At 39.4% G+C, this 72,089-nt stretch overlaps 1 protein-coding gene across 1 annotated transcript; it reads right to left on the bottom strand.

Annotated features, from left to right (window-relative positions):
* Window positions 1-28,229: 28,229 nt before the first annotated feature.
* On the bottom strand, window positions 28,230-69,433 carry CEP120 (centrosomal protein 120). Its single transcript, XM_063129483.1, has 20 exons — window positions 69,265-69,433; window positions 64,949-65,105; window positions 63,868-63,982; window positions 61,411-61,552; window positions 59,405-59,553; window positions 58,635-58,832; window positions 55,814-56,041; window positions 55,424-55,628; window positions 54,573-54,741; window positions 54,183-54,332; window positions 51,401-51,583; window positions 49,199-49,295; window positions 48,968-49,120; window positions 46,975-47,064; window positions 45,889-45,981; window positions 45,119-45,280; window positions 42,386-42,508; window positions 39,569-39,667; window positions 29,515-29,660; window positions 28,230-28,897 (listed from the first exon to the last, which is right to left on the bottom strand). The coding sequence occupies exons 1-20, from the start codon at window positions 69,386-69,388 to the stop codon at window positions 28,660-28,662; spliced, it is 3,021 nt and encodes a 1,006-aa protein (XP_062985553.1). The 5' UTR covers window positions 69,389-69,433; the 3' UTR covers window positions 28,230-28,659.
* Window positions 69,434-72,089: the final 2,656 nt, after the last annotated feature.

The following is a 72,089-nucleotide window of genomic DNA, read 5'->3' as shown; positions in this document are numbered from 1 at the left end:
TTTGATTCCATATCTTGGCTAGACTTTGGATGCTCTTGCAACCATTCAGGAATATGAAGTAAGTCTTATTGCACTTGGGGCTGAACTATGTATTGGACAGCAATATACCACAAAGTATATGAGTGGAATTTGTCGGGGGAAAGGGTGGGCTTAATCCTTTCCTGGCATAGCATTTCCCCCACACAACTGGCCAGCTGTTTCTGCCCACTTCAGTCAGCAAATACACATCTGGGAACAAAACATCCAAGGATGAGGCTTGAGATAGGAAAGGGTTAGATGCAGGAATGATGAAGTCCTTCCATCACATCTCTCTCACAAAATACCCCTGGCACTACTTGCCACAGGGGGAAAAAAAGACTTCCCAGAACAGTTGGTTCATTCTCAGATACTTAAGAACCACTAAAGACTGACATGCTCCTATACACAGGGTCTAAAATTCAAAATTCCTGCTGCTGTCTCCTACATCACTCCACTGCTATACTTTTAGCATAGTCCCATTTTTTGGCCTGTAGACTACACTGACCTGGTTCGCATGACATGACCATCATGCATAAGCAGGAGAGAGCAGGTATATTGCCTGCAGCATGCCCACCACTTCCACTTTTCCTTGGCAACCTGCAATCAGTTCCATCATAGATTGCTTAGCTTGTCATCTGAATCCAGATTGCTGAGTTGTGTAGCGGCTAAACAACCTAGTGCTTAAACCATGACCTGAAGTTTGATGAACTGCTAGGTAGTTTAGCTTCTTTACAACCAGCACTCTGGGTTCGGACGAACATTCTCGGCAACCTATGACAGAGCCAAGCATGGATTGCTAAGGTAAAGCAGAAAGCAGTGGACACACTACAAGCAGCATATCCTCTCTCTGCTGCTTCTGCACATCAGTCCATGGGGTTTTTTTTAACCCATTGTCTGCAATGTCATGTGATCTGGCCCCAGTGTGTAGTGGTTAAATGTACCAGCTGTTAATATCCTGTTCAAATTACATCTCTTCCATTAACTCACTTCATGCTCTCCCAAGAAAGCTACTGTCTTTTGGCTCAAATTACAACACTTCAGTGACGGGGCATATTTGCTTCAATCCTCAGCTGCTCCCAGTAGGGTTGGGAAATACCTCTGTCAGAAATCCCGGGGAACCATTGCCGGTCAGCATAAGCAATACTGAGCTAAATGAACCAGGGGGTCCTCAGTATAAGTGAGCTTCCTATGTTCTAATGTATATGAAGAGCTTTAAGCAATTAGAGAATCATGCTATATAAAGATCAATTCAGTTCACTACACACGCCTTTAGGCATGCAACTTTTTGAGAAGGTGTCACTGGGAGGAAACTCTCACAGGTGCAGCTGCACATGAGGGAGCTGAATGGGGAGGCTGTGGATTGTGATTGAACTTTCCCTCTATATGAGATTTCCAGGGTCCACTTTTCTTCCACTGCTTGACATTCATAAGGCACTTGACAGGTATCTTGTGGCTGCCATATTGAACCCAATGTTTACAGTTGTGGTGGATGAAAATGATGGGCAGAACTGGCTCCACCTTTGAGGGGCCAAGCCCCGAATCCTAAATTAATCCAGGAGGGCTCTGCAGGCCACATGGGCAACGTCTATGAGCTGGATTAGGTTTATGGCTGGAAGTTGCCCTATCCTAGTCTAACCATTTTTATTTCCCACTTTGGGCCATTGTGGGAAAATTTCAATGGTGACAAGACCAGTTGCCAGCTCTGCTTGAAGCAGCAAGCAAGGGGGAAAATCTTTTGAAAGAGGGACTGAAAGCAAGCATCAGTGGTGGGCCTTGCTGAAGTTTTGGGATCCTGGCAGTTGCCCAAGGATGCCAGAAGTTTGTGCTAATCCTGATTACAGGCCCCAGTGAATTCAGCAAGTACATGAAGAAGGTATTTTATTTCAGTGGACTAATAGCCAATTAAAACATTTGGCAAAAGAACTCCGCCTGGCCCCACAGCCTAACTCACTAGCTTTGCATGTGCAAAAAGACTTTTCACATGAAAGCACGGTCAAATATGCACCCTTTCTAAGGTAGTCAGGACTGTGCCATATACCTTTGCTAAAATTTGGTTTGGCTCTGAATTAGGGTTCTCCAGGGATTAGATCAGAGTGGAATGGCTGAGAAGGTTCTTGCTTTCATAACAATTCATGGTAACACTAGAACTCCATTGCTACAGACAATGTGGGGTGCAATTAAGATAAGATTAAATTAGAAAAGGGACTTGCATAGAAGTTGCACTGAAAGAATTAAATTAGGGTTAATGTTCCACTCAATAGCCAGGATTAATTTTAAGCAAAACACTTGCAGATGGCTTTCAAACGCTAGTGAGCTTACCTATGCTTCGCAAGGGTTGCCTCTCTTCTCTGTGTACACTTGACAAGTAAATTGTAAGATTTAAGTCTATAAAGGCAATTAGCAATCAGCTGATGTGTCATATTTATACCTGGCCCTCATTTAGGGGTTAAGTTGTTTTAAATGTTAAGGGAGTCACTGACACTCCCTCCCTCTCAATGTTCAGCTGTAAAAGGGCCCCAAAGCAGCATATTAATCTAATTTATTTTAGATGTTGCTCCCCTTTCTGGCATTGCATATTATGAATATATTAGTCTGATGTCATCTTGACTTCACTCGCATGAATTGCTAGCTGTCCCTTTAGACTTTCCTGAACGTGAACTACATAGTGTGAGGTCAGCAAATGGAAGGAAATCACAGGCAAATAGAACTTTATTTTGCAGATTATGCATCAATATCTCCAATATGTAGACTTATGAAGGCTCAGAGGAATGTAGATATATCGTAATGTGTGATTCTAGGAAGCTTTCCTTGAAGAAAGGGCACCTCACATACTTTGAGTGTATGGAAGTTGGCCCCAAAAAGAGGGCTCTCCAGTTAGTCAGACAACAAAATTAAAGACCAGAGCACTAGAATAGAACATACAAGTGTTATTTCTGTGTACTATTACTACCAGCCAAGTTTTGCTGAGTGCACTTAGTTTTCAAAAACAAACCTCTTCTTTTTTTAGCTTTCCACTTGATTTCCCCCCTCCTTTAATGTAATGTCTGAAAGAAAATTCAATCCTTGCTTGGGTTGTTCAGAAATGGTCTAAGAAGCTCAGTCAGGGGTGCAGAAGCTCAGGCCTGGGGGCTAGAACTTAGCAGAAAGTAAGCCCCAGTGAACACGATGGGATTTCCTTCTGAATAAGCAGGTATAGGCTTGTGTTGTAGACAGCTGTCATGAGCATTTTCTAAAGCTTGGTCTTCTTAACTGGGCAGGTGATAAGATCACATTTAAGTGCCACTTCTTTCTGAGCAAGGCCTGTGCTGCTCCTTGGTATGCACCTCAACTGAGGGGAATGAAGTAAACCGGGAGATGACTATTACTTAGGTGGGCGAATATCCATGACGAATCTGATCAAACACAAGTCTTAGCTCATTATTGAGTCTACTCTGTGGGTTTGTGATAGCAAAGGAGGATTTCTTTTCCATCACCATTGCTTCCTCACAGTTTAGTCCAACAGAGCTGTTCCAAGTAGTTTATGATCTCTTGTAATCTGGCCCAGGGAGAGATAAAATATAACTCTTGATAGCATACTGTGACATGATTGCAAGCCATTTTGGGGATAAAGTTGCACACAGTTGCCAAGATCTGGATCTTACAATTAAAACAGTTCAATCAATGGTAGGGTGACCATACGGAAAGGAGGACTGGGCTCTTGCAGCTTTAACTGTTGTGATGGAGAGAATTTCACCAGCTGCTGCATGCATACAAATAATGCCTGCTGAAATACCCTTTTCTATGCAAATGTTAAAGATACAAGAACCCTGTCCTCCTTTCCATATGATCACCCTAATCAACAGAGCTATTTAGAGCACTATCTGGTCTAGTTTTAATGGGTGATTTTTCAGCTGTTGATGCTCCAAAACATGGATGAGGTGCTTGGCCAAGACCAGACAACCACTACTATGCTTGCCCATTGCCCATCATGACTTATTACAGCTGATAAAGAGGGAATTTTTGTCCAGGTCCAGGAGGTTGACAAGGCTTCCTTGACATCAGGGGGTGGTACCAGCCTCTTTAAAGGAGACAGTGATTTGACCATTCTTGAAAAGAAACCTAACCTGGGCCCAGAAGTGTAAATAACTATAGAACAGTTGCTCACCTTTCTTTCATGGAGAAGATGTTTGAGCAGGTGGTTGCCAGCCAACTCTAGACATTCCTGGATGAAATTGATTTTCTAGACCTTGGTTTGGGAACTGAAAATGCCTTGGTTGCCTTCTTGGATGATCTCTGTCAAGAAAAAGACTGGAGCATGCGACCCTGTTGATTCACTTGGATCTCAGTGGCTTTTGGTAACATTGATCATGGAATACTTCTGCATATGTTGTCTGAGCTGGGTGTTGGAGGTACTGCTTTGCAGTGATCCTGCGTCTATCGTGGTGGCTGATTCCAGAAGGTGGTGGTGAGTTATTTCTATTCAGCCTGTTGGCAATAGCACTTTGTCGTCCTTCAAAGTTCCATCTTACTCTCCACGCTGCTTAACATCTATATGAAATGCTGTCTGAGGCCATCCAGAGATTTGACTGAGATGTCATGAATATGTAGATGACACCCAGCTCTCTCTTTTTCATCAAAGCCAGAAGAGGCAGTAGCCCTATACAGACATTCTGCTTGTGTGTATAATTGACATGTGAGAGGGGATGGAGGTTCTAGTCCTGCCCTCTCCACATTGCAGTGCTTGTTGCATTCCATGAATTGAGGCAAATGTTTGCAATGGGGAGTGTTCTCTAGCACACTCTTCCTCCATCCCTGCCCCCGGGTGTTGTATGTTGATTCTACCTAAATAGAAGATTTGAATAGGGCTAGAGGTTATCCCAAATCAGTGACTGAATGCAATATTGCAGTGGCTGAGGACCAATAAACTGAGATTCATTCCAGACAAGCCAGACAGTTGAGTGGTATTCAACCTCTTTTGGAAGGAGTTTCATCTCTCTAAAGAATCAGGCTGCTGTTTGGAGGTTCTCATTGATCCAACATTGTGATTAGAAGCACATGTAGCCATTGTGGTTCAGAACGCCTTTTATCAGCTTAGGCTGATAAACCAATTGCAGCACTATCTGGAGAAAGAGAGGGGGGATAGAGAGAGAGGTTGGAGTTATCAATGCTCTGGTTAAACCCCATTTAGATTACTGTAACATGTTGTACGTGGTGCTGCCTATGAAAACAGACTAGAAATTCCAGTTAGTCCAAACGAGGTCCTCAAAACTTGGGGCTGGGCATTTTGATCACATTTTGCAATTTACATGGCTTTCCAGTCCATTTCCAGGCACAATACAAAGTGTAACATGTAAAACCCCAAATGACTTGGGGAAAGTTTATCTCAAGGTTTACTTCCTCCCACATATACATTTGCACAACTTCTGGTTATAATCAGGCGGCCTTCTCAAATTGCCTCCTCCCAGTTAGATTCAGAGGCTAGCTACTAGAGAGAGGGCCTTCTCAACGGTAGCATGCAGTTGTGGAATGCCTTCCCCAGAGAGGCTCATCTGATGCCTACTCTGACCTCTTTCTGGTGCCAAGTGAATATTCTTCCAGGCTTTTTATGAGCTTTTAAGTGGCTCTTAAAGATTTTGAATGGCTTTTAAAGGTTGGAAGGTTTTGGAACTTTGAAAATTTTAAGATTTGCTTGTGCTGTGGAATTTTATTGTATTGATACATATTTTTATGTTACTTCTGCTGCTGTTTGTTTTTATGCTACATTTGTACTTCTATTGTTTTTGGATTGTATTTTTCATATAAACCACACCCAAAGAAGTCTGGTTATGGGGCTATATAGAAATGCCATGAATAAAAATAGATTATTTATTTATTTATCTATGGATACTTATCAGTCAGCTATATGACAAAAAGGTCCTCTCAAGGTATCTTACAAGATAATAAATCAATATACACAATTTAAATACAATTAATAAAGTAATAACTAATAAAAGTCAAACAATTGGTCTAAAACTAGCCAAATATAAGCATTAAAACCAGTCACTCACTAAAACAATTTCCATGAAGCAGCCCCATAAAGCCCTTAGGAGAGAGCAATTGAGAGAGAGAAAATGCATCTTTAGAACATGAGGTAGAATATTCAACAACATTCATTTGAATATTCAGTATGAACTACAAGCTATAAACCTGCTTTCCCCCAATGACAACCCTGTTCAAGCAAAGAGTGGCTGCACCAGAGTAATTGAAGAATGAGACTGCTGCAAGATTTTGCCAGTGGAACAGGGAGGCAAGCAAAGTTAGAACTCAACATGCCATGTTGTTGTCCCATTTGCTGTATACTTTTTGGTCTACCCTGCTGAATAAAGTCTCACTCAACCCTAAAACAAAACCTCTGAAATTCTGAAAGGCAATAAAAGATCTGCAAATAGAAGTGTAGCAGAGGGTGGGTGTAATGCATGCAGGAAGGAAGCAGCCTGAAGAAAAGGAAATGGTCCAGGCTCATATAAGGTAGACACACTAATGCTTTTATGGAGAGAAAATGAGATTTCCAGAGCTCATCTGATGTCCAGGCTAAGAGCCCATGAGGGTCTTTGACACCATTTTGATAACATTACAAACATTCATGGAGATTTAGAGGGGATACTGTAATCCATTAGGAATAAAAGTGAAGATGCTGGTTGTTAAGACATTAGAAAGATGATAGAGATGTATGTCTTAAATTACTAGGACATAGGAAGTCTATGTCTGACTGTTTATCTAGTTCAGCATGGCCTACTCTAGGTGGTACAGGCTCTCCAGCAAAAGTAATTTCCATCACTTACAATTTGATCATCGTAACTGGAGATGCCAGGGATGGAAGCTGGGGCCTTCTCCAAGTAAAGCCTGTGGTCCAGAAAAGCAAAATCTGAAAGGTACAGTTTCTCTTTCACTTCTGGCAGTAGTTCCATGAAGATGTGTACTGGTGACCACAGAACTACACAGCAGGAAGGAACTATCCAAGGACCACCAAAGATGAAATATGGGTAGCATCCAAACATGGATGTGTATCAAGACCAGTGCCCTGCAAGCTTAGGAGGCTGATAGCAGGACAGACTCTACCATGAAGCAAAGTGAAGCCGCTACCTCAGGCAGCTGATGCTGGGGGCTGGACAGCCAAATGTTGGAGGGTTTAGGTGTGCATACCTTGTGGCCTTTTCCATACCTCTAAGTAAGCCTGCTGCCCAAAGGTGTGGTAGAATTCAACCGCCTTCCTGGTCAGTTTCTCTAGATGGAGGGGGCAAAATTTTGTCCTTTGCCTCAGGTAGCAAATGTCTTGGGATATCCCTGGCTGATAGAACTCTGATATAAACTCAACCATGCTCAAATAAGAATATTTCCCTGATCCAGAGGCAGGGGGTGGAGGCAGTGGTTTTTATAGGATCACAGAGATGAAAAGGCCCATTACACTATCACAAACTCACATGCTCTGCAGCAAAAGCAACCAGCCAGGGATAGTGCAATAGATCTAATGCTACATGTCTGCTTCATTTTATCCACAAAGCCAATCAGCTGTCCTCTACTCAGGAAATTCAGTATATTTACCTGTATCCTCCAGTTTTTAATTGATTTTTTCCCCTTAAAGGTATTTTTCATCCCCTCGCTTTTTCTTTCACTCTGATTAACAATCATAGCATGATCTCATCAGGCTTAGACAGGTATTGATGGGCCACAGTATCATGAGGCTAATAAAGAGTGTTATCCAGTATTTCCAAGTGACACATAAAAACTCCCTTATGAAAGATACAGGAGACGGAGTATAATATAAATGCCATTCGAGGAAATCTGGCATTACTGAATACACATAGCCAAACATCAGTGCACTCATTAATACGTCTAAAAGGGGCTAAAAGTTTTGGGTGGGTCCAGAGGGTGTGGAAAGGAGGAAAAGTAGCTGATGCTTGGCAGAATCTTTAATTCAGCCATTTTTGCCAAATAAGTTGCTATTGGAGTTCCTGATGAATTTAACAAGAAAATAAATCAAAAGCTAATGAACTTCTTGTTCACACTTGTAAAGCTTATTTTTCTTTCTTAATGTGCATTTCAGCAACTGTGAACGTAGCAAGCATCTGAGGGGGATCTCCACAATAACATGCGGATACTTAAGTCATATAAATCTATGTTGTTGTTTATTCGTTCAATCGTTTCCGACTCTTCGTGACTTCATGGACCAGCCCACGCCAGAGCTTTCTGTCGGCTGTTGCCACCCCTAGCTCCCCCAAGGTCAAGTCTGTCACCTCCAGAATATCATCCATCCATCTTGCCCTTGGTCGGCCCCTCTTCCTTTTGCCTTCCACTTTCCCTAGCATCAGCCTCTTCTCCAGGGTATCCTGTCTTCTCATTATGTGGCCAAAGTACTTCAGTTTTGCCTTTAATACCATTCCCTCAAGTGAGCAGTCTGGCTTTATTTCCTGGAGTATGGACTGGTTTGATCTTCTTGCAGTCCAAGGCACTCTCAGAATTTTCCTCCAACACCAAAGTTCATAAATCTATAGGTTACTGAAAGAATGATGTTCAAGCTAAAATGTGGATATGCACACATTAACATAATCGGCCTTGATAAAACTGGATAATAGTTTTCTCTTTCACTGAAAAGTAAAAAAGCAATATGTAGAACCATCGCTAACGAACCTGAGTTTAGCAGGATAAATTCCTCTTAAATGAATCCATGATTTGCTTCTCAATGGAGCCAACAGTTATTGTGGTGGGGAAACTGTGGCCCTCCAGATGTTCTTGGACTTCAAATCCCATCAGCCCCAGCCAGCATAGCCAGTGGTCAAGACTGATGGAAGTTAGAGCCCACAAACATCTAGAGCTTTCCTAAGGGCGCTTTAAATGAACAATTAGTTGGTTGTTCAACGTGTCTAGACTTTGGAATACTCTAGAATCTTAGCTCACTAAGGCTCCCTGGCGAACTGCAGGCAGATTTCAATCTTTCAGCTACTTCGTTGTTTTACATCAGTTGTTGTACCAACTATACCTGTTCCCGGATAGTGACAGCCTAGCCAGGTGATCCATACACTGGTAACGTCATGATAAGACTACTGTAATGCACTCTTTGTGTAGCTGCCCTTGTTACTGGTTTGGAAGCTGCAGCTAGTGCAGAATGCAGCAACTAGGGTGCTCCAATGGGCCACCCAGCTAGATCCACATAAAACCTGTGTTAAAAGAACTGTTCTGGCTGCCAATTAGCTAGCAAACTATCTTCAAGGTTATGTTATTGACATACAGAACTCTAAACAACTTGGGACCAGGATACCTAGAAGATTGCCTTCCCCTATATATACCCAGCCGACCTTTAAGATCTTCAAGAGGAGGCCTTGCTGGTCATTCGGCAACCAAGAGAATGTCACTATGTAATAGCTTGAAGGTGGGACCTCTTGGTGCCAGTGCCCACCCTCTGGAAAACCCTCCATTGTGCAATTTGGGAAGCAGAAAATGTGTTATGTTTGAAACGCTTCTTGATACAATGCCCTTGTTCACTCAGACCCTCTCTGGCTTGTAAACAATTGCAATTAATTTTATGTGTAAGAATCTTACAATTCTTTGTATTATTTTGCATTGTTATTATAGTTCAAAATGGTTTTCAATAGTGTATTCTAACTGAATTTATTTTTTATTGTTATTGAAATTGCTTCAATTGTGTTTTTAATAGTGTATTTAATGTGATTTTTAATATTTAGATGTGAACTGCTTGGATTTTTTTATATTGTGGCATATAAATATAATAAATGAATGAATGAATGAATAAATACCCCAAATCCACCCACCAGAGCCAGGTGCAAAAGACAGATACTTAGAACAAAAGGACAGGGTTCGGGTTAGCACATTCCAAATCTATGCCTAAGAATTTGCTTTCGGTATTGAACTGAGCTCACAGTCCTTTCACTCCTGGTTATTCCAAAGTCCACTCCTGGTTATTCCAAACTTTTGTTTGCTATTGTTAAAATATCAGGAGTTAGAAACACTTGCTGATTTACTGCAAATTACCCAGTGGAATCCAGACTGTCTTCTTCCCACTTGGCAGTCATAGTTCAAGACAGAAAGTGACCAACTTGGGAAGAATTCACAAGCCAGGGTTATGAAGATGATAAAGATTCCAGAAGACACATAATATGAAAATGTTCTGAAGGAACTGGGCATATTTAGCCTAGAACAGAGCAGAACAGTGATGAAGTCAGATGTGTTGAGTTTTTTAAAATATTGAAAATCATGGAGAGGGGCAATTGTTTGCTCTCTCTAACTGAGGATAGGACAAGAAGCAACAATTTTGAAATATAGAGATATTTATTCAGAATAAAATGTTGAGAAAAAATTCCGAACTAAGAACAGTTCCTCAGGGCAAACACTGTCTGAAGTTGTGGAATCTCCTTTCATGGATATATTCAATAAACAATTGGGCATCTATCTAGGAGGCCTGATTCAGGGGGCAGGGGTGGAGTGGATGACACAGTGGTTCTCTTCAGTTTGTTTCTGGTTACATATTGCATTAGTGTACAATGCAGGTACAATATTGAACTATTATCAGAGACAATACATAGTAAGGACACTTTTTCTTGACCCGCTCTAGAGACCCAATTCACTCAAGTAGGAACACACTGCTTGAGTGAACATATACTTTGTAACTGTGTGGATGCTGTACACAGTGGATAATTGTTTGTGTAAAATGGCTTCCTGGTGCAATTTAGTAAATTAAAAAGACATATTCTACATTCCCTGACCCACCTTCCCTATAGGTTGTGAGAGAATGCATATCTCAAACTTGCTCAACAGAATGGGAAGTCAGCTCACACAGGCAACAGCAGTACAAATGCAGTTGCCAGAGTAATGGCCACTCATTTGTCATTGCTTGTAGGAATTGGGACCTCCTCAATTTATCAAAGGCAATGTGTTGCTTCAGCCACTTATGGTACAATCCTATATATATCTACTCAGAAGCAAGTCCCATTGAGTTGAGTGGGATTTCTTCACAGATAAGTGGATATAGGATTTCAGTTTTAGTGAACTTATAGGTGTGTGAACTCCAGAACTTGCCTGTCCACACATTGTGAGATTCCTTGCCCTGATTTCTAGTAATTGCAGACATTCACTGACAAGAAAGATGGGGAAAGTTGAGGTGGAATTAATAAGACCCAGGATGGTCTCTTAATATAAAGTCTGTGAAACCTCTCAGCTACAGAAAACAAAACTTCATGTGACCTGGGACATTGCTTTCACCTAATCTGGAATAACTCCACTCCTGGGTACCCTTAGAGTATGAACCTTGCTACATAAACACACACACATCTTTTCAGATTGTAAAACTTAAAATCTTCTTAGAGTGCTTTTCTGAGGGGAACCAAGGTCTGATGAATTTATCCAAACCCTGGGGCAAACAATAAATTCATTTTAGATCCAATCAATTTGTGAATGTGAATGCGCATGTGGGGAAGAAACCGAAAACATTCCAGCACTTGTATATATTAGAAACCAAGCTGTCTGTGATGAGCTGTCCTCTTTATAACTAAACATTTCAATGCCTATCACAAAGAACTTCTTAAGTGATTAACATGAGTTGGTGTTATGCTGTTTGTCATTCGAACTGTATTTGATACAATGTGGGAAGCCTCACCAGGATCTAATTGGTAACCTTGGTCACCTATAAAGGAAACAATAAAAGTCCAAGAGGGAATAAACGGATTAGTCACCAGTCATTTTTTGACTTGTTGACTCTGCATATTTATGCTCCCTTGTAATAACTGTATGTACAGTACCTATTCTTCCCACTTCCCAATGTCTTTCGACATTGAGTTAAGCTAATTCATGTACTTACAGCAATGAGCACTGTTTCTTTAAGATGATAAGAAAGGCCCCAGAGTTGACTGAAATTATTTCTCATTCAGCTATATCATTGCAAGCATGTTTTCAAGTACAACCACTTTGAAGATAGCATTTATTGATGCCAACAAAAGAAAATCTATCCTTAATGAAAACGGTTGGTTATACTCATGATACCATTTGTAGAAGCATACTGTAATTTAACACAAGCTTCTTAAACAGAAGGAGTGAGTGAAGGAATGGAGAAGCACCAGCCTATTACTACTACTACTACTCAGCTTGGGACCACAATACCTGACAGAACACCTCTCCCGACATGAACCTACCTGTACACTATGCTCAACATCTCAGGTCCTCCTCCAGGTGCCTACCCCAAGGGAAGCTCGGAGGATGGCACAACAGAGAGAACCTTCTCAGTGGTGCCCCCCCAAATATGGAATGATCGGCACGATGAGGTCCACCTGGCACCAACATTGTTATCTTTTCGGCTCCCAGGCATTTAGCAGCATATGCTGAGTTTTTAATTGATCCGAGATCTATCTTTAGGTTTGGCTGAGAACTCAAAGTTGTTTTTAAATGTATGTTGTTTTTGTATGTTGCTGTTTTACATTTTTGTGGTTTTAAATTTTGTATATTGATTTTTAATGTTTTAATCTTTTGTAAACCGCCCTGGGGAGCTTCGGCTATGGGGCGGTATAGAAATGTAATAAAATAAATAAAAATAAAAATGTTAATTCGGAGCTTGAATCCCTTGGGCCCTTTACATGGCACACACTGCTGCCTGGCAAGTACCATTGTTTGTTCACAGTGGAGAAAACAAAGCTTTCAGTTCTTAAGTTAATTGCATTAAAAACCTTTCCCAGGAAATCGTGCAAATTTTATAGTCCTTTAAGCAATCCAGGGCAGGATCAACACTACTGCTTTAAAATGGTTTATAACGTTATTGACAACTGCTGGGACCCATGGCACTCTCCATAGACCATTTTCAAAAAGTTTTCAAAGTCTTATATCCTGCTTGGTGTATATCTGGCCAGGACTGCCTTCACCCAAATGAACATTTCTGAGCTATAATTGGAAACACGGGCCCTTCTGAATGGCTCATTATTAGCTGATTGGTGGTACCAGGGGCAGGGCATTTTGGTGGGGCCATCACAGCAGTGGTCCGTCACGCTGCCTCTCTTCCCATTTTTAGATAGGCTCTGCTTTCTCCAGAAGCGCCTTTGAAAATCATTTTGTAAAGCAGGCCATAAATAGATTGAACAAATAATTTCAGTCAGACTACTTGTGGTCATAGGGTTTTCCTCTGCAAATTTTGTAACACTGCTTCGCTCAGATTTGTGGGGTGTGCGTTTATGTGAGCTAAATGAAAGACAGGGCTTTCCTGGGCTTAGAAGAAAACAAAAAAACAGACTAGCCTCAACAGTATCATACAGTACAACTAAAACCTCTTAAATCTCTGACTAGTCTAGACCCTGAATTCTTTGTAAGTGTAATAGAAATTGTTCTTCATCTGACCAAACAGACACCTTGCTCCGAATGTAATGCTTCCCTTCCCCCATGAGTGTTACATAGCTGGGCGTTGAAATAGAAGGACCATTAGTTTGTGTTGTACGCAAACTAGATCAAAATAGTTCTCGTATCTCTGCAACCTCCTTAAATGTTGTTCCTTAGAAGAAAAACCTGAACAGTAATGAGATTAGCATTCTCTGAAGCTTGCCAGACGCTATTGTTAAGTCCACTGATAGCAGTGTGTCTGCTATCCCTGTCTCCTGCAGCACATGCCACACCACCGATACGCTGTTATTTCCCATTCCTTGTTGAAAATGTGATTCTTGGATCCACTCCGAACCAGGATGCGTTCAAAGTTAGGGCTAAAACAAAGCGGAGATCAGGAACTAAACACTTCCAAGTGAGACTAAATGAGAGGCCAGGTCCTCAAATTTGAAATGGGGGAGGGAGGGAGAATGGATTTCCATGTCAAAATATGAATACAGATTCGCAGAGGGGGAGTTGCATTCCAGGTTCAGGCTTGCATTTGATGTTATCTGAACATATTCAAATTGTAACTTAAAAGCCATTAGCAGAAAGGCAAATGCTATGTACACAAACCATGCAAAACAAGCACTGGATATCTGACTTTCAGCCACAATTTTAAGATTAGCATATCTTTCATTGTACAGTTCATTCAAATTTATGAAGTAAAGGAAGTTAGGATCTATGGGACTAAAAGCAAGCAATACGAGGTTGGTGTTTTTCCTTGACTGTACCAGATTGTCTCACTTGCAGTACTACAAAATTGCTGCCTCTTGAAAAGCAAATTGCAGGATGGAAATGCATAATAACTCTTATCTAAAAAACCATCCAGTCATGATCTATTGCATTTATTTTATTGATGTAAAAAAATAAAATAACCTAAGAAGGGCCCACAATCAAAACAGTTCAACAAAAACCAGAGACCTAAAGGTGAAGTTAAAAGCTTCAGTTAAAAACTATTTTAAAAAAAAAAATTAAGAGAATTTTTTTCACTGCCTGCCTAGAAGTCATATTTTGGGGAGTAAATGCCAAATCTGAGGTGCTTCCTCACAGAAGGCCCTGTCTTTGTTCTCACAAACCAATTTTCTTTTTTTGGTGGGATGTACAATAAATAGGACCCCTAAAGATGATTTCAACCTACAGGAAAGTTCATATAGGACTATTTCCTGATCCAAGGCCATGTAAGACTTTAAAGGTAACAAACAATACCTTGAATTGTGCCCAGAAACAAAATGTAAGCCAGTTCAGTTGACTTAAGGCTGATATAATGTGGTCTGAAGGACAGAGCTTGCCCCATCATTAGGCAGAGTGAAGAAGCCCCTTCAGGAGGCAGATGCTGGGATACAGGAAGCAGAGTTTGTTGTTAGAGGACAGCATGGTGCCTGCTTGGCACCCCCTGAGCCAGCTGCCCTCAGGTGTGTTGTCCCTTGCCGGTGCTGAAATAAGATCTAACTGCTGTTCCTATCAGTTTATGTAGTGACAGGAATAGCAGGCTTCAGGGCTTTCTCTCTGGTGGCACCCAGGTTGTGGAATAGTCTCCACTTGGAAGCCTGACTGGTGCCAATGCTGGCTTCATTTTGCGTGAAGTTAACATTTTTTATTATTATTAAAGCCTTTGAAGGCTAAAATTCTCCAAGGTTCCGCAGTTTTACTTGTTTTAATTGTTCTTATTGCTTTTAAACTTTTCTATTGGTTTTAGTTTGTTAATGATTTAATACATTTCTAGCTCTGTATATTTATTGTTTCACATTTTTCTGATTTTAATTGTACGCTGCCCTGAGATCCCAGTGATATAGGGTGGGATGCAAATGTTTAAATCAATCAATGAATACATGGAATGAGAGGGACACCATCTTGTCCTTTGCCCCAGGCAGCAATATGTATTTTGCATGAGTTGTAGTTTCCAAACACTTTTCAAGAGCACCTTGCACTTATCTAATCAGAAGGTGATTAAAGCATGTGTCACTGTGGCCAGAGCTGCCTTTTCCAGGAAAGGGTGCTGCTGGTGCACCAGCTGAAGGTGGGCAAAAGCACTCCTGACCAGAGCAGCCACCACATCTAGCTGCAATGCATATTAATAGAATATTAATACTTGTATTAATATTCTTATGGACCACCAACAGTTGAGATGAAAAGTAAGTAGCTGTGTAGAAAGTTGAACTTGGGCATGAAAAGGAGGTTCAAATTCCACCCCTGCCTTGAATTCCTTATATGTCATTGGGCACGCCCATCTTCCTGTCTCAGGAATGCTACTGACCTACTTCATGGGATTTTCTGAGACCAAGGTGGTAGACCAGTCTTCTCCCAACCTAGTACCTTCCAGATGTGTCAGACTGCAACTTCTGCTTGGGATTGACGGAAGCTGCAATCCAGCACATCTGGAGGGCACCAGGTTGAGGAAAGCTGCTGTAAATTGGGCAACTTTCAAATTAAAAATACTATAGGAATGAGAAGCACTATGGTGACCTGGTTACAATGTTGGATTAGGGCCAGGGAGAGAGAAGTTCAAGTCCCCACTCAGTCATGAAACTTACTAGGTGACTTTGGGCCAATCACAATCTCTCTGCCAAACTAACTTCAGAGGATTGTTGTGAAGATAAATTGGAGGTGGGGAATACTATGTATACCACCATGAGCTTCTAGAAGGAGGAGTATAAACCTAATACATACATGTATAGGCATAAGAAATAGTAGTAGTAACATCAATTTCTTTCTTTCCCCCCCCCCCCAAATACAGTCAGGATTCTCATTAAAGATTTCTCTTTTAAATATATCAAAAATTTCAATTTTGGAAAGCAACATCTCATTCTCCAGGATTATGTGACATATAATAGTGTCCATATTACAAGAAATTGTGATATATTGAAAAGAAGCAGCAAGACAATTCAACGTGATTTGTTTTAGTTTGTTATTTTCCCAATGCTGGATCCACGGTTACAGCTATGTTGGACCTGCCCAGGCTTTTTTCACTTTCTCCGTAAGCAAGTTTCACAGCAAGACAATATATCTTGCTTGTGTCTCAATTACTGCTTGCCCCATTGCCACATCATAGCAGAGTATTTTTTGAAACTGAGCAATAGCCCAGATAAATGATTGTATAAAGTTTTAAATAAACATACATTTATGTTATGTTGTTTCGTCAGAATGATTTATAGTCATTTTCTTCTTCCAGTTCTGAGCTCTGGACATAAAAGACATACGACTCTCTGCTGTTTATCTAAGCTAAATCCTCTGTTTGTTCTGCATAAGCGTTTTTGATTCTATAATATATTGCAGGCTTTAGTTTCAGGTTTATTCCCTCTGGGAATGGTGGAATTAGATACATTAACTGACAAAGATAAGGTACAAACGCTGAAGTTTAATAGCCATTACAATAGTATGATAACAAAAACGAAACAAGAGGGGAAAAAAGCAGTTTAGACCAGGTTGGGTTTTTTTGGAAATATATTTATGAGGATGAATGAATAAATATGGAATATGACATCCTTCCCGCGCACCCCCTCACTCAAATCCTCTAAAAATGTTTTAAAAGGTGAAGAGGGGAATTAGTTCATAAATGCTTCAGATGTTTTCCAATGGCCTGTCTATACGCGGGGAAAGCTGCGCAGTGGCTGCGGATTTGTGCTGTGTCAGTTATACGACGCAGGCGCAGCTACGCAGCCCCGTGGGGCTTTCCCGTGAAGCTGCAGATTGAAGTCAGGATAGGTACTCAACTTTTTCAGTCGAAGCGACATCAGTACAGCTCTTCTGCTGTCTGACATCGCTCTGGGGGTGGTCCAGCAATTGGTCACCTTCTACCAGAAAGTGGGTGGGGGCAGTACCCAGATGATCACCAGAAACCCCGCACTCCCTCGTCAGTGTCAGGATTATCCGATGCCACCCCAGGAGATGGAAACCACAGGGTTTCAGAGGGAGGCAGCGCCAACCCAGTGCTGTGAAGAGAGCCGTGAGGAAATATGTAAGTGAGGCAGCCTCTTTTATTGCAAAGCCAATCAAACTGTTCTATAGTGAAACATCTTTCCCACTTGCCCAAAGACTGGCATCACAGTTTCGTTGTTGTTGTTGTTGTCTTTTTGGTTTTTGTCATTTGTGGTTTGAAATTGTGTTATATTATTGAAGTTGTGATTTTATGGTTCACATTTATTGTAAGTCTTAGGGCTCTCTCATGAAAAGCAGCTTAAAAATATTTTGAATAAATACATTATGATTTAGGGTGAAGGTGGGAAAATTGTGGCCCTCCAACAACATCCCCAACCTGCATGGGCCATTGGCCAAGGATGCTGGGAGTTGCTAGCATGGTTTATTAGTTTCTTACGGGACACTCTATTTTATCCCCCATTGTTGTTTTTATGTTCTTGATGGTTTTAAATTTTGTATACTTGTTTTTAATGTTCACTGTTTTCACTTCTGTAAATCACCCAGAGAGCTTTGGCTCTGGGGCGGTATATAAATGTAAATGTAAATAAAAGTAATAATAATAATAGTCTGATTTTGAATCAAACTATGTGTGGCATGGGAATTATGATTAGAAAGCATAAACCCCTTTTCTTTTTATAAAATGCAGCTTCAGGCCCTCCCAATTTGGGTGGGGACCATAGTACAGAAGGCATGATGTTTAACGCTTTCCCCTCTATTTTATACGTTCCTGTTGAAAACCATTCTTTAAAGCTATTTGCCTCAATTGGGAAAAAAGGGAACAAGCACAACTTACTCCATCACTATAATTTGACTGTTATACCTTTCCACACAGTGGGTATGTTCCACACTTAATCACGGAATGGATCCATTAAAAGTACTGGGACAGGTTAGCCATGACTAATTTCAGCCCCATTGATTTCAGTGGGTCTACTTTTAATTATGACTAAGTCAGGATCTGACTCATTCTACTTTTCACATGGAGAAAACTCCTCTCTTCTCTCAGTGCTTTATTAGTTAGCTACATGGCATGACATCCCCATTCCCACATAATGTGAGGAAGTGGTACTAAACCTGCTCGCATAAGTAGCGCACCATGAGTAGTGGAGGAAGATGGTGATTAGCTTGCATGTTTTATTTGACAACTCTGCTTCTCACAAACATGGTGAGGAATTTTCACTCAACTCAGAAGTTAATAGGAGGAAAAACACATTTATTTTGGGTTAAATGCAGTAGTTCATAACATGGAAACAGTAATGGTGTCAATCCTATTTTTAGACCTGATTTTCAAAACTAGAAAAAATTGACATCCTCCACAATAAATAATTCTTTGTAACACACATTATCAAGGCAAAAAGCTAAACAGATATACATGGATGTATTTATGACTCTCTCATGCAGAATTCTCTCATTCTGCAGTATACAGATATCTTACTCCTTGTTTTTCAGACTAGCAGTAACAAAAAGTGGCTGTTACTACTTTATTTATTTAATTCATTTTATTCACAATATTTATATACCGCTCCATATCTAAAATAGATTCCAGAGGAATCTAGGAATAAAACAGTAAAAAGGATTAAAGCAGCAAATTAAAATTGTTCTATTTAAAACAAAGTACCAATAAATACAGTGGCTCGTCAGTTGAGAAAGACTTCTTGGAAAAGACTTGCTTTCAGGAGGTGCTGGAAGCAGCCTTGTGTTGGTGCCTGCCTGAGCTCCAAGGAGCAGGGAGTTCCAAAGAGAAGGGGCTACCACTAAAGACTCTTGCCCTGGTGGGATCCAATAGGGCCAAAGGTCCATGTGGAACCGCCAGGAGAATGCCCTCCCATGACTTCAGTGGTAAGGGAGAAGGCGCTCTCTCAGGAATCCTGGTTCCATCTTAGTAACAAAGTAAGATACAAGCAAAATATTAAATATATTTTATCTATTTTCCTGATCACAGACTTTAACAGTATGCAATCTTTTCAGTGTGTGTGTGTGTGTGTGTGTGTGTGTGAGTGTGTGTGAGAGAGAGTGATTCTATTGCACACCGTTATAAGATTTAAACTTTTACATATTTAAAATATGTGTTGTCTTAATAGGAAGATGCTGTTCAGAAAAAAGAAAATAAGTCACCAGCTAAAGTGTAATTTGCTGGCTATAGAAATAGCCAATTCATATAGTAAGAGGTAGACAGTTTGCATATTGATTCATCTAAACATTCAGTCCTCTGAATATTTTTGGATGCCCCCTTCTCAGGATATTCAGAAACATGTAATCTGATTTTTAGCTTAAAGATGACAGCTTTATAGTGTCCTCCGATATTAATCCTGTTTAGAAAAAGAACAGCTGCACCAAGTTTAGATGTTAAAAGCAACAACTTCATGAAAAAATGTCTTTCGGGGTGCAAAAGTCTGTACCCTTTTCCTTTGCCAGTTTCCCACATTATACAATCCAAAAGTTAAAATATGCCCATTGGTGTTCACCATGAATCATCAAGCCTATGCGGCAGGGCCTTGCTATTTACTGTTTTACTCTGTACAGCACCATGTACATTGATGGTGCTATATAAATAAATAATAATAATAATTTATCACACTGGATCGGTTTATGACACTGTGCTATTGAATACTGCTGGAGAAACAAGTAGGGTCTTCAGCCAAAATGACCAACATTGCTTCACAAGCAGCAGCCATTTTTCACTGAGACCTAAAACAAAAAATAAGGTTGCACAGTACTTATTTTTTTCTCCTCCCTGCCACCCGCAATTAAAAATAAATAAGTCACCATTTGGTTCTCCTCAGAAGGCAAAAGCAAATATCTTTTATCTCACAAAAATGCCAGGAATTAGTTGATGTATGGATGGGGTGTGGAAGAGAAGCTTAAGTTTTTGTGATCGGAACAGGACACTGATTAACATTCCTTGTAACACAACTGTAGAGGATTCCCTTCTCTGTCATGCTTATTTTCTCCATGGCCCAGCAGATCTTTGGAGTGTTTATGTTAACTTCCAGGCACATCTAGTTAATTTATGGCCTTACAATCGGAATTAGACTTGTTAAATATCTTTGGTGGGGGAAGAAGAGGGCAAGGGGCACAATGCAGAAAGAGCTTCTCTGCACAAGTTATGCTAAAAATGAATGCCGCTTGCAAAAAAAAAGAAACGGGAAAGAAAGAAAAAGGTGCTGGTGAAAATGGGGCACACACCCAAAGAAGAAAGGAAAAAGAACACAGGGACAAAAATCAAAGAGAGAACTCCCTCTATTATGTGATTCATGTGAACTGATGAGCATTGTATTCAATTCTTCCATCTTTTCAGTATACATTGCAAATACTGTTGATATTTAGGGGGTTAAAGAGACTTGTGAAACTTTATAAGGAGGTTCGCCTGGCACCTACACTACATTCTTTTAGATGCCAGGTGAAGACTTTTTTTTTTATTTTCCCAGTATTTTAACAGCCTATAAACTAATTTTAACTTTGCTGTTTTAAATTTGTATTTTAAATTTGTATTTCTGCACTGCTGCTGATTTTATTCTGGTTGTGCTTTTATATTGTATTTTATATTATGGTTTTATATTGTTGTTTTATACTTTGTATAGTCTTAATTTTTGTGAACCGCCCAGAGAGCTTTGGCTATTGGGCGGGATAGAAATGCAATAAATAATAATATTGTAAGTAAAAAAATACACTCGTGTTTCTCCTAGTTGTTAGTTTAATAATCAAGGAAGATACATACACTTCAGCACACTACCATATGCCAAATGCACCCAAAACAAATTTGGGAAGAAGTATAGTCCTGTGCTACTAACAGTGCCTTCTAACAACGGTGTGGTATAATTTTGATCCTTTGTACTCCACAAAGCAACATACAAACCTCAGAATGACTAGAGACAATTTATATTGACTGGTCCACAGCAAGACTGGCAACCAAGCCATTCCCAGATTGGCCATTCATAGAAAGAACTCATCAAGATGTGGTGACACAGTATGTGCCACAATGATACATTAATGGTTTATTTTTGATACCACCACATGTCAAACTGTTTGACAAGAGGGCCAAAGCTTTCGTACCTTCTCACAGAAGCATTGAAATGAGAACACAAATTTTCCATTAGGAAACAAAACATTGGATATTAATAAGTCTAGAGTAGCACTGAATTTCATGAAAATGTTACCAGGCAAATGGCAAAAGTAGTCATGAATATCATACTGCTTTGGGTACCTCAACCTCGACCCCCCTCAATACCAAGGATAACACATAAAACCACTAGCTAAAGCAGCAATATTAAAAACAGCTTTATTATTTTATCAATATTGACAATCTTTTGCACTGTCCAGTAGGAGTTGCTCCACTTCTCTGGGGTAGAAAAGACTACTCAACTGACCATCACTATCTCATGGTCTTCTATCAAACCCAGAGAGTTTTTCTCGCTTGGCTCTAGTTGAAGGTAACACCTCCATTTTATGGAAGCCAATGGTACAAACCTATACAAATCTACTAAGAAAGCCCCATTGATTTCAATGGGGCTTACTCCCAGGGATAGGGATTGCAGCCCAAATTACACCCCTACTCAAAAGTACAAACTGAAGAGAGAAAACAAAATTCTACTCGGTGGTGCCTTTCAAAGATGCCTACTTATTGTTGCTGTTCTATATTTTTCTTTTCTGGGTGCAGCAACACACATTAGTCTGGAATGACAACATTGTTTTAATAAACTTGAAATAAAAACATGTTTGAGAGATTTTCTGCATTTTGATTATGAAATATCAGTGGAAATCCACCACAGTGAAGGTCCTTTCTATAAAAGAAACGTTGCCCTGGGCTCAAACGCTTGACACACATCTATATTATCTACCTCACCACATTGGTGAGACATGGGTCAAAACACTGCATACCATGAGAAATATGGCTAAATTAATATAGGTATTTCAAGTGAAAAAGAAAATATTTATATATAAATTAGTGGGCACAACTTTTCCAAAAGTGTTATTTATGGGTGCTTTTTTAGTACTTTATCATGATGAATGACAGATTTCCTTTTAAAAGACTAATAGCAAACATTTCTATATTAGTTGGAATTCAATTACTCTATCTTAAACCTCTGTAGAGTTCCTATACATTTATACATCATAAAGACAGTAAATTATTTTTCTATAAATTAGGCTTTCAGAGCTGATTTCTTTTTTTCTTTTTTGTTCTGGATGCCAAACTTCTGACCACCTCTCCACTATAGAGATTTCATATCTGGAGAGCCAACATCTGTAAAAACATTTCTAATGAAAACACTAATACTACCCTCCAGAGAAGTAAATGAAATGAGATCTAAGTATATGGCTGCCGTCATTCTTTAGTTTTCTTTCTTTAACAATACCAGGATTGGGACTTCCCATTCAAGACCAGAGACAGGTCGTGATCATTTAGGAGCAGCAGTAGCAAAATATATCAAAGTATTACTATAGTCTACATAAATAGACCATAGTAATACTTACCTCATTAAAGCAAAGACTTACTGTACATCCATGTTCATCATATAATAACTCTGAATTTTTGGGTCAGCCAAATAGTAACGTTGAAATGGGCATTCTAAAAATAGCACACCTAAGAAGAATGCCAAACTGGCTTAGAAGGTTGCTATAGATGATACTCTTTCGCCTTCAGCTGGCTTTCCTTAAACATTTTAGTTTCAACCTTACCAAGTTTCAGTACAACTAGTATCAATATTTTTTTGGGGGGGGGGGTGTGCCATGCCTGCCTCGATAGGTAAGGAAAATATTACAAACAAATAACTGGTATGGAAAGAGAGAGTAGTATCCAATGTTAGTCCTACATAGAGTAAACCCATTGAAATGAATGAGACTTTACAACTAATTGAATTCTCATTTGTTTCAATGGGTCTACTCGAAGTAGGATTAACATTGGATACTATCCAAACCTTACAGTCACTAACTTGTAGATATGAAAACTATTGAAGTAGTGTTAGAACTCTCAAACACTCATTTTTGGTGCCAACACTAATAGCATGTAGAATATACCTCCAACTTTATTCAAACAGACTTCCACTCATGCAACAAACATTCCCATCATCCCCCTGCGTGCCTCTGCAAATCTGGAGGGTTCCCCAATCTTCCTGCAGCGGGAAGGGGAATTCTGTTTTACCAGCAGTGTTTATTGCGCTGGTGGACAGACACCATTGGATACAACCCATATCACTGAAGTGTTTTAAAATGTCTATGAAGTCTTTCAAATTTGTAATCATTCCTAAGTGCAAAGAATATGTAAAAACAGAGTGACTTCAGTTTTGTCTAAAATGTAAGGCATAACTGAAGTCATTCTGCTTTGTGGTGTTTTTTTTTTTTAACATATTCTATGCACTTAGGAATGATTTCAAATTAATTTACAAATTGATAATTACAAATAGAACTGCATTTACATATGTTGTGCACTAAGGAATGATTACAAATAGTACTTAATTGTGCACCTATGTCCCATTTACTTGAATGGGGCCATATCTATCTGGATGATGTTTCTTCTCGCCCCTGAATTATCCTAGCTGGGGAGAGATCATGAGCTAACCTTGTGCTCATGTGCTCCTTACAATCTTTCCTTTTCTTTCCTCACCATAGGGAGAAGTGAATGCCTAAGCTGGGTTTCAGCCATTAAGAGCAACCATAGAATCTCTTGCATTGGCCATTCACCTCTGTCCTGTGACGAGGTCAGCAGAAAAGGGCAGAAGAAAAATGGAAGAGGGACAGCATGAGTCAGAATGAAACCACCGTCTGACCGCAATCTCTCCCTAAGTAGAATCTCAGGGTGAGGAAGGGGAGCAAGATACAAATAGAAACTGTCCTGAAGGCTCACAATCTAAACAAGGCAAATTGAGAAAAACAAAAATATATAGGAGCATTAAAACTACTAAAACACCAGCTTGCCTGCCTCTTCCTAGCAGATTCCACAAATTGCACACACTTCAAAATGATCCTTCCAGATTTTCACAACACAGTTCCCTTGCTTACCATTCCTAACCCATATTTGTTTTCCCTCCTTTTCAAACAAAACAGTAAAAAATAAACCCTAGGATGACGGTAGAAATTGTTTTAGGGGGGAAATGGGGGAGGGACATTATTAAAACAATAATTAAACTTAAGGCAGAATAACGTTCCAATCCACCTGCATCTTTCCCCAAAGCCACCATAAATACACAAGAAAGAAGATAACCCTAGGTACCTCAACAATTTATTGTACGTAACCATTTGCAATTCAAGTATCTTGGCATGCCCCCCTCTCTAGATATACACCCAGTCGATAGCCATTTTTTTTTAGAATTTGCATTTCCCCCCTGTCTATTTCTCATCTTCATATTTGTATGAGCTATTAAGATAAAAAATAAGCATATATAGGACTAATGACTAAAATGTTTTTTTTTTCTTTTGATGCTGTTTTCTTGCCTAGGATTTATATTTTGCCAATACGGTATGTAAAAGTGATTTTATAGTGAAATATGTATTTTAAGATAATCTGTACATGAAGAAAGAAAATATTCATAATTATGGGTGCTAGAAGACACTACTGCTGCTTTAGGACTCCTGCTAAGGCACACCAGAATGTTCTACCATATGAACAGTAGCTTGCCAACAGTTGCAAAAGTCTTCATCCTGTACACATGGTTGTCCTTTCTGGAAAAGGCCTGTGCACAAACAGTAACAGTTGATCAATATGAATAATTTTGGCAGAATTCATCATTATTTTGGAAAGGAGACAACAGAGGCAGAGTGACCCCAGCCCACCTTCATTCTATAGAGTAATTGGCAATGCCAAAGTTGACTGTGCTGGCCCATGTAAAAGGAATCCACATTTGGAATTGCAATTGACAGCTGGGTGCCATATTTGTTTGGCAGATATGCTAATAGAGATATTCAGAATTAGCATCATGGACACAGCTAACCGCAATGACTTGTATTTCCGGAGTATTAGATTTTAACTTTAAAAGGGTGTGTGGTGTGTGAAGTTGTATATAATTTAAAAAACAAAACAAACAAAAAAGAATTCAAATCTTTAAATATCTTCTATATAATTAAAAGCATGTTCACCAAAGCCTAAAAAAATACGTTGGATTTTTGAAACTGACTTAATTTAATGTTAAGGCCCCCTCTAGTGTTTGAAACACAACTGCAAGCCTAATACATGATCAGGTATTTTGGCTCTGGAGAATTTAACTCACTTGGAAGATTAAAAAAAAGAACTTTCCAGATTTATAGAGCATTTCCTCTGATCACATATTAGTAAAACACTGAAGTTGCCATAATTCATATTTACAAATTGTTTGTTTAGTAAGTATTCATTATTTCCAACTTTAAGATGTCAAATTATTAATGCTACTTATAAAACAAATACAATACACATGTAGACAAACTGCTTCATGACACAACATTATTTGTGATGTAATTGATACAATACAAATTAACTACATAAGAAAAATAAATTCTCCCCTTTTTGCCCTTTGAAATAATGATATAAATGAACTCACATTTGGTTATTTACATTACACTTATTGAACGAGAAATACAAAACCTTTAAAACACTGTATTAGAGGCAGGGCCACAAATAGTACAAAATATATGGCCTCTGACCCAAAACTGAACGGTTGGTACTAGAATTTTTGCAAATAATAGCAACATTGCTGTAATTTTTAATTCAATTTTGTCTCATAGGAGACTTAGGAAAAATCACTTTATAAGACATACCTGGCTTCAACATTTTTCTGCAAGAATTTTCACACTTCCCACATCTGGATAGAACAAATGCAGGAATGAATATCGATAGTGAAGGCTTCAGATTTTCTTTCTGCCTATATTCAGGTTTAAGAGTTACTGAATTGGCTCACATTTTTGCATAATAGGAACAACTCCGCATGTTTCCAGACACCAGGAGGCAATAGAGAACAGATTTAATCAACAGTGGCTTGTCTAACTCATCCCTTTGTTGTCCTGTAGCTGCTTCTTTATCTTTTCTCCTTCTCCCTCTGGACTTTACAACAAGCACACAGTCCATGTCCATCTCTGATAACATGTCCATAAAGTTGATTATTTTTTTAGACTGGATCTATCTGGCATTCATTTCCTCAAATACTAAATGCTGTGTTAACACGTTTTCTCTATGTATAAAGTGGCTCTGTTGTAAGGCTTTCCAATAACTTTTGCCACCATCACTGACATAAAATAGCAGTATGGCCAATATGAGCAAGACTGCACTTTTGCTCTGCATTTTAATTATGGTCATTGCCATACAAGACATGTTGAGGAAGAAAAATTCTTATTAATCAACTGCTAGAACAAACAAATACTAGCCCAAATAGCCAAATAGCATGTATGTAGAAGCCCACTAATCAGATACAACAACAGAAGATATTGGAATCAAACACAGCCATAGCAGTCCCAATCCAGAAAGAGCCGTGTTCACACATAGGTAATATTCACAGTGGTTCCCATTAATGAATTGGGGCATGCATCCTCATCCACACTACAGAGAGCTATCACATGTGTTACATGCACATTTGTATCTAATCTATTTTAATCATGCAATGAGTACCACATCTATAGTGCTCAATGCAGTGTTAGGAACTAAGTGTAGATGTGGGTAATTCAGCCAGTGGAACCCTAAAGTCAGAAATAAAATCTAGGTTGCAGTCTCCCGCCATGATTACTTGCCACATACTGAATTGAGGCGATTATGTATCCTCAGTAGATAAACTGAGTTTAGCCAGATTTATTGTCATCACATAATTATTTTTAATAATTCAGAACCATATTACTACCATTTGATAATTACTCTGTTTCAATTTTATTACCTTTTGTTTTCTGAAAGCTTTATATTTCTTATCCGATAGGGGATTTCTTTCTCTACATAGAGCTGGTTTCGATGACGCGATAGCCCACCATGAGTTAATTAACCCTCGGAGCACCTTAGTGTGTGCCATCTGCCATTACAAGCCTCAATCAGAGGTTGCCATGACTTGTTGTGTAATCCAAACTTGGGCACCAGGGCTTATTTGAAGGTTAAACAACCCTCACATAACCAACTGTCTGCTTTTGGGTTATGTAAGGATTGTTCAACCCTCAAAATACCCCCCACTGTCTGGATTCAGACAACATGACAAGCCATGGCAATGCCTGGCTGGGGCTTGTATATTCATAATGGCAGCTGGCACACGCCACAGTTCCTTAAGGGTAAATTAACCCACGATTGGCTGTCTTGTCATGTGCACTGAATCGTAGGTAGAGTCTCCATATAAGAAGATATATGCATAATAGGCAAATCGCATTGTTTTTTCTTCAGACTGGGGATACATGGGTTGGATAGTAAATACATGTAGTAGCCTTCCAATCAATCAATCACACACAGAGTACATGTTTTCCTATAAGGAAGTAATGTTGGTGTATGGAAAACATTACATATCAATTGACTGCTATGGTTGATAAAAGTGTCTACTAACTGCCTTTACCGTAAATTTATAGTGCCTTGATAGATTAGAGGATTCTGTGCATGACTGTTCATGCTTTGGCATATTCTATCAAAAGTTCCTGTAGTGCTCTTCCAGCATTTACTTCAGAACAACACATGACCCATTAAAATGAACAGATGAGGCATGCACCGGATCTCATTCCCTTGGGTCGGATTGATTTCAATAGGTCTACTTCAAGCATGACTAGTCTGGATCCAACAACTCCTAATTAACAAGGACTATACATTTCAACAGAAAATATGTACTAAGAAAGAGCTTCATCATACAAAATATGGTTAAATATTTGGCCACTTGAATGGCAGTTATGCCATTCCATAATATAATGAACAATTCATAATATGATGAACATTTTCAGAGGTGACAAGGTGCAATGTATCTACCTGAAGGCTCAATCTTTTTTTAAAAAAAAATAGGTTAAGTTATTGCAAGTCCTTTTTCCTAGTGCAATTTTATTGAATTGTTTCTATATAAATCATTAAAAACACACACAAGTAGACAGGTAAATAGTTACAAAACAAGTTATTAAAAATACTGAACAGAAACATAGAACTGAAGTTTTAAAAGCTTCTATAAATAAAACAAGCTGAGGCAATGGGGAGGAGACGTAGAACACTCAATGACCTACCAAAATAAATATTTAAATATGTCCAGCCATTTTTAAATCGTGTAAAAAATCCAGTCAATGCTTCTTCTCTCCTAAGACCTCAATGGTAGAATAGGGCTATTTTTACACTGCAGTAAGTCTTGGGAGACAAAAGCAGAGCACGTGAGCAAGTCCTTCAGCATCCTATTCAATGAATCATTCACTAAAACCTGGGTCGTTTTGCTAAATATTAAAAAATCCGTTCTGCAAGTTTTGCTACTTGCATCTGCTCCTTTTGGCAAGCACGTCGCTGATTTGACGATCAAGCTCACTGACAATGTGGTCTTCGTGATTATATACACCTGTTCGCAACAAGGTATCCCTCTCTTCTATGAGACGTGCAAGATAGTCGTCTAAACTCTCATCCACTTGTCGAGTGTGAGAGTTTTGCAGCTGCACCCCCAAAACATCCTGGGAATCTTGTGACTGCTTTTTGTCTTCATCTTGTTTTAATCTAAGAAGAAGAAACAACACATTCAGCTCATGCACTCTACGTCCGGCTAATTAGTTTTTGATTGCAAATTTGCCTACTGAAATTAATAGATCTGAAAAGCAGATCTGAAAAGAAACAGACACAATTATCCAATGTTAAGAGCCTTAGTGCTTACTTTATTGCATAAGCTGGAAGACAAGAATGCTTTTGATCAAGTGTCTATGGACTTGAGTGATTTTAAACAAGAATTAAACTGTATGAAAACACATAGAAGACATAAGGTCAAAATGTACTGGAAGTACTGAGCCATTTAAAATATAAAGTGTTGTGCTCACCAGAGATGTGAGAACAGGCACTATTAATGTGTCTTTTTATGCAGCAAACAGGTTTGCTTAGAACAAGAGATAAAAAAAAGTCTTGCTGCAATATAGCTACAGTCAAGATAAAAAACTGGGTCTGGTGGCCTTTGGCAAAGATTTCCTATAATACAAGATTGTTACATTTTATAAATGGGCAAATATTACCTAGGGGACAAAAAGCTGTGTTCCTTTACTGGACTGACAGCCAATTAAATCTGACTTAGCTGAACCTTCACCTATTCAGCAGCAGAAGTAAAAATCCAACAAATGGTACAATACCTGTTCAGTTCATTTCTGATATCCTCTAGCTCCTGCCGTTGTGCCTTCCCCAATTCTTTCTCTTCTGCTGCCAAGTACCGAAGTCGCATGTGCTCAAGCTCCTGTTGCTGCTTTTTAAGGCGGGCCATGGCACTCTCTTGCTCACGCTAAGGAAAAAGCAAGTCATTACATTTAATCTCAAAGAAAGGCACGCAAGGTTTACTTCACAGCTTACCCAGTGATTCAGATATTTCTCTCTCTCTCTCTCCCTCTCCAATAATGTTTATTTGTTGTTTCAACCGTCATGGTCATATCAACTTTACAAATGTATAGGTACTCTGTGTGTGCATGTGTATGTGTATGTATGTATAAGAGAGATCCCTCATTATATATGCAATGGATAAATACCATAGTGGGGTAACATTTCTGTGAATTAGGTAGAATTAAATAAATAGACTGCAACTAGATCTATGACATTTCCAATTTTGGAACAGCATAGACATTTTTTTTTGCAGTAAGCAAGTCTGGGAGTGTCTTGTTCTACATGTAAGGAATGCAGCACATTATGACTGATTAAAGCACCAAAGTATTTCATTGAAGTGCCAACAAAGTTTTAGAGACTAAAATTGACTATAGGGAAAAATAGGATTTAAACTTTGGTTGTGCACAATGCAGATCTCTTGGTAGGCTTACAAATATACTGAAACTTTAAAAAAATGATTGAAGTAATGTGAAACATCTGATATGCTTATGATAATGTCAAGTTTTTAAAAACAAATTGGCCAGAAAATACTGAAAGCAGGCTGCATCACCATGACAATGCACAAAAGGTTTGTGTAACATTTTTAAATTGTCTCTTTGGTATTGAAACTGGAGAATGATTTCTAGGCACCTTCAAACCTCCTAGGAATTAAGGTGGAGGCAGCCCATTTCAATAACTGCAAAATCAAAAGGCAGGCACAACCCTGCATTTAGTCAGTACTCCGTACCCTTTTTTTATTTAGTATACTACACTGTACTTCTATGTTCCCAGTAACTGCCACTCCACACTTAAGGACCATGTCTACTGCAATTGAACTTGTGGTGAAGAGCTGTGTGTAAACCCCAAAAATTATAAGTGGCATTTATTTCATAGCTTGCCCATCCCAGCATCTTGATTAATTACAAAAACCCTATAATTAAATTTCTGAATTGAATAAAACACGGTTCATAACACTTCAGGAAGATGACCGGACTTTGGTGAGTCTCAAGAAAAAGGAAACTCCACCGTTGAAGAGCCCTATGCTCAATAAAACTTACTTCTAAGTAGACTTGCATAAGATTGCACTGTTAATTGTAATTGAATCCATTATAGAACATGTGTCTTTGAGTTGAAAAACATACAACACTGTTCTTCAGCTTCCATGTTTTAAAAAATCCAAATAAAATGCTACTTCTCCACATTTAAGGAAACTAGAAACTTGTTTTCTGTATTTGAGATTCTGTGCCTGTTTCAAATACCTATGAGGAAAATACATAGTATTGCTTATACCTGTAGATCTTTATAAGGCCTAAAATAATGTTCATAGAAGCCCCATGAAAGATGTCCAAGCCATCTAGTGGTACATGACATGATGCACATGTAACATTCTTGTTAGAATACCACAAGCAATTAGCCAATTTTTAATTTTAGTTAAACAAGCTCACTTATATGTTTGATAGGACTGTAGAATGAGAACCATTCTAAACCTCCCAGACTATGTCTGCTGCACAAGATTTATGATGATTAGCTCAGAGGTTTATAAAAGAATGAACTGTTGTAAATCAGATTTTTGGTCGAAAATATTCTTTCTGCGTGTTTGATGCCAAAATGGGGATCATTTCATTAGAGCTTCTTTCAGATACTATAGAATGGTTACATAACATTACTGAAAACCATACATCCAAGGTCAAGCCTTGAAAATTACTCCTGTCTGCTTCATACAAGTTGTATACTGCTCACCTCCAAATAACTTGGATCTTTCCAGCCAGGAGGATTCATTCATGGTCAGCAAGTGTGGGGCAGCAATACTTTTAGGATGCCAGTGAAGCAGTAAGTCATTAAAAGGGACACCCCAGCATTCTCTTCAACTTTTAATATTCTTGAATTGTACTTCAGATTACACAAGCGTTTTGATCTGCTTAGGTTGCATAAGACTCTAGCCAATTTCAGTAACTATAACGTAATCCTTCGACAATCTCATCTTGGGGGCTGTTTTAGTTACAGCAGCACAAACAATGTTTTGTGATAGATTATTTCTACACACACACACACGTGACCAATGACCCATTGAGAGCAATTCTAATGATCCCATTAGTATGCAGTCATCATCTTCTTGGCCCGCCGCTCTGACCATGTCACTCCACTTCTGAAATTTATTTATTTATTTATTTATTTATTACATTTTTATACATTTTATACCAATGAAATCTCTTCATTGGCTTCCAATTCACTCCAGAATCCAATATAAACTTCTCCTGCTGACCTTCAAAGCTCTTCACGGTCTAGCTCCTGCCTATCTCTCCTCTCTCATCTCACACTATCGCCCCGCTCGTGATCTCCGCTCCTCTGATGCCATGCTTCTCGCCTGCCCAAGGACCTCCACTTCCCTTACTCGGCTTCGTCCTTTTTCTTCTGCTGCCCCTTACGCCTGGAACGCTCTTCCAGAACACTTGAGAACTACAAACTCAATCACTGCTTTTAAAACTCAGCTAAAAACTTTTCTTTTCCCTATAGCCTTCAAATATTGAGTTTGTTCTGACTCTATACTGTTAGCTTCACCCTACCCAGTGCCTGTTTACACTTCCCTGTGCCTGTTTGCATTCTCCTTCCCTCTTTATTGTTTACTACAACTTATTAGATTGTAAGCCTATGCGGCAGGGTCTTGCTATTTACTGTGTTATCTGTACAGCACCAAGCACATTGATGGTGCTATATAAATAAATAAATAAATAAATAAATAATAATAATAGTAATAACAACAACAACAACATATATTGCTAGGAAACGTTTACCTACTGTTCTAGCTTTCTAAAGCCTGTTATATCTGAATACCATTTCAAGGGTTCAGTGCTGTTCATAAAACTATCAAACTGAAAAAGTCAAGGCTATCTAATCCAAACAACATGCTTATCTAGCTTCTTTAGACATTTAAGGAATCATAGAATAGTAGAGTTGGAAGGGGCCTACAAGGCCATCGAGTCCACTCCCCTGCTCAATGTAAGAATCCACCTTAAATCATACTTGATAGATGGCTGTCAAGCTGCATCTTGAATACCTCTAGTGTGGGACAGCCCACAACCTTCCTAGGTAATTGTTTCCATTGTTGTATTGCTCTAACAGTCAGGAAGTTTTTCCTGATGTCCAGCTGGAATCTGGTTTCCTGTAACTAGAGCCGATTATTCCACGTCCTGCACTCTGGGATGAACGCAAAAAGATCCTGGCCTTCCTCTGTGTGACAATCTTTCATGTACTTGAAGAGTGCTATCATGTGTCTCCCTCAGTCTTCTCTCCTCAAGGCTAAACATGAGTAGTTCTTTCAGTCTCTCCTCATAGGACGTTTCCAGACCCTTATTGCCCTCCTCTGAATCCCCAACTTGTGCATCCTTCTTGAAGTGTGGTGCCCAGAACTGAACACAATACTCAAGATGAGGCCTAACCAGTGCTGAATAGAGGGAAACAGTACCTCACGTATTAATGCTTCTATTAATGCATCCCAAAATAGCATTTGCTTTTTTTTTGCAGCAACATCACACTATTGGCTCATATTCAGCTTGTGATCTACAACAACTCCAAGATCCTTCTCACTTGTTGTGTTACTGAGCCAAGTATCCCCCATCTTGTAACTGTGCATTTGGTTTCTTTGTCCTAGGTGTAGAACTTGACATTTATCCCTATTACATTTCATCCTCTTGTTTTCAGCCCAGTGCTCCAGCCTATCAAGATCACTTTGAACTTCCAGGGAATAAGCTATCCTACCCACTTTTGTGTCATCTGCAAATCTGATAAGCATTCCCTGCACCTCCTCATTAATAAAAATGTTGAGAAGTACTGGGCCCAGGACTGTGGATCCACCTAATAGTTGTTTCATCTAGCCTACTTTCAGCTAGTTTGCTAATCAGAATGTCATGGGGCACTTCGTCAAAAGCTTTGCTGAAGTCAGGATATATCATGTCTACAACATTCTCACACACAGTCCACAGGGAAGGTTACCCAATCAAAAAATGAGATCAGTTTAGTCTGGCAGAATTTCTTCTTGACAAATCCATGCTGGCTTCTAGTAATCACTGCATTGTTTTCAAGGTGCTTAGAGTGACTTCTTTATAAACTGCTCCAAAATGATGTCAGACTAACTGATCTGTAGTTTCTCAGATCCTCCTTTTGTCCTTTTTGTAGATAGGGACAACATTAGCACTCATCTGGTCATCCAGCACTTCACCTGTCCTCCATGATTTTGTAACGATACTAGACAGTGTTCTGATAGTTCTTCTGCCAGCTCCTTTATTACTCTAGGATGCAGCTCATCAAGCCCTGGAAACTTGAACTCGTTCAAAGAAATTAGGTGTTCCTTGACCATCAGTCTCAACCTGCAATCCTACCTCTTCAGCTTGTACTTCACTTTTGCCAGGGTGTGGGTCATAGACCCTTTTTCTTTTCTTTTTTGGAGAAGACAGAGCCAAAATAGGAATTGATCATTTCGGCCTTTTCTTTGTCATGTTAGCATTTTGCCATCCTTATTGAGTAGATGAACCACCATTTCTTTCCTCTGTCTTTACTATGCATGTACCTTTCAGCATCCCTCTCTAATCTCAGCCATTCTCAGATTTAGCCTTCCTGATGCCATTCCTGCACTTCTGTGCTACCTGTCTGTACTCTTCTTTTGTAGCCTGGCCTTCCTTCCACTCCCTAGATGTCCACTGAGAATCTTATTCTTCTTATCAAACTGGTGCTCCACAAATATTTAACTCATGCAGAGCTGAAATCTTATTTCTCCTATACTCAGATGCATGAAAGAGAAACAGCTCTCGTTTTCATAACAGTCTTGGAGAGAACTTCAATTGTTGAATTGTATGCTATCATTTTTCTGGAAGAAGATGCAAGAGAGATACTTTGGATGTGGAAGTACAGTAAAAGATGCTGCTGACCAGAGCCCTCTCATTCCAGCCACATGGATCACAGCAGAAGGAGCAAGCAGACAGTAAGGAATTCTCTCCCAATAGCAACAACTGCTATCTTAACAGAGAATGAAAAGGGATTTTTAAAATCCCCAATGTGAAGGTATTGGACAATTGGACACCTTCATTTTCTTTTTCCTTATGTATTCTGCCTTATATCTATTAAACTGAAATGTGCCCATTTCTGTGCGCTCTACCGACATGGTACACTAACTAGACAAGATAGAACTTCAGTTATGCAGCATAAAACAGCATAATAGAATATCTGTGGTTTAGATCTTCCTTGTCTTTTTGTAATTCCACTACACAAAAATTATACTTTTCTAAAGAACTAGAGAAAGAGGTATTTTATGTTACAGTGAACCAACAGTGCTTCAGCTCTTATTTGGGCCTCCAAGTTGCAAGACAATAACAACAAAAATTAAACAAGTAATAAAACACTAATATTCTTTAAAAAATAAAAAATCAGTCCATAAAACCATCCATGCAAGCTGCCAGGTGCTAGGGCTAAGAGGCTCTTCAATCAAGTGAGAACGATCTTTATTTTGTCATAGCAGCTTATAAATCCAGAGGGAAGATGTAAACATACATACACTAGACTAAACAATGGCTAAATAGCGGCCACTATTCACTCTCCCACTTGCACATACCAAACAAATCTGTGGGAAAAAACATACAACTGCATCGAAGGAACTCAACTCAAGTTTTCTGAAAATAACCCAGAGCTGACAAGTCAGTAGGAGGGTCTGGATGGTTTCAAGACACAGTTTTTAACCAAGACTTGGACTTCTAACTGTTTTTAAAGCAAAGATTTACATCCTCTCCTTGGCTAAATTACTTGTAAATTAATCACATTAATTACTTTGAGAGGATAAGCGGGGAGGCTGGACAAGATAGAGCCAGTGTCAGCCAATAAAGTCTGTGTTTGTTTAAAACAAACGTACTGGTTTTGCTGTGAACAAATCCACATAGAGCACAAAAATGGTAAGACTTAAAACCCTTTAATAACCACTTATCTCAAACGTACATACTTTGAGTTTTTACAGAAACATTCAAAATCCAGACAGATCTCTTTGTAATCACCAAAAGCTGAATTGCAACATTCTTTCTAGTTATAGCCACAATGAAAACATGCCTCAGTTTTCCAATTTAGGACTTTTCCAATTTAGGCTTATTTATATTAAGAAGCCTAGGTAATCTCTGTACCCAAACCGCAAGATGAAAAATCATTTGCAATATCAGAATCCATAACCATTTCTATTTTGACATCTGAAATTCCCTAATAAACCTCTGATTTTACATAAACCTGGTTTGCACGGAATGGCAATTTGTGGGCTATTCAACGCACAAATTGCAAAATCTAGCAAGAGTGAGTGCACACGCTGCCTCTGGTGTGCTCATCACTTCCACTTCCAATTAACAATCTACGATTACCCCATTTGTAGGATGAACAGCCGATCCCAGCCACTCTGGGTTGTTTATGGGTTAAACAACACAGAGTTAACCCAATACCCAGTCATGGGTTAACCCTGGGTTGCTTAACCCCTAAACAACCAAGAGCATCCAAGTTATAAATTGACAACAGAAGCAACAAACATGCCCAAGGCAGTGTATTTGCTCACTCCTACTTGTGCATGACACCCCCTGGCTGTCCAGCTCATAGACCATTGTGTTCATATGAGGATTCATGTGTTATAAAATTGCTGAATGGAAGGCACTTCTCTGCAGGAATTGACATGTAAAATACTTGTTGTTGTTGTTGTTGTTGTTGTTGTTGTTATTATTATTATTATTATTATTATTAATATTAATATAGCACCATCAGTATACATGGTGCTGTACAGAGTAAAACAATAAAATAGCAAAACCCTGCAGCATAGGCTTACAAATGGTGCAATCCTACAAATCTAAAATATTTTAATTCCAACATGAAAGCATAATAATTTTGCAATATGTAAGTAACCATAATCCAAATTTCATTCCCAGTAAAGCAAGGAACTCTCCCAGTAGTGAAAACCTCTTGTCTTCAAACATCAGATTAGAGATAAGAGCTTTGCGTTGCTGAGCACTGGAAGAAGCTGCCTTCCTCAGAGCTTAGCAAGGAATAGTTCTTATCTCCAATCACCTGCTGATCGCAGGTAAGAGCTTTTCCCTGTTGGGAAGAGGAAGCTGCTGAATGATTTTGAGCCTCAGAAGTAACCAGGTCCCAGAAATAAGCTTCTAAGTAGACATGCAGAGGCTTGGTATTTGGGATGCTATTTGAAAACGCTGCTGAGAGAGTCAGTTCTGCTTACCATGAGTAGCAGAAGGTTCCCCACTCCTGCTAGTGGTGGCTTATGTGTGTGCATGCAAGCACATGTCCTGGATGGGTCCCTTGGGGCGTAAAATTTGTGCATCCTTTCCCTATTCAGTCACTCCCCAGATCCCCCCTTTTTTTAATCTAATGAAGACTGCAGGTCTTTGATAAGGAACTCTGTTACTTCTACACTGCATAGAATAACAAGGACACAGTGACCTGGGATGACAGTCAAGGTAAGTCATGCTAAGAAAGTGCCAGATTTTAGATCAGAGAGAAGAGACATGTAACACTCAACTTACATCCTCAACACTCTTCCTTGTTTGTAACAATTCCTCTTTGACTATGCTCTTCATCTCATGCACACACTTTATTGAGAAACTGGCAATGGTTCAGAGACACTGGCCATGGCTTAGTGGTAGAGCATCTGCTTTGGCCCCAGGTTCGATCCCTGGCATCTGCAGGTAGGGCAGGAAAACCACCTGTCTGAAACCCTGGAGAGCAGCTGCCAGTCAGTGTCGACAATACTGAGCTAGATGGTCCAATGGTCTGACTCAGTATAAGGCTGTTTCCTATGTTCACCCCAGCGTCATGAAGCTACTAAAAAGTAGTCATGCTCCCAGATATCATGAGATCAATGCCATCTTCATTCCTATGGTTATTGGGTCAACACCCACGGTTGCAATTGCGTAGCAACCTATGAGTTGCCATCCCCTCCCAAAATTGATGACCATTTCTACACATATTGTTGTTTTTAAACCGTAGATGCATATTTTCCAGAAATAAAATTTATACTGTTGCATTGAAAAGGATTGTTACCTGCCCTAAACATAAGAGTTGGAGGAGGAGGCTGCCAATTAAACAGATTGGAATAAAAGGTCATTATGCTAAATACTTGCATGGTTGACACGATTCTATAATTCACAGCTTGACTATACATTTTGATTAATGGAAAACTGTTTAAACACTTCTTTAGCAATAGCCACAAAGCATCTGATCGCCTTTCCAAAGGCTTGCCAGCTGGGTTTTGCCGTTAACATTTATTAACAAAAAGATACGGCTTTTTGCATCTAATTCGCACAACATAAATGTTTTGTATAGTTCTCCAGAGAACTCTGGTGTGACATGTTTCTGGCACGAATTACTACCCCATAACTATTCACCAGGATCAATGTGAAATTAACATGGTATTAATCCAACTTAAACAAAAAATAACGCAAATCATCAGAACTTAAGCACACTTAACTTTTTTGAAATCCCCTAAATTTGTAAATCTATATTCAAAACACAATAGAGGATTCTTTAGACCAACATCATCGAGAAATGTTTTAAAGAAAGTTTAACTATAACAAGACACACAAGTGTTTTAAAAAATTCTAGAAACCTGCAATTTTAAAAAATAATCTTACTTAAATAGGAGAAAAACTGAAGACAATCATCTAAGCTTTCATGCCCAGTTACTTGTTGACTACTGAAAAAGATAGTAATTTATTTGTAATGCTTTGTCATCCAAATCAGTAGTCCAGATATATGTTTTACTGTAGCTGATTATGGAACATTATAACTAGTGACAGTTGAAATGAAGCAAACCACTGACCATGATCCAAAAAACTAGCTCCATATATGAAACTAGGTGCGCCCATTCAGAAGACACCTTAAACCATGGCTTTAACCATGGTGATTAAGCCAGAAAGCCAGGCTGTGTTCAGAAGACACTTTTAACCACAGCTTTAACCACGGTGAATAAGGCCTTTTGCTTTATTCACCATGGTTAAAGCCGTGGTTTAACATATCTTCTGAACACAGTCCAGCTTTCTGGCTTAACCACTTTGGTTAAAGCTGTGGTTTAAGGTGTCTTCTGAACAGGGCCAGAGTTGCACTTGCATAAACTAATGCATTCCCAGTGTGTAAAATCACAGCATCCTATTTGGACTTTTGACACAGAAGAGATATCAGAAGGCAAGCCAGTTCTTCTTCTTCTCTCCAATCATAAAGTATCTTTATTAATACCTTGGCTCAACACTACTTCATTAGAATCTCCAGTATGTTCTATAAAAAGACACATTGCACAGGAGCAACTTTGCCTTTACTTCAATATCTAGGAAAGTAACTTCTCCTTGCCACGTTTATAATGCCAAATCTAATTGATATTCTTCTGAAATTTAGAGTTATATTTCATATTACTGTTGAACAGCAAAATCTGTTCTTGGATAATTTCGTGACGATGTACAATCCATGAATAAAATGGCAAAGTCCCTAACTTTAGGGACTACTTCTGGCATCTTGCCCTGTACAACCCATCCACACTGGTTAAAATTTGTAGGTAAGAGTATGCAACCTCAGCATAACAACTAAAGAGGAAGGCAAGTTAACTTAACTCACTCTTAAAATGTTCCTAAATGTGAACGCTTATGTAAACAAGAAGGAATTTTAGCATCCCATAAATGCTCTGCATGTTGTATGCTTCCTCTGAATAGATTTCAGCAAGGATGCTAAATCACATTGCTTAATGGATTCATCCAATATAACATTCCTTACTTATCACAGACATCTTCCCGTGTTGTTTATCTTATTTCTGTTACACACCTGTTTTAGCCTTGCTAGTTCCTTCAAAGCTCGTGCCCATTGTTGCTTGTAGTGTAGTTTTGCCTTAGTGGCAGATTCTAGCTTCCTTTCAAGGTCCCCCTAATAAAGAGTAGAATTCTATCATCATACACTTTAACAGTGGTAATAATCTCTACACAATTACATATACAGAACTTGGATTACAAAAATTGTTTAGTATAACATGTACTATCCAAAGCTGTTATGTAATTTGACGTAAATATTGTGGCACACAAGCAAATCCTTGTTTAAGCAATAGCCTTATTTTTATTGTCCAACAAACTGAAACTGGATAAGTCTGCACTCTAAGACAGTTCATGTAAACAGTTCTTAAACATCTTCAAAGGAGTCAAAGATAACATTCATTTTTATATAATAACTACTAGCTGTTTATATTTCAGTTTAACTGATGATGTAAGGATGCAGGTCTTATCCTTGAAACTGCAGCTAGACCATGCCTCTTAATTTGGTTAGATTGCACCTTTTAAGTTTTCCATTTGAAAGGTCATGGCTTGGTATTAACCAATTTACCCTCCCTCAAAAACAGCAGAAAATAGTAAGCCCCTTAACTGGCTGTCTTAAGCATTGCTAGGAGGAGGACTTGAATATTTTACTATCAGTACTGTCTCTATTTCAACTACAATAAATAAATAAATAAATATACCATTGTGGTATTGCAAAAGGTCCGGACTCTGAAGGGTCTAGTAATAGGATCTAAAAGTTACATTCAGACTGACAATCTACACCTCCATGTTAGGAATTAGAAGTAGGCTGGGCATTTGAAGGCAGAAGCGCTCAGTAGAGGTGATTACGGAAGACAGAACCTTCTTCTGGAGTGAACAAGCTCACGGGTATACACATACATAACCTTATGATGAATGGTTAAGGGATAAGGAGCACTCATAGCTGCAACTGCTGTCATATCATTCCATACTTTAATAAAATTATTATTATTATTATGTAATGCTCCATAGTCAAAGCTCTCTGGGCAGTTTACATAAGACTGAAAGAATTAAAAACAATATACAAAATTTAAAACCATAAAAACATACAATATACACAAGAACATGTACATCTAAAAACTACTATGAACAACTATAAGTTGTCAGCCAAACCTAAAAGCAGATCTGGGATTGGTTAAGCTCATCACATATTGCTAAATGCCTAGGAAAAGAGAAAGATAGTAATGTTGGCGCCACGTGAGCTTCGTTGGGGAGATCATTCCATAATTGCATCTTCCAAGCCTCCCTCAGAGTAGGCACTCAGAGGAAGACCTTAGATGTTGAGTGTAGTGTACAGGTAGGTTCATGTCTGGAACAGAGTTCTGTCAGGTATTGTGGTCCTGAGCCATGTAAGGCTTTATAGGTTAAAACCAGCACCTTGAATTGGGCTCGGAAACACAGGCAGCCAATACAAGCAGGCCAGACATATAAGACAAGCAGGTCTTATATGTTCAAAGCTCCTGGTCCCCATTATCAATCTGGCCTCTGCATTTTGCAAAAGCTGCAGCTTCTGAATCATCTTCAATTCCCATAGAGTACATTGCAGTAATCTAACTTGGAGGTTACCAGAGTATAGACACCTGAAGCCAGGTTAACCCTATCCAGATAGGGGCATAGCTGGCCCAGCAACTGAAATTGGTAGAAGGCACTCCGTGCCACCGAGGCCACCTGAGCCTCAAGGGACAGAGATGGTTCTAGAAGAGCACCCAAGCTATGCACTTTCTCCTTCAGGGGGAGTGCAATCCCATCCAGAACAGGTTGAACATCCTCCATCCAGGCAGAAGAACCACACACTAACAGCCTCATACACAATAGCATTCATATATTACATATGAGTATCTAAATTGACCAACATCCTAACATAATTGGAATAAATCAATGTTTACAGGAACCAGCTCCAGGGCAGGAAAATGAAGTTTCGGACTATGCCATTGTCCAGGAATTTAAGAATGTGCCTGAAATTAGCACTTTTTAACAGCAGCTTCTTCAAAACCCTTCCCAATATCAGATCCCCAAAGGGACAAGAACTGCTTGCCATGAGAACCCAAAGAGAAAACAGCCTTTTTTGGTCATCTGGATGTTCACTGCCCATTCTGAGTTTAAGGCATGGCCTATTTAGAATTATGAAAATAAATACATTCAGTGCTGTCTAGCAGGCTTCTTCTAGATATACTTTTTAAAACACACACACACACACAAGCTATCAGAAGTTACAGAAGTTTAAATGAAGCCAAGTTCTACTGATACAGCAAGATAGGTCTCTAGAGTTCACTTAAACCTAATGGCAATTGTCTGTCATCAATTAACAATTCACTAATAGTCATTGTTGTCTCCTAATTAATATTATTTTTTCTATGTAACCATGGTAATAATCTGGAAAACAAAGGGCTAAGAACATAATAAATGATCATAATTTATTCTGCATCAAAACTCACTGTTCAGTGTACTCTCCTTCAACAATTGTCACTCAGTAGTAACATAGTTTTAAAATAATGCCACACATGAACTGCAAAAGCATGTGGAGAGGAGTTCTCAATGGCTCTTTCATAGTTGAGAACTCCTAACCCAGGCACATTCTAAGCTGCTGCATCTTCCAGAAAAGATGTTTTTGTTTTGTTTCGTTTTGTTTACATTTAGGCTGTTATTTTGTGATTGGGATTAAGTATGGAGTTTTCTTTCATGTTTTTTCTTAAGCATGCTCTATACTTTTTTAATCTTGTAAAATGCTATTATCCATTCCGAGCTTTAGGAATGAATAATACACTTGAAATATTTGTTCAAAAGTCCATAGACATACCTTCTCTAAAGTTAGAATACTTATTTCTGATTGCAGTCGAATTTCTGGTTTGCTGCTTTGCTGCTCCTTGTACTGCTGAAACTCTTTCTCCAGAGCCTTATGCTTGTTCTCTGCCTCATGCAGCTGTTTAAAAAACAAAGTACTTTAAAGGGTTTGCAACAAACAGCTAGGAAGAATATCTTGTCAACTAGATAGAAGACACAGTGGATTTATGATTGTTTCTAGAAGGTGACAGGTTAAGTGCAAGAGCCAGGGATTTTGTTGTTTTATAAAAGAGGAACATAGAGAAAAACTTGGCCACATTTCCCTCTTGTATGAAGCACTTAGTAAAGAGAACCCTTTGCCCAGATTCTTCACTTACAAAGCTAGAAAGGTACTATAGCAGTCTATTATACAAGGTAGATGGGGAAAAATCACCCTATTCTGTGCTGGATGTAGGTAGAGTAATTGTCCTTCCCTAATTTCATACTAGGAAGAGGAGTGAGTGAAACTTATTCCAAGTATATAGATCAGAGCCAATATAATATACTGAAGCAAGTATCAGATTAAGACAGGAGAAGCCCAACTTCAAATCCATACTCAGTCATGACATTGGGGCAGTCACTGACTAGGTTTGCACATAACACTAACCCATGGCTTCTTTAAGCCATGGCTTGTTGGCCTACTAGTGCTTGTTTGGAAAAATGATAGAAAAAAGTGGCCTGTTTTCTCAAACCCTGGGTTGGTTATTTTCCCTCCTCCTTTGCCCGCTTCGTCCCTGTATCCAAATGCCTTTGTGTTGCTATATTACTGGCATGTTGTGGTTTTTATACCATTCTTGCCCGCTGTCTCTGTAGCCTGGTGAAACAATCCATGTTTCTGGGTTCACATGTAATGACAATCCATGGTTTAAACAACCAGACTTCACAACCCACCAACAAACCATGGGTTCTCTTTCTGTGTTGTTCTTGGGTTAATAAACCATGGCTTGTTAGTGCAGCTGGGTTCGCACATCATGACAATCCATATTTTAACAACGATTATGGGCAAACTAGGTCATTATCTCTCAGCCTAATCTTTCTCATGTGGTTCCGTGGGGATAAAATGAAATAAATATCAAGTTTTGATTTGCTCCTCACTGGAAGGCATATCGCCATTCTGCCCCCACAGCAAGCTTCTTTGCAAGGCTGTTACACTTGAGATCTTTCATATACATTGATTTGTTATTGAAAGCTACTTGATCTCAAGCTAAGCTCCAAAGAATCCAGGGATGCTGTAGCAGGGGATCCTTTTGTTAACTTGGCTCTAAATAACTGTTTAACTCTCTCAGTTCTATAATCAACTTAATGGAATCATGGTTAAGATGGGATAGATAAATAGCTTGAGGGGAGTGTTCTGAAAAGTGGTTAATACTATCCACACAGGGACAGTATGTTCTGTTTAGAGATACCTATGACATACAGTTCAGTGCTACAACTTATGAAACTACATAATATGTTTTGCAGGAGATGTTTATAGTTGCAGCTGACAACTTCAACATTCTTCTGTTATGTGTGCAAGAGGAGGTAATCTCTCATATAAACCCCACCTCAAAGACAGACTCTATAATGGGTGACATCACAATCGGCCAACATTCGTTTCCATTAGAGAGAGACTTCTTAGTGATGGCAGCCCCCATTGTGCGGAACTTCTTTTCTGGGAAATCTGCAGGATCTCCATTGCTTTATATTTATTTATTTTTATTTTTATTTATTTAAGGATTTTTATGCCGCCATTCAGCCAAAAAAGGCTCTCACGGCGGCTTACAAAAGTATTTCTTGACAGTCCCTGCCCACAGGCTTACAATCTAAAAGACATGACACAAAAGGAAAGGGGATTGGGAGGGAGGAGGAGGAGGGGGGAAAGGAAAGCAAATTCAGGCACTACAATCTTAGTTGGAAAGTTCAGCAGTTACAGGTGACAGCAGAAGGGAGGGGGCTCTGAGCTGGAGCTGGACCCAGGCACGGTGGAGAGGTGCCTGGCTGCTGCTTCCTCCCTCACTGGTGGCCTCTGCAGAGACAGTTGGTAGCAGGAGGGAGGGGGCTCTCAGCTGGAGCTGGACCCAGGCACGGTGGAGAGGTGCCTGGCTGCTGCTTCCTCCCTCCTGCTACCAACTTTATTTATTTATTTATAGGGGCACTTTAAGACTTTTTGTTCTGTCAGGCCTTTTTGAGTTACCTTCTGCTGGCTTTATGTTGTCTCCTGCTGAATCTTGCATACTACCACCTACCAATTTAATAAATGAACATAACTATGCACAGTTTATGGCTCTAATTATTATTAGGTACTCTGAAGAACAGTAGTTAAAAAGTAGCATATCATTGGGGAAAAATAAAAATATTTTGTATAGCTAAATTGGAGGCTGTGGAACATGCCCAAAGAATTGGGCATTAAGTGTGAACACCCTCCCCAGTGGATTGGATCCAAAACTGCCTTTCAGTGATTGGAAGGGCTGTCGATTCAGAAGAGACTCCTGCAAATATAAGGTACTTGCTGCACTCTGTCACTGAATATTTTATAAACATTATCAAAATATACTGTACATATATATTTTGGACTTTAGGATTAAAGAGACTGGTGCCTTTAGATAGCTCATTAGTGAGGTTCAAACAAATTCTAACATGGCTCCACCAGCACATTTGTTTTTAAAAGTCATATCCATTTCTAGCATTATATAAATATTTAGCTACCTCAGAAAAGATAAATGTCACTCACTTGTTGATGAAGGCGGAGCTTGTCCTCTTCCAACTGTCTGAACCTTGACCTCTCCAGCTCAACCTGATGTACGCATTCTTCTTTGACTCGCCGCATTGCATCTTGAAGCTCCTGACGATTTCGCTCATGCTCTGCTTGAAGTTCTTTCTTCAATGTCTGGAGCTTCAAATGTATTTTAAAACAGCAATTTCAAATTACAAGATGCCCAGACGAAAACTTGCATTACCTCATTTAGCATGCCCACTTCACTGCTATTGCTCTCAAAGCCATCCTTTACTGCCAGCATGTATTTCTTCTTGCCAGCATGTATTAACTATTTCTGAAAATTGTAACACTTACAAGCATGTATTAACTTTTTTAAAAAATTATATCACTTCATAGACTTAGTCTATGTTTATAAAGTATTCCACAGCACTCTTAGAGTTATGAGAAAGAATCTCTTGCTCTGATCAGTACTTTCTCTACCAGTTTTGATATCAGAGAGTTTAAAGTATCTAGATTTTAAAACTTTTAGTGGAGCTATTCAACAGATACAAGATGTACCTTGTCTATATTTAAACATTTCCATAAATAAAATAAAGGCTTTTCTTCCCCTTCTTCCTCCATCCACCCCAGTCTGCCAAAGAACTAAAAAAAGAAAGGCCAAAACTGCGTATCAGGAAAAAAAAACATATTCCATGGTTGACAAGCACAAGTCTAAGATGAATTCGAATAATTCTGATTAAAAGACGTAGTTTTCCCAAGTGCAGATTGTTTGGGTATGCATTTACCTCAGTTTCAGCACTGACAAGTTGTTTTTCACGCTTCTCTAAGTCAGTCAAAGTTTTTTGAAGCTTTTCTTCCAAAACTGTATATTCTGCAACCTAGAATTTAAGCAGTTTAAGAAAACAAGAAATAAATATTAACATATTTAAGGTATAAAAAAATATTTAGTTTTTTTAGGTCAATATAATCTTTGTAACAGGTCAGGTTTCAAACAAGCCTGAAATCCCAGGAAACAAGTGTCACTACTTAACTTTTACACATACAGTGAAGTCTCAAATATTAAGTATTAGAGATTCAGACAATACACCATGGCTTGTTGTGAGTTATTTAACCTATCATGAGCTGTGCTGCTGCAGGCCTGCTCAGGGGTTGTCGTGTCGTGCAAACAGCCCCATAGTCTATCGCCTGGTTTGCTCTGCTAATCTACTTCAATAGGATAAATTCTACGCATCACATATGGCCACAGACTCCATGCAGCCTTTGGCCGCTCTCTATGCCATCTGAAGGGCCTCGCCCACTTCCCCCCAGCTGCTACCTAATCAGGCATCAGCTGAGGATGGGAAACAGATTTTTGTTTCCATGCTGCTAATGAAAGGGGGAGTGGGGATATTTTAAATTTGCTCCTTACTAATGAGCCTGAAGCAGTTATCAATTGTGGGGGTGGGGTGGAGTAAGAGGTTTTAAACTCTCCTCCCCAGTGATCCCATCCCCAGACCTTAGTGGGCAGGGAATGGAGGTTTAAATAGGTGGACACAGCTTGAGGGATCAAAACATTTGCCCAGCCCAGCCCTACTATACATGCTTCTGGAAGTAAGTTCCACTGAGTTCATGAATAGGCAGCAGACCTGTATAGGATTGTGCTGTAAGATTAGTCGTGTTAGTTGCCTGTTTTGTCCCTTTAACTGGCAGGACAAACAATGCAGTTTAATCCATAAACAACTTTTTATTCGTTACATATAGTGTTCTTATGTAGCATGGCTTGCATTACTTGTCATATTGTGCTTCTTGTAAATATCTAAATACTTCCGTGTTGCCAAGGATCATAACAATTCATTAGCATATGAACACTCCAATGAGAAAAAAAATCTTACTTTTTTCTTCACTAATGCTTCCCTTTCTCTGTCCCTTTTTCTCCACTCCTCCGCAAGAGCTTGCATATGAGCCAGCTCCTTCTTCTTCAGCTACAAAGAACAAACATGAGCACTATTTTAGAAGTCTTCTTTCCTCAAGAAACTATCAAAGTCACACGCAAATTACTTTCTCAAATACAGTGAAAAGAGTCCAATTAAATCCTGATTTTATATACAGAGAGCTCCCATTATCATCAATGCAGAAGACTGCACTTCTAGAGGCAACAGAAAATTGATTACAAGTCTCTTAATTTTAAAATGAAAGTTAATGAGAGTGTTACTATGAAGTTCAGCCATGACAGCTTGTACACATGCACGCCAGAGTTTGTATTTCTACAAACAGCACCTTGTCGAATTTGTCCAATATATTTTTAATTCAAGGCAAGCTGCATGAGTACAAGGCCCACGGCGGCTAGGAGTGAAAGGATCCTGATGTTAACTGCATTTGTGGGGTTGTGGATCTTGGTGTCCAGCCCTCTTGGACCTATGGGGCAACTATGTGTTGCCATGGGGCAGTTATGTTTGTGGACTCTAAGCTAAGTGCTCTTTATACTGTGACCAAGCTAAGAGCAAAAGGTATTGTGTGGAGATTTTTCAGGGTCTCAGACTAGGTGCATCCAATACTTATCGAGCTTCCCTTCCTTGCCTTTATTTCCTACATTTTCTTGACTCTTTCCATGTTTATTATTTTCTTGGTGTGAGAAAGGGTCCAGAGACTTTCTTTTGGGCTCTCCATTCCAAATTCTGTTTTTTAAAGCTGTATTCCAGATTGTGCTGGTTTCTGGGTTCCTCAGTAACAGCTTAGCTGACTGTCTTCCTATCACTGGCTGTATCAGCATGGGCTGAATAAGACAGAAGACCACATGTCACGGTTTGAGTTGGTTCCAAGGCTGATTAATGCCAAGGTAGCCTGAGCCCAGTGTGAGTTTCCAAGTAGCTGTGGACCACTCTGAGGTGTTCCTTTGTGTTCCCCTTACTCTGAAAGAAGGTAAATATAATCACTCCAACTTTAGACTATACCAGGAGAAAGAGAAATAATCAGAGGTGTAGAACCAGAAGCCCAGGGGCCAGTCTGGCCCTCTGGGTTTCCTCAGATGGACACATCCCCTTCCCCGGGCCACACACCCTTTACCCTAAAGTCAGGAAACTACCAAATGAATCAGTGAATCATTTGGGGCCAGTTCCGACCACACGCTAAGCCATGGTTAGGCCACTAACCCTTTTGTAGTAAACAGTGAGTGAGCATGTTTAAACCGTGATTATGAAGCCAACATGGTTAGGAATGGTTCAGTCATGGTTCATACAACATGCTAACCCATAATGTTTAGCTCTAAATGCTTAAGCACCGTGGCTTAGTGTATCTTCTGAAGAGGGTCTTTATGGCTTCTCAACTTTTGTGCAATTTTCTCCGCCTTCTAAAAAGGTTGAAATGCTTCTCCTAAGGCTTAGTTACTCGCAATAAGAGCCTCAGGCTAAGTATTGCTAAGCTTGTTATCAGTACATTATAATATGACCATAAGAGTTCCTATCTAACATAGTGAGGTCCAACACTGGAGCCCAAAATGGATAAGATCTTTCTTGAATAGAAAGCCTGTTGTTAACATATTAATGACTGAGCATGTCTTAAAGATACTGTGAACTGACTAATGGTCCCAGATTGTGCTTGTGACTGGGATGGCTAGCCTAAGAGACATGCCTAAAAACATATTTGACCACAATGGCATTTAGCATTTGGTAGCAACAATATAAGAGGCAATATGACAGGTTGAACCTGCCAAACATACAATGCTGTGGGGTATGGATATATAAATAAAGCACTGGGTCCTACAAAATATTCGCTTTCCCACTTGTTTATCCTCCTAAATTATAAGCGAAGTGAAAGGTTAACCACATTACCCTAACAGTGGCCCTTTCTTTAGAGCAGCCCCAAATTGATTAAAAAGTATAAATGAACCTGATTTTCAAAAAGATCTTCCTGTAGTTCTTTCCACATTTCCAATTCAAGTGCTGCTTTGTATTCTAGAGTTTCTCGTGGCTCTGGATGAACTTCAGCAACATTATGTGGTTGAGGTGGAGGAACCAGCGGCGGCTCATCAGCACCTAAAGACTAAGCATGGAAACATTTTCAGATCATTTTCAATTAAACTGTTTCTCTCTGAGCATTAAATGACATGTTTCCACTCACCCGAGAAGAATCAGACACTAAAACCTCATGCATTTTCACAAGCCCATAATCTTCTAGAGTCACCGTATATGAAAGATCTGCTATTTTGTTGCTTGGCCTGTAAACAAAACCAAAAAATGCCATTTCCTTTTTCATTTGAGATTGATATTGCTACCTATTGTCATTCATTTAAAATGGACCAAATAATTAAAGAAGAAAAAAGTTCTTGCAAAAAATAGCATGTATAATGTCCTATGGCTCTCAGGGGTTAGGTGTCCTCTACACATGTAGACAGGAAAATAAATCCTTTGTTACATGTTCAAATGTGTGAGAACTTGTATGGAGGGTTTTTTGTGGGGAGGGGGAGGGGGAAGAATAGAAGAAGATTCAGCAGACAGCTGCAGCCCCTGTTAACGTTGCCAAAGCATGCATAGCTCCCTTCGGATAGTTCGAGCTCCCAAAGGTCTTCCTGACAAAGCAGAGTCGGCATATTTCTATGGAAGCCATTCCTCCCTGTCCTTCAACCCTAAAGAACTCAGGGAGCTAGATTAGTTTAGCATAGATCAGCCTTCTCCAATCTGGCGCTTTCCAGATGTATTGGACTATAACCCACCCATGTTGCCTGGGGATGATGGGAGTTGTACTCCAGCTCCTCTGAAAGATGCCAGATTGGGGAAGGGTGGTCTAAATTACAGGTTCTAGGGTTCAACTGATCCTGTCAATCAGTTGACTGGCAAGGTATGTCACCCTCTTTTTAAGAGAGTGTGGGTATCTATTCCTCTTCAGGTCCCTGTGGTCCACTCTCTGAAAGTGACTGGTGACAGCTACTGCTATTCCTAGTCACTGCTTATCAGCTAGGCTTCTAGCCTGCCTGATTTATGTCTCTGTGCCCCATAGACTCACTTGTGTGCTGGCCACCAAGATGCGTAGAATGCTTTTCCTCCTGAATGCTGCTTTGAGCCTTCTTCTTAGATCCTAGCTGGAAGCCAGCTTCCTGCCTTCCTTTCAGAACCTGTGACTCTGTTTCTGCTTCACCTTTGAAATTTCCACATTTACTTCAACTGGGCATGGTCAGAATTCACGCATGCTCATTCAATAAACCCACATAAGAGCTCTAACCGTTTGTCATTAAGAAGGAGGTTTTTTAAAAGCTTTCTGTGAACCAGGAGAGAAGCATAATTTCACCCCATGCTTATATTTTTGCACATGTACGAAGAGTGCAGCCTTAAAACCTTGAACCAAATATCTGCGACTTTAAGGGCAATCCTATGCATGTTTAGACAGAAAAAACTCCTGCAATTCTCAGCATGATCCATCTAGAATGGCTGGCTGGGGAATACTGGGAACTGTAGGAGGTTTTTCGGTCTAAACATGCACAGGATTGTATCCTGAGTGTCTTAACTTCACATCCACACAGAATCTTCCATGTGTAGACATAGGCTAGTCACATCCAGTATTCTTTATTACGGACTCTTAAGATGGTTATAGAATTACTAAAAAGTCATGAAGTGTCCAATTTTTTTTTTTGAAACGTACATTGAATATAGTAAACCTTGTACAATTTATATTTGTTTCTGAAGCTTCCTTTTCTTCCATTTTTTCATAAAATCTAATTTAAATAGTTCACTATGCACATACTTTTTTAAAAAATCAGGTTAGGTATCTAGTTACAGGAAGTACAAATATGACAGTTGAAATTAATTAAGTTAAATATGGAACAAGAGCCACTTCTCCATATTAGAATGTTTGATATGAAGGTCTAAAGTCCATTCGGTTTGGAGGAGTGCCATCTAGTGGTTACTAGGTTTGGGTACAATTGTGATCCATGTTTATCTGGGGAGAGAAATGCTTATAGAACATCCCGGAATGTTTGACATGGATTGTACCAACATACATTTTGAAATTCAAGTATGTTCACCCAGCATTGGAAAGCTACACAAATAAATAATCCAGGTTCCACACTGTAACTGAGTCTTCACCTAGTCAGCCAACAGGACTTGGAAGACTGAACAAGAAAGCTACATTTAGAATCCTTTCAATTTTCAATCTGACCTAAAATTGAATATCACATTTTAACTAGTGCAAAAAGATGTTTGAGGGTCTTAATCAGAACGTGGTTTAACAGCGGAACTCTTATTTTTCAAAAATCCTCAGGGAGTTTCAGCTATTGGGCAGTACAGAAATGTAATAACCAACTAAATTAATAAATAAAACACATTATACCCTTGTGCTGCTGTAATAGGAATTGTTTCACTGAAGGTCTGACGCCAGCACTGTTCCCCATTAGTCCCTAGAAAACGGGTTTTTTCTTTAGCCAAAACGTTTGAAAGCTGGAGCCTTGCAACTCCTACGAGCAAGTCTTTGGCTGTTTTATCTTTGTGCCACAGCTCCACCAACAATGGTAACCTGAAATTCAGAAATAAAACAAAAAAGGGAATCTGCCATTTGTTTCATAAACAGGGGTTCTCCAAACTCTCTCTTGACTCTTCTTATACACAAATTGTTCTCATACACCATGAGAAAAGGACTGTTAACCCACACTGACCCTGTTCAGACAACACACTAAACCATGCTGCTTAACCACAAAATGGTTAATGGAATGCTTAACCATGGTTTACGGTGTCCTCTGAGACACGTTTTCCCTAACCATCTGCCCCATTAACCACATTGGCCCCGTTCAGACAACACACTAAACCAGTGGTTCCCAAAGTAGGCGGTACCGCCCCCTTGGGGGCGATGGGATTGCATAGGGGGGCGTTAAGAGGCAAGGGGGCAGCAGGGGGCGCTAAGAGGCAAAGGGGCGGCAGGGGGGCGCTCGAGGTGGTCTTTTCCGTACCAGGAGTTTTGGTTACAGAAGGAAATTTCTGATCGGTATCCTGCACTATGGAGAATGGTTAAGAAGCTCCTGGTTGCATTTCCAACATCATATTTGGTGGAATGTGGTTTTAGTGTGGTCTGCCTACTTCTCTCCAAGCAAAGAAATTGACTCCAGATTACTAAACGTGGTGATTTAAGGCTCATGTTAAGTGACTTTAAACCAGACATTGGGAAACTGGTATCACATCAAGCCCATCCATCACATTAAGAATTTACAGAATAGTGAGGTACTCTACCCTAATTACTAAATGAGATATCTAATATTCTTGCTAAACAACCATCAGACTTTGAAAAGATGATATCACTGGATCAAGTTCATCAATTATGTTTAACTGAATAAACTAAACAAATGTAATTGGATTTTGAATAAATATTCAATGAATTGTTACTGTTTTGAATTTTATTGTTATTATCTTCCTTAGTGGGTTGTTGAAAACTGCTATTCTGAATAATGATTTTTATAGTGTAGGGTAGGGGGTACTGGGCATGAGTTTGTGGAACCAAGGGGGCGGTTACCTGAAAAAGTTTGGGAACCACTGCACTAAACCATACTGCTTAAGCACAAAATGGTTAACGGAATGCATGGTTAAGCTAACCACAAAGCCCAGAGTGTTGTCTGAACCAGGCCTCTGAGAGTTATGGCCAGCGGTGAGCAGAGCCAGAGCCAAAAGGGGGTGGAATTTGGAGAACTGTGTAGCATTCTCTCTCTCTCTCTCTCTCTCTCTCTCTCTCTCTCTCTCTCTCTCTCTCTCTCTCTGTGCCATGCTACATGTAGATAGGCTGAGGGCTGCTGGTTTCCCACCCTAGTAATACACAATGGAAACATGAAATATAGTAAACAAAATTATTTTATGGATTTCTATGCCATCTTTGAGCTTTTAGTATAGATGGACCAGCACAAATTAATGCCAGTATGTGTTTTAATTTTTTTTTTTTAATTCAATACTCAGGGTAACAAGTGGCTCTAACAAGTCTCATAGCAACTTTTCATCTTAAAAAATATACTCTTGGGCTATATAATTTGACTCTCTGTCATCCTATCATTTTAGTTTTTGAAACTAGGCAACCAAGGTAGATTAGAACTAGGATGAAGTTGTTATCTCAAGGGTTGTTCTTTGCAAATGTTTAGCTATTAACAATAGTAAAAACGTGCCCTTTTCCCATTGTGAGTTAGAACATGTATGAACAGTCAAGAACACTCTCCAGTGCACTTGCTTTCTCAATAAACAAGGAGGATTTCTCAAACACAGAGCTACCACTTCGTTTGTAGGCTCCAACAGTTCAAGCTGGGTCCGTGAATGATATAATGCAGAATCCTTCCCTGCTAGTAAAATGAAAAGGGTAAGGTCCAATCACACTGAGGGCTAAGGCCTTTATCAAATTCTTCAGAACAATACGTAGACAGAGCCACAGCCCCATTCCTACTCTCCCTGACTCTGCCAGGCATGCTCCTGGCTTCACCAAGCAAAGCAGCAACCAAACACCTGACCAAGCATTCAGCAGCCCAGGTCCCCTACTTGCCCTGGCACACAGGGCTAGTGTTGCCTGATCTACTCCACCCTGCAGATTCTGAAACAATGAAGAAGACTTGGTACAGACGTGATCATCACAGGGTCTGCACAGATCTAAGTATTCTGCCTTCCACAAAACAGGTAGGATCACGCCCACATTACTAGGAAAAGGAAACCAATAAACAAGGTAATGTTGCCCTTTATTGACATGAAACATGCTACCTAAGGCAAGGAGCATTCCTGTGAACAAGTACAAAGGTCCAACCTGCAATTTCAAAGGGTTATGCCTAATGTTACACTAGAGGAAAAGCTCAAGAAGTGTCATTGTTACACTAGTCCTTACACAACTTCTAGCAAAACAACTAGTACAAGCAACACCGAGCCTAATGAAGTCGTAATACACTGCGCAATGGCTTATGGAATGACAGCTTGAGGAAGCAAAACTTTGGATTTGACAGTTGTGCAGGGATTAAAAACACTGTTTCTGCAAGTGGTAGAAGCTTTGTGCTAGTAAAACGACACCACGGCATACAACCCAAAATTTTAAAGTACTAACAACTAGTAAAAGCAGACTCACCTAAATACATTATTAAAATAATATTCTGTGTGAATCTTACCTGAAGAATGTATCCTGAAGTTGATGCGGCATAGTTGCAAAATCAAATGCACAATAGGATTGGGGAAGGAACACTTGCATGTTTTTTCGTATTTCCACAGGAGGGTTTGTCATAATGGGTGCAGCACTGCCAAAAAATGGATATGAGTACCTATAGAGGAAAAAATAAATAAACCAAATGATATGATAATAGTTTGAAGCAAATGTAAATGTTATTTACTCACCCACAAGAGAAGAACATGGTACCATCCAAGTACAGTAACGTTGGTTGGACTCACCACTTTAAACTTAAGTTCACCACTTAAGATTCAGGTGAACGTGACATTTTTTACATGGCAAAACCAAACCCATCCCCTCTCTTTCAAGGAACTATGATCTGAAACATCTGTACCTTAGCATACAATTCACAGGAAACCCAGCATCCAGATTATGGACCGTTCTTAAGTCTATTGAGAAGCAGAAATGATGGGATGCAGCTGGAACAGCTATTTTTTGCCCTGTAGTAGATTGAGAGGTACTGACACGTTGAATTTCTGAAGGAGGTACTTGGGTGTGCAAGGCTGCAAAACAAACAGTGATTATTAATTTTTTTACAATTAGATTTAGCTTTTGTTCCAATTAATACCATGTACAAGAGGGTTTTCCTCCTACTTTATAGCTCTTGTTATACAGTTCTAACAATTGTGAGTAAGTACCCATGCTTTTGAAAGGATTTAATTTTTCTTTTCTAAAACCAGATTCTGAACTAGCCTTCCATCATAGCCTATTACTGTGGACATCTTGAAGATAAACCACATGATGGAGGCTGATCTACATGGGCAACCTAGGTCTCCACATTCCAAGAAGTCTTTACACATTGGTGGAATCATGTAAAGTGGGCTGAAATGGAAGGTTACGTTCCTGTATTCTGTTCACATAGAATAAAGTAGTGATCCTTGCAAATTTATTTTAAGACAAGTATCTGTGCAGTCTTTCAACAGCAGCCCCAAACCAGACATTTTCTCAAATTTTAAATGATAAAGCAGCCTACAGTTCACTGGTGGACCACAGAACACCTGCTCACTCTTTCTATTTAATGGAGATTTCAGAATAGTTTAAGTTGGCTTAGAGCACTGTCGTCTATTTCCTTCCATCAGGATATGATGTCATCATAAAATATGATATATGACAAGGATATCTTGATGGCAGAGATCACAGTTGTAAACTTACAGTTATGAAAGTTATTATCAATGCAGCTTCTACCTTTTTTCTCTGGCTTTGGGTTCTTGTCATACTGAAGACTTTCCACTTCACTTTCTGTTGCATCCTCTTTTACGGGAGGCGAATGGCGAGTTTGAGGTAGTGCATTACGGGAACTGGGTTCAGGACTTCCTTCTTCATCTTTTGTTGGACACAAAGCTCTTTTCACATTTGCAGATTCAGCCTTCGAATCTAACTGGATAACAGGCTGAACAAAATGCAGAGTCCAATTAAAAATGTAAACTTCATGTTCATAGTCACATAACTGCAAGAATTTCCAAACTAATTATTTACATTTTTTATTATACTTAGACATTGTAAGCTTCGGCTATGGGGCGGTATATAAATGTAATAAATAAATAAAAAATAAAATGAAGACGAAATGAGCTGTACCTGAGAAACTTTGGAATCTTTTTGTAGAGATATCGATACCCCAACGGTGGGTGCCATATCCAAAGGCACTGGTGGCAGTTTTTGTCGGGCCCTATTAGGAGGGACAAGAATGAATGCTCCTTCAATAGCTACCGGGTGTCGATGGATTTCCACATTTCCTTTCTTCAGCAAACCAGTTAGAAGTATTTCCGTGCTTCCAAGAGACTGGTCACCACAGCAAAGATGGATCTATTTTTCAAAATTGTATAACGAAAATAATTGAGCTATACAACCATATTGAGTATATTCTACCTCACAATTTACACCAAACCAATCACATCCAATGGAAACATTAAGTTCTTAAAAAAAATTGTAATTGATCTCAGATTAACTACTTAAGCAACCATATCTCCTCTTAGGAGGTTATACAGAGATTCTAATCTCCCCCAGACTACCTTATCCTTCAAAGACCTTAATTCCCCAAGACAAAACTTGGCAGTAGGCTCCAACTGGTCATGTTACAGTACATGATAAGCCACAATTCACAAGGCAGAGAGGAAGAGGAAAGACTTAGAAAGTCACTGTGATGCTACGACATCCAGAACTTTGAAGCGTACTACAGTGTGCACAACCATTCACTGCAGTGGCAACTCTGCACAGAAACCAGCATAAGCACAAAGGAGTGCTGCCTGCCATGGAGGGTTATAGGGAAGCTGTTGTGCCCTGACTATGCATGAGTCTGCCAGACCAGAACGCTGGTTTTTCAGGTCAAAAACTTAGCATACATGCAATTGTGATTAGCTACCTGCCATGGTGGGAAGCTCAGTCCAAACATTAATGAAACATACTTTTCTGTCCAGTTCATAAAAATGAAAGAGCATTAACTTGTGATAGTAAAATCCATTACTTGGTTTGCCACTGATCCCTTCCTTTAAGGAGTCCCATGGAATTTGCAGAGAACTAAGGGAAGGGTGAAGCATTTATTTTTGTGCTGGACTTTTGAAGGCAATTTCCAAAAGCCCCATGGGAAAAGAAAGAAACCATCCCTCATGCTCACCCTAGGTCTCTGGAGAAAAGAGATTGTTTCTTTCCCTAATGTTAGGATTTTGCAGGAGACAGAAATAGAGATTTGAAGGCCTGGAAACAAACCAGAAAAATAAAAAACAATAAAAAATGGAGTTTTTTCCATTTCCCCCTGAAGCCTTTGTTGTTGTTGTTTTCCGAAAAATTGGAAAAAATGAAAAAAAATGAAGAAAAAATGGATTATGGAATGTTTAAGACAAGATGTTCATACATTTACTTCTCCAAATGATGTCTAAAAACTATGTACAGTATCAGATTACTACAATTTCTGTGCACCGAGGACAAGCAAGTCCTAGGTTGCAAACTGAAACTACAACTCTCAAATGCAAGAGCAAGATGTATTTCTGCCTCTAGGGGGCACTGCCATTGAAGCAGAGACTGATACTGATAGTTTATTTATTTATTACATTTCTATACTGCCGATAGTGGAAATCTACCACTATTAGATTTCCTGATCTAATAGTGAAACCTATAGATCAGGAAATGAGTCTGATTAAATTTCTGACATATTCATTGAATCTTGGTCTCCCCTTTTTCTCAGTTCTTTTTATGAGAATGGGTGCTTTATGTCTGCTTGACACTGTGGAGGACTAATGGAGACACAATTATTTTTTTTTGTAACTAATGTTGATGGTTTTTTTTGTTTTTGTATTGTTTTTTGCCTTCACCTCATAAACTAGCAAAACCTTACAGTTTAAGTGTTCCTTACAGCTCAGGAGCTTGTAGCTCCATTTGTTACAAAAACTAAAATTTTAAAAAATTCAATTCAATTTGTAACAATTGCTTGAATACACTGTACTTCTAATATTCCAAATGTGATAATTTTATACCAAAACCAACTTGTACATAATTACATTTTATGGTACATAATTACATTTTATGTTCCTAAAGTAACAAAGTGACTTTCAATCTGTAAAAAGTGCTAATATTGCATTCCCCACCCCGCCCCACACATTTTTCTCAAAAGATTCTGGTTTCCTGAAACCCCCTGGAAAAAAATGGGGTTTTTCCATGGTTTCAAAATTTCTGGACATTTTACATCTCTAGACAGAAAGAGCAAGGTACTGCTTGCACTTTCTGCAAAAGCACAGTTTGCATGATGGAAGCTCCAACTCAAAGCAAACACACCTCTCCTTTCTTCCCTGTTCTCAAGGGAGAAAAACAGGTGTTTGAGCTTGTGGCAAAGCACAATTAACATCTCCATGCTGCCTCCTGTAAAAACCAAGCAGAAAGGGAAAGAGATTACCCCTTGTTTCCTCCACAGAGAAGAAAGGGTGCGTGGTTTCTCTCTATCCTCACTGGAGTTTTGGAAGACAATGCATTAAGGTCCTGCTGGTGTGTTTTGTGTGTGTGTTTTACAAAGCTCAACATGCAGGAAAGAAAGCACTTTCCCACTCCTCCCTGAATAACCAGAGAGGAAAGAAGGGATAGTTTCCTACAAACAGGGCTTTTGGAGGAAGCATGGGAGACCACCAAATTGGAAAACAGCACTTGCCTACAGCAAGGAGGTAAGTGATTTACTTAGGCCTGGCTGCAACCTTTATGTATGAAGGCAGCATTAAGTAGGTCTTAAATCTTTGAACACTCATGGCCAGTTGCTACCAAATTCTTAAATACATTCTTGCTACTAGTACACTGAATTCTTATTATTTTCTCATAGTGTATAAAGGATGTATTTTGGACTTAGAAAGCAGTCCCAGACATCAGAACAAAATAGAACAAAAGCTTCATTTACAATAGAAGAGAAGTAGCTGTTTACCTGCAACTTTGAGTGAGCCAAAAAATAAGCTCTAAGAACTTCGATGCTGCTGCGTATTCTCACAGATGCTCTCTCCGGCTCAAAGTTTGGGTGCATCAAGTCAGTGAATGGTTCATTGGTAACATCATTGCCCAGTAGTGAATAGTAGAAGAAGAATTCAGGCTTGTGTTCCGGTAGTTTCATTGTGGTAGGTATTAGCTATTATAAACAAAGAGAGAAAAAAGCTACAAGTCCTCAAAACTGCTCATTGGAAATTAAGAATATTCACCTGCATATACGACATTACATTTTTTCAATATTCCAACCAGTCTATTGAAGAATTTTGCAGGTAACATCGGGAACAATAGAAACTAGTGAATCCAGAGCTCAAGGTTCAATAGGTGCCCCACTCATTTTTCCAAGCTGCCCCCATCATTAGTGCAACATTATTACTTTGAGGTCTATTTTTAACTTGCCCCACCATAAATGTCTACTCAAAATATAGAATCAGAGCTTTGCAAAGAGCCACCAAGACATTAAATGCAACCTCCTGAGACAAGACCCAGGATAAAATCCAATATAATTTGATTAGACCCATTGAAATAAATGGGATTTAAGTTAGTCATGACTAACTAAAATTCCATTCATTTCAATGGGTCCAGTCTAAGTAGGACTTAAGCTGGATTTTAACCAGTTTTCTACATGTCAGCCATCTGGAATCTGTAAGCACCACCAGAACTCAGCACTTAGGCCAACCAAATAGCAGTATCAAGGTGAAGCAGCGTTGTTACCTGTTCTAACTGCGTAGCAAATGCAACAGTAACAGACAAAACAAAATAGTCTCTGCAATATTCTACTGGTCCAATTTGATGATATCCTTCTTCTTCATTCAGAACTGCTACAAGATTTTTGGGATCCAACCCAGGAAGCTGAAGAGGTACTTTGAAAAGAAATTGAAGGACTTCAATTATGTTCTGGAATAAACCAGCAAATAAGAATTTCATAGACCACCATGGAGAAATTTCTAAAAATATCTTGAGGTAAAATTCACATAAGGTCATTAAGAAATCCTATTAATGCTGGGCTTGTACGGCCCTCGGTAAACCTAATGTCAAAATAGACAACATCATCTACTAGTATTATACATCAAAGAAACTGAAATACTCACGGCAAACAGAAAACAACTATATAAACCTGCTACAAGTTCACAGTATAATTCTTTATTGATCTTAACCTTGTGCTATTGATGGCTTGTATCCAAAGTTAATCCTACTTAGAGTAGACCCATTGAAATCCATGGGACTTGTTTGACTAGCATTGGATACAACAACATATTATTATTATTAATTCCAAAAATCCACCCTTTTAACCTAAATTCATTTTCATAATGATATATCACTTTACAGAAGTGGAGTAAATAATAGGCATTATCTAATGCATAGTTGAGGTGATCCCTAAAATCAAACTGTTTAATTAGCTGAAGTTCTTTAACATCTGCTTCTTCTATAAGCCAGCAAGAAATTTCAGTAAAGTATCAGCAGCACAACAGTTCTGTGGAAGATCGAAAAATGTTCATCTATAGAAACTGAACTTATACCACCCATGCTCAAAGACAGTGGCCTAACACCTGTGCTTATTACTTGATTTTATTATATTACACAAAGTTGTCCACAATCCCAAATGGCTGAACACAGATCGCAAAGAAGAACAAGGCTACGAAGCACAGGGATGAAAAGAAAACTCACCATTTGCAACACTCCACTGAGGTTGTACTTTACTAATCTTGACAACAGAATTTAAACAAGCTTTAGGATAGAGAGAATCATATGAAAAATAAAAGGGAAAGATGAACACTTAATATAAAGTAAAGCTTTAAAATGGTAATTGCATTATTATTATTGTGTGTGTGTGTGTGTGTGTGCGTGTGTGTGTGTGAGCACGCATGCTGCCTTTCAGTGGCAAGGATTGATGACTTTATTTAGGAAAACCAAAAAAAGATTATAAACATATAAGCAGAGAGAAAAGAAAAACATGAAAGAAAGATATAACAGAGAAAAAACATGCATGGGTTACATGATCTCAAAGCGTACTACTCAAGAACGTTATAAACAATACCCCTTTTTTAATAAATCAGTTGGTTTGAGGTCTACAACATTTCATCATGCCGTATGTTGGTGTTTACATAAAGGAATAGACCAGTTCCTTATAAACTACTCCAATACAGGAAGTGCCATTAAGATCATGATTATAAGGTGGATGGGATGTTTTGAACTTGAATATTCAAATGTTATTAATCCTGAAACTTTAAGAAATAACAGGCTAAACATTTGAACATACTGCTTATAGAGTAAAAAATGTAGCTCTACAAAAAACTTACTTAGGGTGAGCAAAGATGACATCAATTTCTGAAAATACCAAGTGGATTATAAAGAGTCAGAAGTCAATAGTCAAACTCCTCAGGGACAGAATTCACGCTTGTATGAGCTACACTGTGTTTTCATTTTAATACCCCAAGTTCCACCAACTGGAATCAGGTGCATGGGGGCAGACATACACTTATACATAAGGAAGACAGTGCCTCTGGGAATCCAGTGCCCAGGAATTCATTTTCAAAACTAAAACTATTTGCATTTTTGATAAACAGGAATACTAGAATAGAGAAAACAGATTGTAAACAATTTGTATAGTGATTTTGATAATGATCAAGGATACTTCAGGAGTGTCATGGACTTGCCATAGCTCAAATAATTCCGGCCAATTTCTAGGACTTTGGTGAAGCTTTTGTTATACTACTAACCTGTTACATCTCTGGGGGGTGCTTCCTTTGCTTTAAACCCATCCACGGATGCTTTGGTATCAGTTTCTAACATCAGGCTTAGTTGTAATTCAGATTTAAATTTTGTGTATCTATTGCTGAGTAAAGGATACCATTTTGGTGGCTGCAGAGTTGTTTAAAACAAGACGTTGGGGAAAAACACTTAAAATGATAAATATCCAGTATAGTAATCATGTAAAATGTAGCTAAACTGGAAAGAAATTTTAAAAGTCCTTAAACTTAAAATTAGCAGTATGACAAATGAGTAGTAGTGGTCATACCATCAACACTACTACAATAAAATGACCTCAAATGTATATAGGTAGCTTTAAACTATTTTACCTATAGGCAAGTTTTTCTTTAATTTCTCCAAACCAAGGAGGATTTAAAAAACACCCACCCCACCAGACTTTAGCCATAATCCAGAGAGCCATGAGAACAGATGTAACATTCCCTTCCCTTGCTGGATAGATAAGCAGTGGAGAGCACGACTGCACTGAATTCAGCCCCTGCTCCAAGAGCACATTAACAAGTGCACTTGTTAATGTGCACTTGTGCATGTCTAGATCAGGATTGGAAGTATTCTCATTCAACTTGTGTTTCCATCTATTCCTGGAAAAATGAGAGCAGATTATCTCTCACTGGATAGCACTGACATGTAGCACTAGGCCTTAAAAAAAAAGTTAAGAAAAGTTGTCAATCAACATTGCTCCAGAAAACACACACATTTATTACATATGTTCTAAATAGTTGATAAGTTTATGCTTTGTATTTAAGCCTTCTAGAAAGGACAAAGGAAAATCCGTCAAATCACTTTAACGAACAGCAGCAAGAAAATACTGCCACTAACCTTCACTGTAGCAGATAATCATCTTAACAGGCAGGTCAAACTCTCTATCAGTTCATGCAGTGACAAAGATCCGATTGCATACTTCCTTTTCTCCTACCCCATATTCTGCACCAAGACTACATGGCAGCAGCTACACACAATAGCATGTACACAAGATCTTGCTCTGCTTTGAGTTCATAAATATACAGAGATACAAAGGTGCACAATCACAACCACAATCACAAATGTCAAATCATTTATTATGGGATTTTTTTCTGCAAATTAAAAACCTAACTGTTTAGGATGATTAGTAAGAACATCCAGAAAACCACAATTTTTTAACATTTGTATAAGCATATGTCACTATACCTATGCAATCCTATACATGTCCATTCAGAAGTAAGTATCACTGAATTCAACAGGACTGACTCCCAGGAAAGTGGGTATAGGATTGCAGCCTAATGTTCTCATGGATCTTGAGATTGGGGCCAAAGTCTTACCTTACTAGGTGTCTTTTTTGGTCTACTTATGAAGAATTTAAAGCATTCTTAATGCCTGGCGAGAAAAATCGAAATGTATGGCAAGTTCTCACAGGCATTTTAATTGTTTGCTAAAAACAAAAACAAAAAACCACATCTATGAAAATATGGACAACAGAAATATTACAAAGGAAGGTGGATATGGTGAATGGTTTCTCGTAAGTAGAGGAGCGGGAATGGTGCAAGCTAAAGAGGGGAGATATCTGAAAACATTACAAGCTATATGACATTCATCCCTGCTTAATTTTGGGTATAAAGAGTAATATAAGGGACAGGAACTTTACCATCAAGCTAAGGTTAGTATGAAAATCTACACTATCTTTTCTGATGCAGGTATAATTGATATTTTATATCACATGGTCTAACTTGGATGAAGGCAAACCGCAATCCAAAAACATGAACAAATTAGACTAAAGAACATAAATATGAAGGGGAAGACTTGTCGCTGTCTGAATCATGTAATTAACAGAATCATTTATAGCACAATTTTGGTAAACCAATCATAAACATTTTGCACCAATTTACAAAGCACAACCATCATTTCAGCCATTAAGTTGGAGCCATAGTTTCAATAGTGTGTTATATTCATTTCTTAGACAGAAAATCTTTAGATTGGGCAAGAAATAGCAAGATTTTATGTACGTCTATGTTATCTCACTAATCTCTAGACCCACATATAAGAGTTTCATATCATACCCTTTTTGCTGATTAGATAAACTAAAGTCCAATTTTCACTGAAGAGGTTAAACGATGGCAGGGCTATACTAGTTCATAATTCCTTCTGCTTACAATATTTTTTTACCACACAGAAAACCAAGTGCTAGGGAGAAAAGTCTTAGTCTAACCTCCTTCTTTCAACATGACAGGGTGTGTTTTTTCTCTCCAAGTGATTTGGACTTTCACCTGCAGTTTGAAATGGTACAGCCGAAATGCAGATTTACTAGCACAGTCAGAAATTAGGACTATAAATCTGCCATTCAGTACATAATCCATATCAAAATAATTTAATTTTGGATATATGATAGGGATCACATGAATTATGACAAGAATAAGCAGAGTTATAAATAATACCTGCTTCTTCTCTTGAGCAGTTCTTAAATCTAGTACAATGTAACCTACAGTCTCTTTGGCTGCAGATAAAGAATCCAAAGCAAAGCACTGTAACTTGATAGGTGTACGCTGTAATCTGCAAGAAAATAAAAATGCAATGCAATAAAAATTATGATTTATAAGTATGTATATCAGCTTTGGTTCCCCAGTGATATAAACTTCATTTCCATATGTCTTAAAAATTAACAGTAAATTTTGAACAAGGCAAGGATTGATAAAATTAGTTTAAAGTTCTTTATAGATTCTCAAAAGTACTTCCTCATGAGAATGAGGAAAGCTGACCAGTTTATACTCAAATCTCACACCTATGAAAATTTTTAATCTCTTGGGCTCTAGGTAAATTATCATAGTTAAATATAGTCAAGATAAAACCCATTTGCTGAAGTGAACAGACACATAGCAAGAAAAGCTGCTCTTTTCAATGACGACCTGAACTTTCACACCTAATCTCTACCTATAAAGCGGAAAGTATGTGTGTGTCATGTATGTCCTAAAATGTCTACCCACTTCCACATATGGTACTGCCTTAATGCTGTTCACCCAGACAGGTCTTCGTGTACATGGATCAGAAAAAATATAGAAAAACGTGAATTTTGGGGGTTTAAGTATTTTTAAAGAATTTAATAAAAACCTTTATGCCTACAACTCCCAGCATGCCTTGGGTGGAACTCACAGCATGCCTTGGGTGGGAGGGCCAGACTTACTGGCCTTTGGCGGCCATTGTAATTCCTAAAGTCAGTCAACCCAATTCCACATACTGTAAAAGGAAACAACCCACATAAATGGGTTGCATCCATTTGTGGTGCCTCCTCCCACCTGCCATGTGTGGTTTTAAAATCATAACTAGGTATGACTATGTTATAAACAGTATTCATGGACCCAAGCAATGCCAGGCATATAAAACTGGGAAGGAAAATATGTGCTTATGCAGCTTTTTCAGTACAGTCTTGATTCAAGTTGTCATAGCTATTATTAGCAAAATTCTACAAACATGAAACAAGCAAACACAATCAACTAATTCAGAAAAATTTGAAAAACTAACCTGTGTTGGTGAAGTGCTTTCCTGTCTAGTTCCCAAGCTAATTCCGTGGCAAATTCAGGTTGATCAGTATGTTCTACAGGGTCTGTGGCTAAATGTTCACCATCAAACTTTGCTTCTACTACAAGTGTATGCTTTGGACGTTTGGGAAAATAACGCCCTGGAAAAGGAGGAAAACATATTGATCAAGAAGCTTCCACATAAAACAGTTGAGAGTCTCATATTAGGACACAATACAATTCCTTACACTGATCACAAGCTCCTAAGCACATTACAGAATATGATTCAAATGCATTTTCCTTCAACTCTGCATTAGAAGACATTACTGTTCAAGGCAAAAGGGAATTTGATTTTTATGGAATCGCAATCACAGAAAAAAAATATTGTGTCTGCAGTGGGCAGCAACACAGAGTGAGAGATCAAGAAACTCAAAGAGACAGTGACTAGGTTATAACCAGGCACAACTTTATTGGCTTCAGGTTACACACAACTTGGTGTGAAATGGGGTGTCTATACAGCCCGTTGTGGCTTTGCAGTTGCACTGCATTGTTTATATGACGTAGCAGCCAATTTGAAGCCATGTCAGGCTCTCCACCCCCTGAAACTCTGCTTTTGTTTCCTCTGCCTGTCACTGGTGGCTTCACTGCAGATTAGGAAAGTGGTCTTGGCTAGGGTTGGTTCACAGTGCAAAATAGGCACAGGAACCAGGGCAGGGTGTGGGCTGAACAAGCCGAGCAATGGCTGCCATAGCTGTATCTGTCATCTCCGGAACTTTCTCCTGATGTTCACGATCGTATCTCGGCATGTCTTTCAGATATCTCAGCTTGGCTGCTTCATCGTCGTTTGAAACTCAATATGGCAAAGACTGAATTGCTCGTTTTTCCTCCTAAACCTTCTCCTCATCTCTCATTCTCTCTTACTGTCAATGATGTTACGCTTACTCCGGTCAAGGAAGCTCGTAGCCTTGGCTTTATATTTGACTCCTCGCTCTCCTTTATTCCTCATATTGAGGCAGTAGCTAAATCTTGTCGATTTTTCCTGTATAATATTGCCAGGATTCGATCATTTTTGTCTGTCTCTTCCGCCAAGACGCTTGTTCATGCACTGGTTATTTCACGGTTGGACTACTGCAACCTTCTTCACTCTGGCCTTCCTTCTTCTCACATCAGTCCGTTGGTTTCTGTTCACCACTCCGCCGCAAAGATCATCTTCTTGGCTCGCCGCTCTGACCATGTTACTCCGCTTCTGAAATCTCTTCATTGGCTTCCAATTCACTTCAGAATCCAATATAAACTTCTCCTGTTAACCTTCAAAGCTTTTCACAGTCTAGCTCCTTCCTATCTCTCCTCTCTCATCTCACACTATTGCCCCGCTCGTGCTCTTCGCTCCTCTGATGCCATGTTTCTCGCCTGCCCAAGGGCCTCTACTTCCCTTGCTCGGCTCCGTCCATTTTCTTCTGCTGCCCCTTACGCCTGGAACGCTCTTCCAGAACATTTGAGAACTACAACTTCAATCGCAGCTTTTAAAGCTCAACTAAAAACTTTTCTTTTTCCTAAAGCTTTTAAAACTTGATGTTGTGCAGACTTTATACTGTTAGTTTTACCCTACCCTGTGCCTGCTTACCCTACCCTGTGCCTGTTTGCATTCTCTTCCCCTCCTTATTGTTTTACTATGATTTTATTAGATTATAAGCCTATGCGGCAGAGTCTTGCTATTTACTGTTTTACTCTGTACAGCACCATGTACGTTGATGGTGCTATATAAATAAATAATAATAATAATATTACAGTCTATGGAACAAAAGTAAGGACAGTTGCAATGACTAACACATCAGTTCAATGAACTATGCGCTGCTACAAGCTTTCAAAGTTGCACAGAGTTCCCCCATTCCTGCTGTCTGACTACAGTGCTGTGATTTTTCCTGTCCGGATAGTCCGCACTTAGTTCTGCAATTTAAGCAAATCAATGCCGCTTCACAGCAGCAATGCCACAGGGTTTACGGGGAATCTGGACTCAAAGTGGCATTGGACACAGACCATGTCATACCATACTGACAGTATCAGCATGACATAGAAATATAATAAATAACAAAGAATCATTATGGGAAGGTTTCCCAGTTCCAAGTCAGTAATGCCGGTAAACAATTTCTCCAGCTCTATCAACCAATGATTTATTTTAGTCCATAGAAAAGCAATGATGTAGGAAGCATCCAGACCAGGCTTTCAATGTATAGGCCAGGAGTGGACCATAGTGAAGAGATTCTCCCTCTGCTCTACCCACAGGCCCCCTGCCCCCATAGAGTTAGGGAACATTTCCTGCAGTGTGGCTAAATTGGCACACAATCTAGGTAGATGCTTCCACCACTCCTTCCTGCACAAAGAGGCCCCTGTCAAAAAGGGGACCCATAAGCAATCTAGTAGTAATGTGCCTTCAAGTAAACTTTGACTTATGGGGACCCTGTGAAACAGCAACCTCCAGTCACATCTGTTGCAAACCACCCTATTCAGATCTTGTAATTTCATGTCCATATCTTCCTTTATGGAGTCAATCCATCTCTTGTTTGGTCTTTCTCTTTTCCTTCTACCTTCTACTTTACCTAGAATTGTCTTTTCTAATGAATCGGTTCTTCTCATTATATATTCAAAGTATGATAGCCTCAGTTTCAGTATTTTTTTCTTTCAGTGAGCAATCTAAGACACCCTTAAGTTACAATATGGCATATACATACATTGGCTGCAATCCTTAATAAATATGCATAGATGTTTATTTTGATGTGTGTGGAAGTAGTTAATGGTAAGTGGGGAACATGAAATGCAAATATAGTACAGAAGTGCAAATATGGTACAGACATTTTCTGTTAGATGCATCAGCGCAGGCTAATTATACGTTGACAGTTTAACTGTATCTATATTTAGCATTTTCACAGATGAATAAAAAGGAGTAAAATTTAGTTAACACTATGCTACTGTTCAAAATATGCCTGTATGGCTGAAGAAGAATGTATTGTACAACATTTTAAAAACAGGTAAGGCTTTATGACAGATAAATGCATAAATCAAACATCTAACCAAAAATCCTTAAAGTCACCTTCTAATCATTTTAAAAGTGTGGATGGTGCATTATCCGGGCTGAGGAGAGGAGAATTCATTTAAAAGTACCTGCTATTGCAAGTACTACAATATGAATTTAGAGTTTACAGCCCCCCCCCTTTTAAGTAGTAACCCTAATTCCAGGGCATCACTGTTCCAGACACTATTTGTTCCATACACTATAACAAAGGTTCTTTACGTTTTGTTCTATCATACAAGAACTGCATCTAAAGGCGGCCTCTTTGAGCATATGCACATAAGACTTTCAAGTGTCTGAGCTCGACCATGCCCATCTCCCACCTATCTGCACCACTGAAAGTGCAGTGTTCTCCTGGGCTCTATCATTCTCCTCTGAAGAGACAGGACACTTCTGTTACACCAGCTCAGTATTAAATTATTGAATGCTGTAAATGAACACTGAATTACAGTATTTACAGCTGTTGATGTTCTCAGTTTGTGCTTCAATTATTAATCCTACCACCTATTTACCTAATCAACCAGAGATGAATAGATAGGATAGGAAAAATAAGCTGTTGCCCCTTGTCCCGCACTGAATCTTATATTGCAAACTCCTTGGGGCAGAAACCTGCTACCCAGAACTCTGCCACTGGAGTGAGAGGTTTGGGGACAAAAGCCTACAATGAAACTGCACCCTTGGAACTGGAAGTCCTAGTGGGTAGCTCAAGTGTGTGCAAGTAAAGTGGGAGGGATGGCAATACTTGCTCCTTCACTAGTGTAAAAGTACACTAGACACACTCATAATACTTCCTTCCTTTACTATTACTGAACACATATTCCAGGGCTGCCTGGCGCTGAAGGTATAACTCTAGTTGAAGATGTTCAATTGATACAAAGTACATAGCACGAGATCTTTCAGCTGAGGCAAGCGTAAAGAAAATCTTCAGCTTCCACAGGCATGTCACATAACTGGAAAACTTCTCTGAGATCGCCCTGCCCGTTCCTATTATTCCCACACAGCAGCAGCAACCATCACCACCACCTCAAAAGACCATCAGGCATTTTATCCTGTGTATGGTAAGGGACATTGGGGGCAGATTTAAGGATCCAGCTCAGCTGAAAAGGAAACCCGCCCCACAATTTATCGAGGAGATATTCACAGATGAGGGTTACCGATGCAATGGTTATTTCATCCATTCCTCATCTTACACACACACAGAGACACCCCGGGCTGCTGGCTGGGTGTTTGTAGGGATCTACCCCATGCATTACCTTCCAGGATAGAAACTACAATCAGGAGCTGGTCAGATTTGGTGCCCATTTTCCAGCCGGGCCACTTATCAGCCCAAGGGGCTACTGGCCTCTGTGCTCTGGAAGACCGCAGGGCTCGCAACATCCGAAACCGCAGCGAGGCTGCCTGTCCGCGTCGGCTCCCAACATGCAATCCAGAGGGCGGCTCCTTCCTCCTGGTCCCGCCGGCCCGGGGCCCTTTCGCGCCTCTGAATCGCTTTCAATCCAGCCGCCGCTTAGCAACCAAGAGGCGTGAAGCTAGAGTATGAAGGGACACAGAGACTAGGGCTACCGAGGGAAGAGCGGCGTTTGTGGAAAGTCGCTTCACTTCCGGGTCTTCAATGCGGCTTCACTGTTCTCAGAGGTATGAGGGGTCAAAAGTGCAACGAGTGTGCAGCAGCGACACCTATGGGAGTGGCGGGGGAAAGAGCTTTCACAGACCTGCAGGACCGCAGGAATTGAAATGAGGAAGCGAATCAAAACAAAACAAAAGCCCTGCGGCAGACGTGTTTGTGGAAGAACGGAGGCCGACTCCGCGCAGGGAGGGCTGAATTACAGTATGAACAGCTGTTGGTGTCCTCAGTTTACGGGCCAACGACTAATCTTACTCCCCGTTTATCTAAGCAACCTGAGATGAATAGAAAAAAAGCGACTGCATACAAACACTAATTCGCAAACAGCTATTGAAGATGAAATGGAGTTTAACAGGATTAAGAAGCAGTAGTGACTTCAGAAGATTACTCTCCACCGTACCCCTCCGTTAAAGACTCCTTCATTCATTCTATTTCTTTCTCTCTTTTCTTTCTTTATTCATTCTATTAAACCACTCAATAACTGAAGTTCTCTGGGGAGTGTACAATAAATTAAAAACATGCAAGGCAAACTTTTTTTAAAAAAACAGCTCAGAATAAGATAAAACCAGCAGCAAAGGATAAAACCATTACAACATCATAAAACCAAATCAAAACTAGCAGCAGAATAAATACTAAAAGCACCGAAATGTGTTATATGGACATATATTACTAGAAATTCAACAGTTCCATGGGTGGGTAGGTGGGTGGGGGGGACGCTTCCTCTGTTTCCCCTGTTCCATTGCTAGCCCCTCAGGAACCTGTTCTATTCTTTTTTCTGCCTCCTGTGTTTTGGTGATTTACTTTGTTCACACCCTTACTTTCAGTGCCATTTGTATGTTAATGATACTCAGCTTACCTCTTTATTCCAAAATGTTTCCCTTCCACTGATCCCACATTTCAGATTACCTGTCTAATATTTCCACTTGTCTGTTTTAGTGTCATCTCAACACAACATTTGGCCAAGGCTGAACCTCTTGTCTTTCCTTTCAAGCCTTCCTCTCTTCACATACCACATCCTTTGACAATGTTCCCAACCTGTTGAATCTCAGGCACAAATCCTTGGCTTTAGATTTGTTCTTTATGTTAAGGAAAACCTTCACCAAGTCACCCTCCTTCTCTTTGTACAACACTGGGGAAAATGCCCCTTTATCTGCACCTCTGGTTCACTGCCCATCCATCTCTTGTACTGATCACTTCAAATTTCTCCTCTGTATCCTTCCATTGTTACATCATAGCCCTCTCAGCTCTATCCAGAATTCTGCCACCAAAATCATATAGAGCAAAAACTTAGCACTCCTGCCAGAACCTTACAGAGGAGCTTCAGACACGCTGGCTGCTCTTATCACATGTACTGCATGCTATAGGTTTGTTGGACATTACCCCCAAACGCCTTAACTCAGGGATCCATTTTGTTCTGGAAGGCATAGCCTGAAGAGCTGTTAGGGACAGAAAGGTTCTGGAATGCTGCAGAGTTATAGGAACCATACAGAGAACACAACTCCACCTTGATTTAGTTAAAGGGAGTGTTTCCTTGTGAAGGGGGAACATAATCTATTTGCCATAACACCATCAGCTGACTTATGCCAGCTAAACTATGAAATGGCCAACCCTGGTGGGAAAAACAATCCAAGAGCAGCACCCACCAGTTCAGCAAGGTCAAACACTAACCCAACTCTTCCAAGTGTTAAGCAAGCACGCTTGATAGAAAGATTTCGGCAACACCAGGAAGGCATGTGAGAGGGACCAGCACTTGAAATGGAGGTGGAAACCATGGATCGTACCTGGGGGGAAAAAGTATGTGTGATGGATCCCTACAATGGGTTGAGAATTTGAGCATTTATGGGTCATTATTTCTGCCTGAACATCCCTCACGCTGGTGTGTCTCAGCTCTGAAAATAAACCCTGGCAAAATCACCCCATACCATTTGCCTCTGCTATGCAGGAGATCCTTATCATCACCCACCTACTCCACTCAGGATGGTTCTGATTACATGTTTTATTGTATCTTTCTATCTGTCTGTAGACGGGAGTAACAAATGTCCTGTATTTTGTTTGCTGACCTTCATTCTCATGTACTCTCACATTTTGCCATTTTGTTGGGTAGCCATGTGTCCTACTTTACAGAGGATAGTCCTCTATTTAAAAGGCTGTCTAGTCCAAGCACTGTAAAATGAAGAGTAGAAATCTGAACTTGCCCATCAACACTTAGCAACTGGACATCAAACTGAGTAAGCACATAGGTCATCTGGCCATAGATTATAGTAATTATTTCCAGATTTGTATCTATTCCTATAAATTAGCACATACATTTTTTATGCAAAGCTGTGTCCTTTTTTGTCCTCTTTTTTGATGACGCATGTTCTCTCTTTTGGAGATGAGAAAGTGGCCATTCTACATTTCAGTTATTTTCAACTTCAGTTCATTTAAAAGAAAAGAAAAAAAACATGGTCATTT

The sequence above is a fragment of the Elgaria multicarinata genome, chromosome 6 (genome assembly GCF_023053635.1).
Source record: "Elgaria multicarinata webbii isolate HBS135686 ecotype San Diego chromosome 6, rElgMul1.1.pri, whole genome shotgun sequence".
Taxonomy (NCBI): domain Eukaryota; kingdom Metazoa; phylum Chordata; class Lepidosauria; order Squamata; family Anguidae; genus Elgaria; species Elgaria multicarinata.
This window is presented reverse-complemented; position numbering and strand designations above follow the sequence as displayed.

Bases quoted from the DNA above. Each gene is read 5' to 3' on its own strand.
- CEP120 (XM_063129483.1), bottom strand. From the start codon at position 69,388: ATGTTGCGAGCCCTGCGGTCTTCCAGAGCACAGAGGCCAGTAGCCCCT. The intron at 61,553-63,867 runs GTATTATTTATA...ACAACTCTGCAG, and splicing joins CTGCTCAAGAGAAGAAGCAG to CCACCAAAATGGTATCCTTT. The intron at 47,065-48,967 runs GTTCATTTATAC...TGTTCTTTGTAG, and splicing joins AAGATCTTTTTGAAAATCAG to CTGAAGAAGAAGGAGCTGGC.